The sequence below is a fragment of the Choloepus didactylus genome, chromosome 7, assembly GCF_015220235.1.
Source record: "Choloepus didactylus isolate mChoDid1 chromosome 7, mChoDid1.pri, whole genome shotgun sequence".
In the NCBI taxonomy this organism is placed as follows: Eukaryota; Metazoa; Chordata; class Mammalia; order Pilosa; family Megalonychidae; genus Choloepus; species Choloepus didactylus.
Window position 1 is genome coordinate 67,228,401 of NC_051313.1, and position 72,089 is coordinate 67,300,489.

General features: G+C 39.5%; 1 pseudogene; it reads left to right on the forward strand.

The window, feature by feature from the left end:
- The first annotated feature begins 43,156 nt into the window (after positions 1 to 43,156).
- Positions 43,157 to 43,670, forward strand: LOC119540597 (annotated as a pseudogene).
- Positions 43,671 to 72,089: the final 28,419 nt, after the last annotated feature.

A 72,089-nucleotide genomic window follows, 5' to 3' on the forward strand; every position in this document is an offset into this window, starting at 1 on the left:
GCCCAGATTATTTTCTATTATGTAAACATTTCCTGAGCATAGAAAAGATGGATGGCTATTCACCTAGCTTTTGGAAATTAGCCGAACCCTGGTACCAAAGGTGGGCAAGAACAGGATATATAAAGAAGATGATAAGTGAATCACTTTATAAACACCAAAGAAAAAGTCACAAACAATTAACAAGTGAAATCTAAGGACATGGTAATTGAATACCGAATTGTAACCATGTAGAATTTACTTCCAAGAAAGCAATGCTTTAAAAAATATATATTTAGTACTTATTATGTACTAGGCTCTGTCGTAGGTGCTTTACATGTATTTAGTCATTTAACCTGCATAATAACCTAATGAGGTAGCACCTCTTGTTTAAACCCAATTATATATTTGATGAGACTGAAGGGGAGAAGTTACACAAGTCCCAGCATTACCCTGATGATAAAACCAGATAAAGACATTACAAGAAAGGAAAACTACAAATGATTATCTCTTATGAATATAGATGCTAAAATTCTCAACCAAATATTAGCAAATTGAATCCAACAATATATTACTGAACCTTTCTCCATCTCTCTCTCTCTCCTTTCTGTGTTTCTCTGTTGGTAGGGCTCTCTTTAGTATCTGAAGTAGAGCAGGTCTTTTGTTAGCAAAATCTCTCATCAGTTGTTTGTGAAAAATTTAAGCTCTCCCTTAAATTTGAAGGAGAGCTTTGCTGGATAAAGTATGCTTGGTTGGAAATTTTTCCCTCTCAGAATTTTAAATATGTCATGCCACTACCTTCTCACCTCCATGGTGGCCGCTGAGTAGTCACTACTTAGTCTTATGTTGTTTCCTTTGTAAGTGGTGATTTGCTTTTCTCTTGGTGCTTTCAGAACTTGCTCCTTCTCTTCAGTATTTGACAGTCTGATCAGAATATGTCTTAGAGTGGGTTTATTTGGATATATTCTATTTGGAGTTCACTGGGCATTTATGCTTTGTATATTTATATTGTGTAGAGGTTTGGGAAGTTTTCCCCAACAATTTCTTTGAATAATCTTTCTAGACCTTTACCCTTCTCTTCCCCTTCTGGGACACCAATGAGTCTTATATTTGGATGTTTTATTTTATACATCATATCCCTGAGATCCATTTTGATTTTTTCTATTTTTTCCCCCGTTCTTTCTTTTGTTCTTTCATTTTACATTCTCTGGCCCTTGAGGTTGCTGATTTGTTGTTCAGCTTCCTCTAGTCTTGTACTATGAGTATCCAGAATCTTTTTAATTTGTTCAACAGTTTCTTTTATTTCCATAAGATCACCTATTTTTTTATTTACTCTTGCAATTTCTTCCTTATGCTCTTCTAGGATCTTCTTCATGTCCTTTATATCCTGTGCCATGCTCTTTTTCATGTCCTTTATATCCTGTGCCATGCTCTCATTGTTTGTCTTTAGTTGTTTGAGTAATTGCTCCAAGTACTGCATCTCCTCTGATCTTTTGATTTGGGTGTTTGGGTTTGGGTTATCCATATCATCTGTTTTTTTCATATGCTTTAAAGTTTTCTGTTGTTTTTGGCCTCTTGGCATTTGCTTAACTTGATAGTATTCTTTTAATATATGTAGACCAATTCAAAGACTAATCTCTAATTCATCAGATCTACAGCTTGGTGGCATACACTTTCTCTAACTAACTAGCAAGTGGTGTCCGCAAGCCACCTATTCCCCTCCAGCCAGTTCTCCCCAACTTTTTCTTTGTGGTGTGTGGCAGTCTGATTCTTGTGGGGTTCCAATTGGTGCACTAAGTTTGGGTGTGTTGCTGGTGCTGTCAGCCCTGAATGTGGGGTGTGTGCCTGAGCGGATAGGATGGGAGGGAGGCTTTAATAATCAAACCTCCCAGGTGTTCCTGGAGATTTAAGGCTGTTGCAAGAGTCTAAACCTTCAGTTCAGTCTCGCCACAGATTGTCTCTGGTGTGGACCCACAAGTCCTTGGTATTGGCGTATGGTCCCTGGGATTTCCGAGTGGGTCCCTCTTCCAAGCTGTGCCCTCTCAGGGCCTCTGCTGAGGGAAGGCTGTGCTACATCACAGGTGAGTGCTGTCCCCCAAGGGAAGTCTGGGCCACCGTGCCATGCCAGGGTGTTCCCAGCCTGCTGTAAGGATGGCTGTATGGGGCATGTTAATTTCCCCCTTTTCACACAGCTCTGCCTTCCTAGCTCCAGGAAAATTAGCTGTGGGTGTGCAAAAGGCTATTGTCCATGCCTGATATTGTGGCATGTGTGTGTTGCTGGAAACACTTCCTGTCACACTGGGTTTTTTGGCATGGCTCTGGTCTGTGGCTCTGGCACTGGGCAGGAGCATTCCCAGCCTGCTGGAAAGATGGCTGCAAGGGGCATGGTTATTTTCCCCTTTTGGTTCCCCTCTGCCTTCCTCGCTCCAAGACATTTAGCAGTGTGTGCGTGAAAGGCTATCATCCATGCCAGATATTGAGGCATTGGCACAGCCCATTCCTGCCGCACTTCACTATGTGGTTCTTGCTGCTGTATCCGCAGCTGTTTGGGTTTTTTAAAAAAGAACTAGTCCGACTCCAAATGCCAACCCATGGTTTCCCCACATCGCAGCATGGCTGCCAGATATGCAGCAGGCTCACTCACTCATTTCAGAATATAGACTCCCAGTTTCACCAAGTGCAGGGTCCCTGTGGATTTAGCAGACCTTGACCTGTAGGTGCATCTCTGGAACTGGTGTTCTGGGTCACTTTCTGGCTTTTATCTAGTATTTTTCACAGAGGTGTTTTTTTGCCCTGTCTCTCCTAGCTGCCATCTTCCAGAAGTCCCCCATTTATTTTTGCTTTAATCTTTGTTATTTCTTTTCATCTACTTGCTTTAGGGTTAGTTTGCTGGTTATTCTCTAGGCTCTTTAGTTGTTCAGTTAGGTCTTTAGTTTTAGCTCTTTCTTGCTTTTTGGTATTTGCATTTAGAGCTATAAATTTCCCTCTCAGCACTGCCTTTGTTGCATCACACAGGTTTGGACATGTTGTATTCTCATTTTCATTTGTCTCTAGATATTTACCAATTTCTCTTGCAATTTCTACTTTGACCAATTGGTCATTTAGGAATGTGTTGTTTAACCTCCACATATTTGTGAAAGATCTGGTTCTTTAGTGGTTGTTGATTTCTAGTTGCATTCCCTTGTGGTCCAAGAATGTGCTTTGAATAATTTCAATCTTTTTAAATTTATTAAGACTTGTTTTGTGCCCCCAGCATATGATCTATCCTGGAAAATGTTCCATGGGCACTAGAGAAGAATGTGTATCCCGGTACTTTGGGATGTAACAATCTATATATGTCTATTAAGTCTAACTTATTTATCATATTGTATAGGCTCTCAGTTTCCTTATTGGTCATCTGTCTAGCTGTTTTATCTATAGAAGATAGTGGTGTATTGAACTCTCCCACTATTATTGTAGATGTTTCTATTGCTCCCTTCAGTTTAGCCAATGTTTGTCTCATGTATTTTGGAGCTCCTTGACTGGGCACATAAACATTTATAATAGTTACTTCTTCTTGGTGAATTATCCCTTTTATTAATATATAGTGTCCTTATTTATCTCTTATGACATCTTTGTATTTGCAATCTATTTTTTTCTGGTAATAGTATATAGCCACCCCCGCTTTCTTTTGATAGCAGTTTGCGTAGAATTTTTTTTTCTATCCTTTCACTTTCAGTCTCTTTGTGTCACAGGGTCTAAGATGAATCTCTTGTAAACAGCATATCTCTGGGTCATATTTTTTAATCCATTCTACCAGTCTGTATCTTTTAACTGGAGAGTTTAATCCAATCACATTCAAAGTTATTACTGTGAAGGAAGCTCTTGAACCAACCATCTTATCCTTTGGTTTTTAGTTGCTAGATCTATTTTTTCCCCTCTCTTTTTTTCCTTCAAGTTACCCTTACTAATAACTCTTCAGTTCTATCCTTTTCTCCAGACCTCTCTCTCCATTCTTTTTCTCAGCTGGTAGAGCTCCCTTTAGTATTTCCTGCAGGGCAGGTCTCTTGCTAACAATTTCTCTCAGCATTTGTTTGTGAAAATTTTAAACTCTCCCTCAATTTTGAAGGAGAGCTTTGCTGGATAAAGAATTCTTGGCTGGCAATTTTTCTCTTTCAGAATCTGAAATATGTAATACCACTGTCTTCTTGCCTCCATGGTGCCCACTAAGTAGTCAGTGCTTAGTCTTATGTTGTTTCCCTTGTTTGTGGTGAATCACTTCTCTCTTGTTGCTTTCAGAAGTCTCTCCTTATCTTCAGCATTTGACAATCTAATCAGTATGTCTCGGAGTAGGTTTATTTGGATTTATTCTTTTTGGAGTTCATTGGGCATCTTTAATTTGGATATGACTGTTGTTTAGAAGGGTTGGGAAGTTTTCCCCAACAATTTCTTCCAACACTTTTCCTAGTCCTTTACTCTTTTCTTCCCCTTCTGGAACACCAATGATTCCTATATTTGTGTGCTTCATGTTTACCATTATTTCCCTGAGATCCTTTTCAAGTTTTTTTTCACCATTCATTCTTTTGTGCTTTCACTTTCCATCCTCTGTTTTGGAGTTCACTAATTTGTTCCTGTACTTCTTCAAACCTGGTATTATATGTCTCAAGAATCTTTTTAATTTGATCAATGGTATCTTTTATTTCCATAAGATCCACTATTTTTAAATTTACTCTTGCAAATTCTTCTTTATGCTCCTCTAGGGTCTTCTTCATGTCCTTTATATCCTGAGCCATGATATTGCTATTTGTGTGTACTTTTACTTCTTTGATTAATTGCTCCAAATTTTGTGTCTCTTCTGGCTTTTCAATTTGTTTGTTTGACTTGTCCATATCTTCTATATCCTTCAAGTGCTTTGTAATTTTCTGCTGGCTTCAGGGCATTTGCCTGTCTTGATAGGGTTATTCTGGGAAGTTCAGAATTAATTATTTATATATAATTTGGTTTGCTGGTGTGCAGTTTCCCAATTTTACCAGCAGGTAGTGCTCCTGAGGTACAGCTTGCTGGAGTGCAGATTCTTTATTCTACCAGCAGGTGGTGCTCTCAAGTGGGCCTTCCCCGAACTTCTCCTGTATGGTGGGTGGAGTCCAAACCGGGTGGGGAACCAATCAGTGCACCGGATCTTTGTGTGCTCTGGTGAATCCTTGTCCTGCGGCTGCAAAGTAGGCCCCAAGCACATAAGCAGGGAGCCTGATCAAGGGCACCCTGAAGGTGGGGCATGGGCTCTGCCTGCCATTTCTCTGCCTGCTTTGCCCCTTTGAGTCTCTGAGGTGTAGGAGGGGCTCCTGATCACTGGTATGGTGCCTCTCCCTTCCCTGCTTCTCACTGCACCCCACACCTGGACTTCCATGAGGGGAGAGCAATTGCAGCCTGCCGGCTTCCCTCATGGGAGCTCCCCACTCTCTGGCTGGGGAGGATCAACCCCAGCAAACTGTCAAGGTAGGTGGATGGGAGCGGAGAGCCACTGCTCACTCCCTTGCAGGGGGTTTTCTGCTGCCAGCCTGGTGGGGTGGTCCAGATGGGGAACACACTCACAATATCCCTCCAGCCAGTGTCTCTCCTCTGTTTTTGTCGGGTGTCCCCTCCATGTACTGTGGGGGATCCACTATGGCCAGTCACACCCCGGGACCATGGTCCCTGGTGTCCTCTGGCCCCTTTCTAGTTACTCTGATGGAGGAGAAGCCCATCTGCCTAGCTTTCTTTGCCATTTTCCCGGAAGTCCTGTGACAACTTTTTAAAAGCTCTCTGGACTTTCAAAAACTGACTCAATCTTCAGTTAAGTGAAAATTAATTAGAAACACACATTGAATTTATCTGAAAAATCACTGCATTTTAAATGGTGGAGATTAGTTAACATAAAAGATTGAGGGTGTTCAGCAAAATGCTTCATGGGCTGAGTATTTAGATAAAGAAATACTTTAGATAAGAGTTCAGATTATTCAGAAGATTCTGAATTCAGTCTGTATTACCACTGTTTACATGTACTTCTCTGTGACAGTCCAATAGGTGGTCCTTTCATAAGTATTTAAAATGGAGCCAAGAGGAGCAGATCTTAAGAGAATAAAGTTTTGGAACGTAACTATTCTTTCTTGAAATGGGTGATAGTTAAGTTCACTTGTCAACTTGGCTAGGTTATGATTTCTAGTTGTTTGGTCAAGCAAGCACTGGTGGAATTGTTACTCTGAGGGCATTTCATGGATTTAAATCATCAGTAAGTTGATTGCGTCTAGGTTGATTACATCTACAATCAACTAAGGAGATTGTCTTCAGCAGTGACAGAAATTTCATCCAATCAGGTGAAGAACTTATAGTGAGAACTGATAATTTCAGTAATCAGAAGGAAGAATTTCCATCTCTACTTTAACCTGCCAGCTTCCCCTGGGAAATTCATTGAAAACCTTCATTGGAATTCCCAGCTTGTGGCCTGCTCTACAGACTTGCCTATCCCCACAGTCATATGAGCCAATTCTTACAATTCTTACAATAAATCTCATAAGCACTATATATATATAGTATACGTATATATATAGTATATGTGTATATATATATATATATACACATATCCTGTTAGTTCTGTTTCCCTGGAGAACCCCAATTAATACAAAGTAAAATATAAAATTACATCACAGAAGATTCATTTGCTCTATTCTTATGTTCTTATGTGAGATGTTCTTCATTTTCTCCTAACTACACCCTCTTCTTATAGTGCCCAGGCCATCCCAGCCAGAAAGAAGCATACAGCTGTCCCTAGTCACAGCTGACTTGGAACAAATATGGGCATCTGACCCAAGATGGACAAATGAGTTTTATCTACTGGTAGAATATAGAATTGGGGAATTGAAACTCAGTTAAGTCTGAGTATTGGAGGAGTCATGTCATTTGACATTGATAAGTGGATGGTTACCTTGAGAAGTTGGCTTGAAGAGAGAGGTGAATTAAATATATGTGCAGAGAGAAGCAGAGATAAGGAACAGGGTCCCAAAGAGAGGAAGGGACAGGGAAGACAAAGGTGCCTGATGACTTTCTGGTTTACCTGGTTCCTCTTCTTGGCCTCCTTGAGATTCCTTTGTATCCTCACAGTAAAAACTCTTTTCATTCACACTACTTGAGTGGGTTTCAGTTTCTCACAACCCCCAGAATGATCCCAGATAATTCAATCCTTTGCTCACTGCCCAGTGCCAATCCCTCTAGGGTAAATGGTGATTTCCTCCTTTTAAAAGCTTTTCAGGGATGGGAATTCCACAACTCTCATAAAAGCCTATTCAAGTGTTTAGAAACCTTTAATTAGAGTTGTTCTTATTCCACACCAAACTTCCAAAAATGAGAGCCCAGTTTTTCCCTCCTTTTGGCCAGGGAGTCAGGTAACCATTTCATTCCTGACTCAAAGTAGACTTCAGATCCTTCATTAGTATTTCCCAAACTTGCTTCATTGTAAGAATCAGCCAGAAGGGGTTTGTTAAAAATTCAGATTCCCTGTCTCCTTCTCTGGATGTTATCTATGAAGTCTAGGGTGGGGCTAGGAATCTGTATTTTTAACAAACACTCCTAATGATTCCTATAATAAGGGAAGTCAAGAAACATTGTACTTGATGATAGTTAATAGGTTACCCCTTGTGATTTACCGGCTCCAAAAAATTTCCTCTAATTGCCTCCCCACCTGTGTCTACAAGTTCAAACTCTTCATTCTCTCTAAGGCTTAGAATAAATGCCAGTGCCTTCATGATCCTACAGCTGGAGGAAACCTCTTCTTCCTTTTCTAGTATAAGAAAACAGTTACTGAACAGTGCTTGGTACAGTACAATCTATCCTTGGACATTATCTGTGGCCCCTTATGGAATTTGTTCTTTCTTAACATTATGGCTTTTCAGCTACTTATCTAAGATCCCCTGTATGTCCATTCACCCTGGAATTCTTTGGAGCACTCAGTGTTACAGGGCTCTGTTGAAAGTAGATCCATGGGGGATGAGTGTAGAGACTGTTGGAGATCTTCTATCCTGAAGGTCATGTAGCAGTAGCTCAGTGGTTACAAAGGAGCCATCTCTGTTGGGAACAGTTACTAATTTCTGTAAGGCCATATCTAAAGAGGACTTGCTTCTTTATGTGAGTGTCTCCAATGCTACCCAATTGCGAGAGAATCAATAGTTTTGAGGCTTTTATCAATAAAATATATGAGGGTAATGGAGGAAAGAGCTGACTTGTAGAGAGACTGTAGTTTGTTGAGTGGCAATGCTATCTTCCTCTTCTCTTTGCCTTGGGGAAGAAGGGCCATTTGATTTGTTCCTTCTACTTTCTACAAGATTGGAGTTGGAGTACCCAAATTCTTTCCATAAAGTTAGGAATGGATGATAGTTTCCTCTCTGAAAGTTGCTATGCCTCTAAACCCAAGATTTTGGGTCAGAATGTGTGGCACTGCTTGTGAGGGAATGGGGCAGGAGAGAGATAGCAGAGGGAGAGCAGAAGCACTGGATGGGGTCGGGAGCAGTCTGCATTCTTATTGTTTGATTTGACAAGGAGATATGGGGATTCCTTGTGGTCAAGTGGAGACCTGAAATGGAGACTGGGTATATGGTATCTTGCCAGAAGCCCCCAAAGAGTTATGTCCATCCACAAACACAATGGGCCACCCATTTTAGTGGGTGAGTGTGGGGAGGAAGAGGTTGAGCCTCAGCTTTAACAGATTTCTTATGTGGGGGGAACTATGCAGTGAGAGTCCCTTGAGTGCCTTCTGAAGAAGAATAAATGCACTCTATGAGAGATCCAGAATTTGGGTGCCTGCCCTGAGGAGAGAAGCAGCAATAAAGAGCAGGAAAAGGGACAGTAGACTTGCCACCCATGATTTTGGTCATTAAAGCAAGAGAATGCCAGACCTCATCCAGAGCCCACCACTGAAGCTTTTGTGATGAGCATATGTTAGAGAGGTGAAGAAGGAAGAAGAAAAGGGGGGAGTGAGAGAGAAGGGTGGGAGAGCAGACCACCCCCCACCTCTCAAACCCAAGCAGCTTGAACCAATAATTCAGTTAGAGCTTAAGGAAGAGAAAAACTTCACACAGGACATGAGATAGTATATATCACTAACATGACTGAAAAATAATGGGAACAGAAGTGAGATTTTGTTAAGGGAGGTGACCACTCAGTGGAAAGGGGATTTTGAAAGGATGCAATTTGTAACAGTTATTTAGGAAAATAAAATGATTCTGTGCTTATACTTCTTTGTTAAGCCAATTACATATGCCATGCATATATTCTCTATTCAATGTCATTATATCATTTTCAAATATGGAACCCAGCTAACTAACCTCTGTACTTGAATAAAGATATGACCAGGATTGTTATGATAGAGAAATTACTTTTGCTTAGCTCTTGCACAATAATATATCATGGGTTTGGTTCCAGACCACCTCAATAAAGTAATTCATACAAAATTTTAAGTTTCCAACTGTATATGAAAGTTGTTTATATTATACTATAGTCTATTGTGTGCAATAGCATTATGTCTAAAAAACAATGTACATACCTTAGTTAAAAATACTTTATTGCTAAAAAGTGCTGTCATCTGAGCTTTCAGCACATCATATTTTTTTTTGCTGGTAGTGGGTGTTGCCTTATGTTGATGGCTTCTGACTGATCAGGGTGGTGGATGCTGAAGGTTGGGGTGGCTGTGTAATTTCTTAAAATAAGACAACAATGAAGTTCACTGCATCAATTTACTCTCTTTCACAAAATATTTCTTTGTAGACTGTGATGCTGTTTGATAGCATTTTACCCACAGTAGAACTTCTTTCAAAACTGGAGTCAATCCTCTCAAACCATGCCACTGCTTTATCAACCAAGATGATGTAATATTTGAAATCCTTTGTTGTTGTTTCAACAGGAGTAGATTCCGTCTCTGGAAACCACTTTGTTTGCTCATCCTTAAGAATCAACTCATCCATTCAAGTTTTATCATGAAATTGCAGCAATTCAATCACATCTTCAGGTCCCACCTCTGATTCTTATTCTCTTGCTATTTCCACCTTATCTGTAGTTACTTCCTCCACTGAAGTCTTGAACCCTTCAAAGTCATACATGAGGGTTGGAATCAGCTTCTTCCAGACTTCTGTTAATGTTGATATTTTGACTTCTTCCTGTGAATCATGAATGACTTCATGGCATCTAGAATGGTTATCCTTTCTAGAAGTTTTATGATTTACTTTGCTCATATCCATCAGAGGAATCACTTTCTATGGCAGCTATAGCCTTACAAAATATATTTCTTAAATGATAGCACTTGAGAGTTGGAATGACTTCTTGATCCATGGGCAGCAGAATGGCTATTGTGTTAGAAGACAGGAAAACAACATTTATCTGATACATCTCCATCAGAGCTCTTGGATAATCAGGTATATTGTCAATGACCAGTAATATTTTGAGAGGAATGTTTTTTTGTTTGTTTGTTTGTTTTTTCTTTGTTTGTTTTTTTCTGAGAAGCAGTTCTCAACAGTGGGCTTAAAATTTTCCATAGGTCATACTGTAAACAGATGTGCTGTCACCCAGGCTTTGTTCCATTTAGAGAGCACAGGCAGAGTGGGTTTAGCAAAATTCTTAAGGGCCCTAGGATTTTTGGAATAGTAAATGAGCATTGGCTTCAACTTAAAGTTACCAGCTGCATTAGCCCATAGCAAGAGATCCAGCCTATCCTTCAAAGCTTTGAAGCCAGACCTTGACTCCTCCTCTCTAGCTATGAAAGTCCTAGATGGCATCTTCTTAGAAGTCTAGAATTCTATTTTGGCTACATTGAAAATCTGTTTTTTAGCGTAGCCACCTTCATCAATACCTCAGCTCAGTCTTCTGGATAACTTGCTCCAGTTTCTACATCAGCACTTGCTGTTTCACCTTATTGTTATTTTATGGAGATGGCTTCTTTCCTTGAACCCCATGAACCAACATCTGCTAGCTTCAAACTTTTTTTCTGCAGCTTTCTCACCTCTCTCAGGCTTCATAGAATTGAAGGGGGTTAGGGCCTTGCTCTGGATTAGACTTTGGCTTAAGGAAAGGTTGTGGCTGGTTTGGTCTTCTATCCAGAAAATTAAAACTTTCTCCATATCAGCAAAAAGTCTGTTTCACTTTCTTATTATTCATGTGTTCATTGGAGTAGCACTTTTAATTTCCTTCAAGGACTTTTCCTTTGCATTCACAACTTGGCACAAGAGGCCTAGCTTTTGGCCTCTCTTGCTTTTGACATGTCTTCCTCACTAAGCTAAATCATTTCTAGCTTTTGATTTAACGTGAGAGATGTGCAACTCTTCCTTTCACTTGAATACTTAGAGGCCATTGAAGGGCTATTTTCTGTGTCTCGGAGAATAGGGAGACTTGAGAAGCGGGAGAGAGAGATGGGGGAACAGCTGGTCAATGGAGCAGTCAGAACACAGACATTTTTAAGTTTCCTATCTTATATGGGCATGGTTTGTGGTACCCCAAAACAATTACAATAGTAACATCAAAGATCAGTGATCATAGATCACCATAATAGATATAATAATAATGACAAAGTTAGAAATATTGTGAGAATTATCAAAATGAGACATGGAGACATGAAGTGAGCACATGCTGTTGGAAAAACAGTGCTGATAGACTTGCTTGACACAGAGTTGCCACAAACCTTCGGTTTGTAAAAAATGCAATATCTGCAAGGCACATTAAAACAAAGTGCAATAAAATGAGGTATATCTGTACCACATTGCCTTTCTGAGAATAACATTATAAAGATGATGTATAGATCCACCAAGTTGTGCACTATTTGTACTTTTCTCCTTACCCTTTTTTTTGAGGGTGTTTTTACAGCTTTATTGAAGGATGATTGATGTACAATAAATTATGCCTATTTAATGTATAATTGTATAAATTTCAACATATGTATACAAAGATGAAACCATCAACACAATCAAGATAATGAACATATCCATTACTCCCCAAAGTGTCCTTGTGTCCTTTTATAATCTCTTGCTCCTGTTCCTCCTCTCCCTCCTAAAATCTTCCCACCATCGCTCTGCATCCCCAGGCAACCACTGGTCTGCTCTCTGTCATTTTTGGATTGGTTTGCACTTTCTAGAATTTTATGTAAATTAAATTACTCAATATGTGTTCTTCTTTTTGACTTCTTTCATGCAGCATAATTATTTTGAAGTCATCCATCTCAAAGTGAATATCAATAGTTCATTCGTTTTTATTGCTGAGTAGCATTCCACAATGTGGATTTACTACAATTTGTTTATCAGCTCACTTGTTAATGGACATTTGGGTTGTTTCCAGTTTTAGGCTATTACAAAGTTACTATAAACATTTGTGTATATATCTTTGTATGGATGTAGGCTTTCATTTCTTTTGAGTAAATATCTAAAGAGATAAATAGCTGGATCATATGGTAGATGTATGTTTAAGCTTTTAAGAAATTGCCCAACTGTTTTCCAAAGCAGACATAGCATTTTGCATTCTCACCAGCAGTGGGAAGTTCCAATGGGAGTTTCAGTTCATCCACATCTTTGCCAACATCTGATATGGTCAGTCTTTAATTTTAACCTTTCTAATAGGTGGCATCATATTGAGGTTTTAATTTGCATTTCCTTAATGACTGATGATGATTTAACACCTTTTCATGTTTTTATTTGCCATCTGTACATCTTCTTTGTTGAAGTGTCTGCTCATGTGTTTTGCCCATTTTTTTTTTAAATTGGGTTATTATTGTTGAATTTTGAGCATTCTTTATATATCCTAGATACAAGTATTTTACCAGATAAATGGTTTACAAATATTTTCTCCCAATTTATCACTTGTCTTTTCATTCTCTTAACAGTGTTCTTTGAAGAGCAGAAGTTTTAAATTTTGACAAAATCTAATTTATTTTTATTTTTTATAAATTGTGCTTTTGGTTATATCTAAGAAATCTTTGGCTAGCTCAATCATATTATTTGGTTTTGACTCCTAAGCATCCCTAAAGCACATTGTTTTGACTTTTGCCTGATTTATTGAGATCACCAAGTTCTGTTCCCATTTTTTATAGTGTTCCAATTCTACTACTTTGTGGCCAAGTATTCCAGTGATATTGTGCTTCATCCTGTCAGCTAAGTTTCTGATAAAGTCTTTAATGAATGGCAACTATTTCACTCAATGATATCCCTTGGATTGATACTAAGCATAATGAAATTTGGGGTTTAGTCTTCTAGTTGATTGTGAACTCACTCATGAGAAACAGGACCTAGACCAAATATTTCTCATTTATTAATAAGAATGTCAGATTTGGGAGACTCAAATTCCCTGGAACTATTGTTTTCCTCCCCCCTCCCTCCATTTTCAACATGATCCCTCTATTAAGAAGAAAACTAAATTGACCTGGCATAGTATAGTCCCTCCTCTGGGATCCTCTAGCATTTAGTATACACTTCTATTAGCACGTCTATCTTGTGGGCTCCTCTTTCTTAGAGGTCGGCCTACACTAAGCACTAATAATCAGTGGTGTAAATGAACACATTTTCAGATATATGGTGCCTATTAAATATGCTTTAACCTTTTCTAGAAATTAATTTTAATTTTCTGTAGCATTTTTATCTTTTTTTTTTAATTGAAGGAAGCATATCACTATTTTTTTTTCACTTCACCTTTCTTCAGGATCTTCCGCTGAATCTGGACCTCTTCTGCCTCTTCACCTGATTTCCTCTCAACAAGTTTACATAGATCACATTCCAACATGTGGAATTCACCTCCTGACTAGCTTTTTATAGTTCACGTTGTCATAAATCCTTTACTTATGGCTCATAATTGTTCTTCCTGGGTGTCTTGCTTTTAGCTCCTCACATGTCTTAAAACAGAGTTGACTCATACTATTTTCAACCACAGTTCAATGTGATTCCCTTTGTATTTCCTGCCTTGCTGTTTTTCATCAGATTTCCAATTCTTATCTCTCTCTCCCTTGACATAATAGTTCTGTTATAGAGACTCAGCCTTATCGACTTTTGTAGAACAATCAGAGTCATGATTCTTCTATGCATCTGTCCACCACCTTGCTACACAGATGCTAATTATCTTGACATGTCAATTTGTCAGCATGAAATTGTAAAATATTTTATGAGTCCTCTCTGCTCTCTGTGGCCCCTTTGGGAAATTCAGAAATTTGAAAGTATCTCTTTGTATTCAACTTCAATCTGATCTTGACAGACCTAAGAAGATTCTAAAAAAAAAAAAAAAATTTATATATATATATGTGTGTGTGTATATATATCCCCCAGTGATGATATGTCTTTAGCTGAGTCATGAATATTCATTGACTTTATTCAGTGATGGATAAATTTATTCAATGCTGAATAAATTATTCAGTGAGGGATGGATGACTATCAAATTAGCATGCTTTGGACTCCATCTTCCTCTACTCACTTTCCCTGGGTCAGTATTTTCCTAGCTTTGGAGAGAGGATTCTGTATTGGTTTAAAGTAACATGTGAAAATGTGTTTGAGGTTCCCTACAGTCTCCAGTGGAAATTTGCCCACATCAGAGAACCTCTGCATGAGGTGGCATGTTTGGTTTTATGTGTTCCAGGGAGGCCTACTATTTGACAAGCTGGGAATGTTTTGGATTAAAATGGAAGCACGTTGGCAGAATGATGTAGGGAGGATTGCATAATGTATAATGCCTGTCAGCACCCTGCCTTGATGGAGCCAGTGCTTATGATTCCCTCAATTTAATGAGTCCAATATACACCTATGAGTTTTTATAAGCTAACAACAAAGCAAGTTAGAAAGAGTTGAAACACATATGTTTTTTGACCAACTGTGATATTTTCAGGTACTCACCCATGAGACTTTCAAATGCCTATAAAATTTTCTATTGGAAACAGTTTCTGGAGGCAATAGTGTGCTTGGGGGCTCAATTTACACAGCTCTATAAAGGTACATCTCCATTGATTCAGAGACCTGCTTTGTAGCAATTCCTTCTTCTCCATTCTTCTATAGACTTGCATACATGTATTTTGGCCACAAACTAAAACCTCTTGCTTTATTCTAATGTCCTTTGAGCTATGTAGTTATTCAAATTTTAAAAATCTTGGAATCACCAAAAGATTAGCTAATGGAATAGTACAAGGAGAGTAGGGTGATATTTGTAATGGAATTATCTGATTAACTAAGGCTTGGTAATAAATCCATTTTTTTTTTTTCCAAACTATTGATGAAAATATATTTGGAACATTTTCCTACCCTTGCTATGTTCAGGATAATAAGCATAATATAATCCTTCTCTAATGATTGAGGATGATGCTATGCCTGAGGGTCACATTTCTGAACACTGAAAATTGAATGAAGATTGGAGCAGTTTTGTATAACATAGGGGCTAAGTAAATATTTGCTCAATAAATGAATGAATTGCACAGACTTGCCATTACAGAAGATGTGAGAGATGAGCTTAGGTCTGCACTTACTCCAAGGCCTACTTTCCTGTAAGAGGTAGTCTTCTACTCTTTATTCTTTTTTTTTCCCTAAAAATGGAATGCAAAAAAGATCATCCATTAACTTAGTGTTAAATTTAAATAGATTCCGATTAACTGAGACTTAACAAGTGATAGTTTTCTCTTGTCTTTTGTAGAAAAAAATAATCAAAAACACTGACAGTATTAGTAAGAAACAGGTTTGCTCAGATGTAACTTAAGACATTGTAAAGCTGTCTTGAACATTCAAGAATGTACTGGGTTTTGTGTGTGCCAAAACCCCTTAGCTTATACCATCCAAATCCCAGTATCAGAAGGTTCAATGATCCACAGAGTCAAAAGGAGAATGGCTCAAGCCAGAAAGAGGGACAGGATGCACAGTATATATTGTATATTGCCCTCTTTTAAGAGGTGCTTTTTTGAAGAAGACATGAAATGAGACTTCCCTAGCCAGACTCTCTACTCTCATCATTACGGCATAATTGGCACAACAACTTCCCTGACATCTGTACCAAAGATGTTGCTGATTGCTGAACACATGATCTTGGCAGTGGTTGTCAGCTGTTCTGGGTTAGTGCAGCTGATGTAATCACCAAAGTTTCATTCATAACAAGCGCTCATCTTATATGGTCCCTTAACCACTTGAATATGGATTTGTGCTTTGCAGGTCAAAGACCAAGCATGCATGCAGCACAAAGCAGTCCAGAATGTTCTGATAAGGATTTTATTTGCCAACAATGTTTCTTTCAGTTCTGTCCAATAAAAATAGTTAGAGTGGATGGATGGTGTGGACAGATAAGGTTTTTATACCTATAGGTCTTGCTGATTTTTCATCTTCCCCCATGAGATCCCTACTACACTTTTCATCAAAAGCACCAGAGACATGCTTCTTCAGGATTGATTCTCATACTTGTTTCATAGCAATTGATGATGTGTGCTTTCCTTGTGTAGCCATGTGGATGGTGTAACTGATCTTCCTTGTTCAGCAGTTAATAAGAACTTTTCTTTGGCTGGCAGGCTCCCACTCCTCCTTTAAGACTTGGCTCAGGCAACCCTTCTGCAAGGGTAGTTTCTTGACATGCGCCTACTTGCACACACACGCACACACACACACACACAAACCCTGCTTCTGCTCTCAAAACATCTTGGGTTTACGTCTGTCAAAGAACTCACGACGTTGTATTAAAAGTTTGTGGTTTATATCTGTCATCCTCTCTAGAATATAAGCTTCTCTAGGGCAGCAACTGGGTATTATTTATCTTTCTATATCCTGTCATCCAGTATAGGATAGCAGGAAGCTTCTTTATCAAACTGTAGGGTTTATAGACAATTTTAGCTGGCATAAGAGTTAATTTTAGGCATTACATGGATGCAGCACTCAACAGCATTCAATAACATAAAAGAAAGTTATTCCTCTTTAACACTTTTTTCTACTTCTTCTGATAATGACAAGAAGAAATTTTTAATTGGTGCTGTCATGTCATTAACATGTCTCTGACTCTTGCTAATGCCATATTTTGTTAAAAGACAGTGACTCTAAAGTCTAGAGCCTTTAGCAAATATCAGTATCCAGACAGAATTTAACAATATTGTTCAGTTTTCATAATATTATCTTTTCAATAATCTCCTTTTTTATGATGTAACACTGGTTTCATTTACTTTTTGTAATATGCAATTTCCTTTAAAAATATGTATTTAAATTTTAAAAATTTAGTGAAAATGTTAAGAATAAAATTTAAGGTAATATGTGAGGGTTGCTTTAAATTTAGAGCACTGTGTACTATTTAACCTTGAGAAAGTCAGTAAACCTCTGTAGGCCTCAGTGATTTTTAGCAGTAAAACGGAAGTAGAAAAGCACCTATCTGATGGGGTTATGTGAAGAGTAAATGAGATAATATGAAGGGCTTAGCACAAGGCATGCTGTTGTTATTACTGCCTGGCATCTGATAGCATCCATTAAGTGCCTACTGTGGGTTGCCTGTCTGGCCACAGAATCATGGGGCTCTTCCCTAATCTCTCAGAATCTTTCTTTATCCCCATCTCCCTCAGAGAGGTGTTGTGAGGACTGAGGCTAACTCAGGCTTCTGCGTTTCTACCTGGAGGGGACTTGGGAGCCAGAACATAACGTCAAAACTTTCTGGAACATTTGTATTAATAAATAGTCAGTAATTCAAACCACTTATATGTTAAAACACAGATATATCATGGAGGTAAGTAACACATTCATATGAATATTTAAGATCGAGCAAAAGACTGAAACAATTTCTCTTCTAGAACTTTCCTCTACTTCCCTAGGTGATGGTATTTACTTTCCTCTGTCACTATCAGTCCTTGAAAAAGACCAAGAAGTACTAGCGGATGTAAAAGTACTTTGTTAAAAGCAAAGGACTGTAATGACTGAATAAATATAAAATTATACAGTATTTCTTTCTAAGAGATTTACAAATATTATCTCTCACCCGTCCTTCAAAGCAATCTGTAACAGAGACTTGAGGTCTCTTCTCCCCAACAAGTGGCTGTTTGGGATTTCAACCTAAATTTTTCTGATTCCAACCCCTCCACAAACTCTTTGCACTTTGTCACACACTAGGTTACAAAGTCAAGCTATGGGACCTGAGCTCCAGAAATCTATAAGAACAGTGCATTTAAACATGCACACAGTGTATACATGATTGAACATAATCAAATTTTTACTTTAAGGAGAAATTGGCCACTGTCTGTGTATATGTATAGCAAACCATATACTAGAGGTCAAAATCATTCAAGAGTTGGACAAGCAGTTTCTCTGTGACACAGGTGTTCAGTGCCTGAAGTTTCACAGTGTGAGCATGGTCTTTAGAGGTGGGTTGGCTGAAAATGCTTCATTCCCCTGTGTTGTTCATGGGTTGGTAAGAAAACGGGAAACTTAAGTGGTCTTAAAGCAGAAAGAATACTGTTGGTTCAGAAGAGTGGCAGAGATCCCACAATATTTAGGAATGGAGGAGGGCTTCACCCCTTTCCTGTCATCACTGTGAGATAGTAAAGGCTACTGAACGGCCTCAGAGAGTTTACCCCCAAATGCTTAATTCCTGTCATGATCAGAGAAGAATTATGGGGATTATGGAGAGTTATGGCTGTGAAGGTACTTCAAATATTACCTCACTTTTTTTGTGAATGATAGAGAGTAGATAGTTCTATCTTTACATATTCAAAGTGCTCAAGAGTTGATTAATAAACCAACCATTACCTCCTTTTCCAGACAGATGCTTTGCATTAAAAAAAGGTGGAGATACTTAGATTACACATACCACTTGATAATAATATTCCTAGTGGTTTGTGTATCTCTAGAGTAAAATTCATTTTTTTTTTACAAAAGTATGTATATTATAAGTACAAATATCTTTAGCCACATTTTCAGGTGTGCAAAAAAGTAACTATCTATATTTTTCTATAACTCATATTTATCTCCATTTTACCATCCATCTCATTGCAGAAAATGAAATCTTAGAAATTGTCAGGCAAACGATCATTTCAGGTTGAAACTCAGGCCATTCAAGATTTTCCTCCCACCTAATCTTTTACCCTTGCCCCAGGTGATCATATCACCTCTCAGCGTTCCACACAGAAACTCTACAACCCTCATCCATTGGAGCTGGAGGTTGGGGGTTCAGGATGGACACAGGCTCCAGAGTCCTATCTCAGAAAGTTTTCATCGGCATCTAACTCTTGCTGGCCCTATGATTCTTTTCCAGTCTCCTTGTCCCATGGGATCTTTATTGAATTTGAACCAACAAACTCATTGTAACCAATATAACTGATAACCAATGCATTCTGGAGCTGGCTGCCAGCGATATTGGTCCATGGCTTTTCTGCCACATGGCAATGCACATGGCGGCCTCTCCTGGCTTTTCCTTTCTCTTCTGGGTTCTGTTGACTTCCAGCTTCTGGCTGCAACCTGTGGCTTTCTCCCTCTGTGGCCTTCCGTATAAGGCCTTCAGTAATAGGATTAAGACCCATTGTGATTCAGTTGGACCACACCTTAATTGAAGTAATCTCATCAAAAAGTCTTACTTACAATGGGGTACACATTCACAGGAATGGATTAAGTTCAAGAACATGATTTTCTGGGGTACACTGCTCCAAGTCACCACAGGAAGAGATATAATAATTAGCACAGAATGGGCAGAAAGGTAGGTGAGCAAAGGGAGATTTTAACAGGGGAGCATCGAACTGTGACTGCATGAACTAGAGTGATGACAGGCAAACGCGGGGGGGGGGGGGAGAAAAAGACACCCGGGAACTTAGGAAGGAGGGCTCTCCAAGTCTAGGAGAACAGGCAAAGGATGATGCTGTTGTCAGGTAGAAGGTTGTCGTGAGTGAGGTCTGTTTCCTAGGACATGTGTTTCTCAGTTGACCATCATATGGAAATTGTAATATAGAACAGGATGTGATGGTGTTATTATTTAAAATAATATTTGTGTGCACTTGTAAAAAGGGCTAGAATGATGTTTTTCATCACATTTATTTAAATATGCTGAGGATTGTGCCTTAAACTGACAAATTAATGTTTGCATTTCTTGATTGGGGTAGGCAGAATAACAATGTTTAAGCACCTATAAGCTATTAGTTCCCACTTGTTTAAAAATGGGGGTAAACAGAGAACCGTCTTGAAGAGGTTGTTTTAATGACTAAATGATACAAGCATCCACATATGCATATTGACTGCCACATAATAAGCACTAAAAAAAGGTTAGCCATTATTTTTATTCCTATTTTGGCAGTTACTTTTATATGTATCTTTTATGCAAATTGCAGCTTATTGAACAGGATTTCAGTAATTTAAAATTTATGATAATTTTAAGGAAGCTTATTTTATTTCTGAGTCACTTGTAAGAAGAAGATATTCCTAGCCAAATGAAATTTACAGAAATCACTAAAAGGAAATATTTACCTACTTATGAAAGTTTCATTTTGATCATTTTAGGAACTCTCTTTACACACACATGATCAAATTTTTTGTAAACTAATGCTAACAGGAAGATAGTTACTTTGGGCACATTACAAATTACTCAAATCTGTTTGTGAATGCAGAACCTCTGCTCAATAACATTTAACCCAATGCAGCCCCTGTGAGACTTACCCTTAAAATTATATTTGTTTATATATATTTTATAGCAGAAAAATGGCATTGAATTCAGAAAAAGCTTCTCTCTAGTAAGTGAGAATTACTGAGGTGTTTTTGATAAGTTTTTAATTTATTTTTGCATGTGTGTGTGATTGTGTTGCTGAGACCAGAAGGGGCTTTATCTTATGTCGTTTCTCAAATTTGTCATTCTTTGGGACAGTATTCTGAATATTTGTAGTTGTTTAATAAATATTACTAGTATGCATGCAGGAATGCACATATAAAGTAAAATTTTTGTAATAACTATTGAAGTTGGTTCAAGATTTCAGGCAATTATTGGAACATTTTAGAATTTATCTTAGTCATCTAGGGTCAGGATGGGAAGTCACCTCACTTCAACTAATGGTATAGTTTTCTTCCAGGATATGTATCCACAGCTTATTTTCCTTTCTTTCCCAGAAATAGACCTTATTCATTATGGATAGAGTTCCTTGGAAATTTGATTCTCAGCATCAGGCTCCAGGTATTATATTCGTGGAAACACAAGTCAGGTTTTTTCTTTACATGGAGGATTTATATTTCATATCTAGATGTATTCATTCATCAATCCCATTTCCTCCACAAATTCTGTGAGGTATGGTGTATTTTAAGCTCAGTCTGAAATACACTAAGATTTATAACATTCCAGAAATAAAATTTATTCTTCAAAAGGTTTTTCAATTAACTATTGATTTCCCTTTCTACAGCTGTGGTGTTGGCTTTCATTATAGAATGAATAAAAGACAAGTTCAGGCTTCCTGTGCCAGGCTGCCTAGGAGAAGCTCACTTGTAAATAAGAAAATACCAGAATCTTCACTGGCCAGAGTGAAATTAGGGCTGCTAGAGTTGAATCAAAAGAGAAAATTATCATATATTGTTTTTACTTACATTGTAGGTGACATTGCTCATCAATTCTGACCAAGGTCATCTTTTTCTATTTGATTATTTCTGTTTCTGTTGTTGGAGAAAAGGAAAACCTTGTAAATCTGAAGCGATTCCAGCACAATCAGTGTGGTCAGTTTGATTGGAGGTAGGGGTTCATGTTTGTGGGAAAGCGTCATTACTTTGGAGGGAGGAGATCTCTAAGATGCCACAGACCCATCCGGAGAGTGTTTGGGGCCTTCCTTCTTAGGGATATTCTCTAAAATATGAATTTCAGTGGGTTGTGCTGCTTTTAGTCTACAAATAGTCTACATTGTTTACAGCACTTCACTAAATCCAGTATCCTATGCATGTCTATAACTTTTTGCCTAGCAATTAGTGAAATGGCATAAACGTTGGGCTGGAATCAGGTCTTTTCAATAATTGTTTTAGTTTCTCCATATTAAAATTGCCTTGAAAAATGACAAAACTTACCAAGAGCAAAATAAACAAACAAAACACCCTTTTTGGAACCTGATGCTCAGTGAGATTTGATGAAAGAAAGGGATCCTGTAATAGGCCCCATAGTTATAAGGCTAAGGACCCATAAATTAGTGTTATCAACAGAAAATCCTTTTCTTATTAAACATAGTTTGGATTTCCCAGTCCCTTCTTCTTCCACAGCTGTTTCATCTGTTCACTGAGTATTATGGATGGAATTGTGTCCCTAAAAAGAAATGTTCAACCCTAACTCCCACTCCTGTGAATGTTAACTTATTTGCAAATAGGATCGTTGAAAGTATTATCACTGAAAATGAATACAATATGACTGATGTCCTTATAAGGAGAGAAAGAGAGACAGACAGAAAGATGACTATGTGATAGAGGCAGAGATTGAGTTATGCCACCACAAACTAAAGAACTCCATGGATTGCCAGCCACCCACTGGAAGCCAGGAGAGAGCATGGACTAGCTTCTCCCTGTAAAAGGAAACACAGTCCTACTGACATCTTGATCCTGGACTTCTAGCTTCCACACATGTCAGACAATACATTTTTGTTGTTGAAGCCAAATAGTCAGTGGTGCTTTGTTATAGCAGCCCTGGCATAAAGTCACTGAGGTTTCAAATTCTTTTAATATGAAGACAAAACTGTTTTTTTTCCCAATTGTAGGTAAGGTTTCAAATGCAAATAGAGTATGGGGATTAAATAATTCAAATTCACACAAAAGTGTAAAAGACTAATATCTGAGTCTTTCCACAAAGCAGGGACTGTTTGCTGTTCACCAAAAAGGCCTGAAAATGGTCTTGTTCTTTGAGCAGGCAAAATGCAAATCAGATTGGTTGTTGACCTTTTTTTCTCTTACTATCTCTGTTTATGTCTTGAATCAATAAACTGACTCTTTTATTAGCAGTAACACATTCATAACTTTTATAACTTCTGCATGTTATCTCTTGGCTTTTGGGTAATATGTAGGATTGGAATAATTATAACTCAGGCTGTTTTGGCACAGATTGCAAACATATGATTTGAAACAAACATACATTTAAGAAAAGACAACATTTGGAACTTGTTATCTTTGTGAGCATAGTTTTTTTTATAAAGACGGTCATATGGGATTCTAATGCTCTGACTGACCTAAGAGAGAGCAGCAAGGGGTTTAATGCTTTTCTTTCCTTACACAGCTTTCCTGGCCAGAGCCTGCAATCCCAATGATTGGCAAGCCTTATAACTGAGTTCTCTGGAAAACAAATGACCTCATAGATGGAGCTGCTCCATGTTAGGAAGTGCAACAAGAATTATGAAACTGCTGTCACAGCAGGGAAGGAAGTTTGTTTGCATTTGGATAGCGACCTTTTGTTTCTAAGGTGCCACAGTGTGGGTCAGGCCAATAGATGCCTTGACCAAGGTCCTGGAGAGAGACGCCTGTCTCTCTTCCCTTTCTCCTCCCATTTAATTCATTCTTTTTGATCTGGGTTTTTGGCAGCACCTGGAGGTCATGTGATGTGTTCAAGGCTACCAGGTGAGGATGCCTTTTGGCTTGTATTTGATTCCAGGAAGCAGAGCTTCCTGGTTCCTGGCTCTTTGCTAGAACATTCATTCCTGCAGGCCCTTGGTGGTTTGCAGCCATTTGTCTATGTTGAAGTGATGCATGTTGCCTCAAATATCATTATAGGAATTCTACAAGAGTTTAACTAGCACACCCTTTACATCTTCATCTCATATTTTCAGGAAGTTGTAGATGAGGGGAGAGATAGAAACCTTGCTTGTTCTGAGACGGGATCAAGTCAGGGAGAGGTCTTAGCAGCCTCTCTGTCACCAGCACCTCTGTCCAGCCCAGACACAGCGGCGATTCTCTTCTCCATCCTTATCTGGGCAGCCCCCAGCAAACCTATGTTGCTTACTTAATTTTCTTGCTATTTGGGGGTTCTGAAGATTCAGCTTTAATCTTTCCATTGTCAGTTCCTTAAATGCTGTACTTGCCACTTGTAACCAGAGAAGACTCTTCTAGTTTCATTTTTCCAATTTGTCCCAATTATTTAAATTCTGATTTATTCAGCCAGACATGATCTCCTTTATGCCTTATAGTAGCTCTATGAGATGAACAAACTTCAGAAAGCGAGGCTCAGAGAAGTTAGCTAATTAGTCCAAGGTCATACAGGTAGGAAGCGATAGAGTCTTGATTTGAATACAGATCCACCAGGCCCCAGATCCTTGCTCTGAACCGGTTTCCAAGACAGAATTTGTGGAGTGCTGAAGGGAGCAAGCTTGGAGTCAAAGTAGCAGATGTTAAATCTCAGCTTTGGCACTCGTGACTTTGCATGTAACTTCTCTTGCTTCAGTTTTCTCATCTCTAAAATAGGGATGATGACAATAGCACCTGTTTCATAAGAGTTGTTTCAGGGGTTAATAGAGCTGGCCACATGCTGTGATGTGAACAGTGCTGGCACATAGTAAGATCTTAATAAAGCCCCTATTCTTATGCCCACTCCCTGTTGGTCATAATGCCTTTTGGAGCTTGGACTTGGTACATTCTGGCAATGAAGTCTAAATATTACAGAAAGGGGCTGTGACCTACATGGCATGTCCAGAAGAATTCCTGCCCACTGAACAAAGAAAGCTTTGGACGGAGTAGGAGTGTGCCCATGAGATGTGATGTGGTCATTATAAAGATTGACAAAGGAGCAATACCTTTCAATCCGTAATGTGATAAAAGCTTTAAAATGCAGATATGCCTGCAAAGGACAAATCTTGTTTTAAGTTTCCATAAGGTATAGGTGACTGATATGGCAAATATTTTCCTGAGTGCAGAAAGATTGAGCATCAGAACTTGGGATGAGGGACACCACAGAAAGAGGAAAGAGTTCTGAAACTGGGAGCCAGGGACACTAAAGACAATCTTCATTATTAAATGCTTAAGAAAATGTCATTAGCAAAACTCTGGTACTATTTCTAGTTATACACCAAGGTTTCTCAACCTTTCTTTCATTATCACTTCTCTAAGGAGAAAAATGGAGAAAACTTAAATCTAAATTTAACTAAAATTAATGAATCAGTTACTTTTATTTAGATTAAATTAAATTCCTCCCTAATGGGAGAAGTTAAATACTAAGAAATAATATTTTGTCAGGTAGTGTTGAGCTTCGGAGGGCCATAAACCATTGAAATATTTCAGATTTTTTCAGCCCCCCAAAATCAAGTTTGCCCCCTTGGGGGTGATGTAATCCCTTCGAAAATGTATAATCTAGACTGTGCTGGCCTTGTCTCTCACATGAACTGCTGTGATCAACTCATAATTGGGTTTTGATGACTTTAACACTTTTAAATTGATCTACAGACCAAGGAACTATGTTAGAGGCTTATTTTTGGTTTGGAGCTGGTAGGAGAGGATGAATTTTGCTGTCCTTGGTACTTCCTTGCCCATTTGTTCCTGGTTGAACATTACACTTGCATTGTGCATGATAGTGGTTTGTTTGCCATGAGGTGATGTCTAAATTCTAGACCATGCCATTTAAGGTCACCTGTCAAGGGGTTCCCCTGTGCCTAGTTCCTCGGGCTCTTGAGAAGCCCATCCATGGTAGCAGAGCCTGTCACTTAGCTTTCTTTCACAACTACATGCAACAGCACTCCCTCCATGATTGCTTTTTGATGCTTTTCTATTAATTCAGAAAGTGCTCTGTATATTTTAAGTCAGTAAAAATTCCTCTCTTCATTTAACAAACAGCTCAAGAATCATTTCTTGTGTCAGCCCCATGTTAGACTTTCAGTTCTCAAAAGATCAGTTGCCCTTGTTTGTACCACAAAATCTCACCCTTGGGCAATACCTACTGTGTATTTCTTTCTTTCTAGTTCATGTAAATGCTTAGTGTTTTTCAGCTAGACTGTAAAATCTTTGTTGGAAGGGACAAGTTTTTTCTCTCTTCATTGGAAATTCTTAGACTTGTACTAAAAACACAAAAGAGGCCAGGGCACCATTTCTAGCCTTGAACACAGCAGTATCCATGGGTAAATCATTCATGTTGGGAGCCATGAAGAAAAATTTGAATTCATCTTCTATTGCCATATTTTAATCTGCAAGTTATGGGAGGCAGATTGGAATAATTTAGTGTACCCCAGACTTTGGATGCCATGGACCAGTGGAATCAAAAACATTTCTTTTCTTTTTTTTTTTTTTTTGGTATGGAATACGATTGCCAACATTTCCATTTTGCTAATTATGGATAAAATATTAGCAATTATCACATATAGTTACATCATTTCATAAAAGAAAAGGACTTTGAACACTAAAAGAATAGATATGACATGAAATTAACAGCCCTTTAAGTGGAATAAATTTAATTTTATGAAAAGCTCACTGAATTTTCCTTGTTGTTTCTATTTTTTCCACCCATAAATGAAAACTGCATGTGCTAGTCATTTTTACAGGGGTGAAGTGATTAGCTCCATCCTTCTCTTATTGGGCCTCTCTAATGTGTCTTCCTTATCTATTCTGGAAGTGGTCTGATGGTCCCAAATAAAATGCAAAAATCCATTACAAAGGCAAACAAGAGTGATTTTAAAGCTAAAAGCCTGTACACTGACCATTTCCATATTATTAAATATGGTTGAGAATCAAGTAGAGAATGTTTTAGAGCTGTATCAAATTGATTTTAGATCACCGGTGCCACAGCTCCATCCATAACTGATTGGGACCTTTTTTTCTTTTACCTAAAGACTTTTGTAAAACTATGGTATAACAGACAACGATAATTGCAGTAGTTGACATCTCATTCAAAATCTCAATTTATGAAACCTGAGTACATTCAATTTCACTTAGAAGATTTAGGTGGGAAGCAGCTATTTGATCACAGTCGTTTAGGCCACATCTTTTACTTGGTGGCAGGCTCTTGACTCTAAAATGCTTCTGTGTCATTAGCACTGGGATCCTAGAGCAGCAGGTATCTCAGTGTATCTGGAAGTCAAGGGTAGAATATGGGATATGCTCTTGCCCTGATAACCAAAGATTGGCTCTGATGTCCTCAGAGGAAAGATGCTTAAACAGTTATCGCAAAAATTTAATATATTAATTTTGGGCAGCAAGATACTTGAAGCAGGAGGTGGAGCCTGTGGTCAGCTGTCTTCCCCTTTGCAGCTATGATCTCTAGGATTGTAAATCACTCTTGATTTTTGAAATGCACAACACTCCTCATAGACTGTATGAAGTTTCTGAGCTCTGCATGTGTGTAGTTTCAGGGGCAAGATATTTATTCCTTCTGTAGGTGGATTCCTTCTGTAAGTGACCAAAAACATTGGAGATATTCCCCATTTTCTAAATTCTCAGCACTTGCAGGGACGTTCCTGAGGCTCAAATCCATGTGTCTAAAAGGGATGACTCCCTGGTCTGAGAAGCTTTATTGGATAAATGAAATAACCCTCAGCTAACTGGACATATCATTTAAAGAGAACGTTCTGATTTCTAAATCATGCCTCTCACCTTAGTTGTTACTGTAAGTTATAGAAATCTTGGAAATATGATTGTATATAATCTTTCAGTGAATTCCACAGTTATCACTTCCCTGTTTCTAAACACTGCAACATGAATGTTTTATAGTAAAACTTTTAGTGATTTTCTTGCCAACCTTCTGCAAGATTTGTTTAATTGTGCTTTTTTGTTTCAAATGAAGAAAACCTTATTGTATACTTGAACTCTGTTCTGTTTCCCTGTCAGAAGTCTACTATTGAGAAGGCAGTAGGGCATCGGATGCGGGGTGGAAAAACTATCTGGCATAAGACAGAGTAATGGCAGATTTGGGATGATAATGCTAATAATAATAACAATATGTGGGTGTGCCATCATGATATGCATTCACAGGGGCATTGCATATATTAAGAGCAGAGAGTATGCAAAGGGAGCCACCTGGCAACTGGCATAGACTTTTCTAACAAGTTTGTGGAAATGGTTACCTGGAAGAGGTTAGAGGTGCATGGTTCCGAAGCTCCTGTTAAGCATTTTGAGGGTTTTTGAGGAAGAATAAGGAGGTTGAGTAGAACTGTGCTCTGAAGTCAAATTTCCCTCATTTCAGATCCCTTATCTGCCCATTATTTCCTATGATTAACTTCTCTACGACTCAGTTTTCTCACCTGCAAAATTGAGATAATAGCAACGAAGCAATGACTTATAGGATTGTTGTGCAGTTTAAATGAGAAAATCCATGTAAGACACTGCATACAGAGGCTGGCAAATAGTTTGCTGTAATTACAAAGTGCCATCTAAAAACAGGGTCTACTGTTTTTTTTGTTGTTTGTTTTTTTAATGTAAAAGGCATTTTTTTCCTCTCCGTAGACTGATGTAACAGAGACACCAAAAAAATATAATGACTAAAAAACAGAAGTTTATTTCTCATATGCACAGCAGTTCAAGAAGCTGTTTTTGGATGGTGGGAAGTTTTTTGGATGGTGGGAAGTCTTCACTGTCCTTCAAAGACGCAGGCTGACGGGGGCTCTGCCATCATAAATGTGCGGCCCTCAAATTCTTGGTGATTATCTCCATCCCGATTAGCTGGAAGGGGAAACATTGTGGAAGATTGCAGGAAGACGTCCTGTGGGCGGAGCGCGGGATGTTCCGGGAAAGAGTCCTGGCTCAGGAGCCTGGAACGTTTCCGGCGGGAGACCTGAGGGCGGGTCTTACTACTTCCGCTCACACTCTGTTGGCTGGATCTCATCACGTGGCCGTATGTAAAGGTACGAGGGCTTCCAAAATGCGGATTAGCTGTGTGATAAAGAAGAGGAAAACTCGGAATTTGAGGAAGAACGAGCAGTATCAATTACCAGGTATAGTAGCACCAAAGTGGTGTTCCTCCCCACCCCTCCCATCTCATGGCCTCTTAGCTTATTGTCCTCTGTAAAGTCGGAAAATATTCGTTTTATTATTCTCTTGTTTATTCGTGCTACCAATATTTGTTAAACGCCTGCTGTGCTGTTCAATTGTGGTAACTAAAATGGAGAGGTCTTTTGATGTTTTTGGCAGCAAATGATAGAAATTCTGCAGTTTCAACACATATTTGTTTTACGGTGCATCATAACTTAACAATTGAAAGCAGAAGGCATGTGAAACTCCTTTCGTTTGTGTCATTCTCATACCCAGGTCCTCTTTCTGACTTGACGCATTTCTGACTGAACACAAAGTAGTGTATCTGTTGATTAATTTTATTTTAATTAATTAATTTATTTTACTTGATAAAGGAACAGTGTGCCTGAAATCCATTAATAAATGAGTCACTCTCTCAGTTATGTTCCCTAAAAGGATTTGAATTATAGGAGAATATTTTGTTTTTAAGTAGGGATTTTGGCTAAATTCACTGACCATTTAGTGCTGTGTAGACAGGATCTTTAATTCTTGGGGTAATGAATCTTATGGGACCAGTTTAGTTTTATCCAGGAAAGCAAATTTCCCTTCTCTGAATGAGATCTGATTTTCATTAGACAGGGTTGCTTCAAGGTTATTTAGTGAAAGTCATGTCCAGAAGCTTCTGACTCAATTCAAATGTAGTTTCTTCTTTTTTACCTGTATCCATGAGGTGGTTGAGTATGAAAGCATGCTGGAATTCCATTTGGAAAGCTACCATTAACACAATTTAGGCTGAGAGCTTGAGTCTCTGTGGAAAATGAATGAAAGGATTCTTGAGCATGACTTTCCTCAGAAGAATAAATTAAGGATTAATATTGCATTTCAACTAGAGTTGGCCAGTGATTATTCCCTGCACCAGGGTTTCTCAAATAACATAATTCCTTGGGTGAATCACAGAAGTGAAAGGAAGGATGGAAAGAACTGGACCAACTCAGGGGGGCAGGTTGCATGGGAAAATATGCTGAACCATCTAAAGCATTATTTTAATTAGCCACAGTGGAACAAGCACAAAATTAACTATGCATTGGGCTCAAGACACCTAAAAGCAGCTAGAGGGATTTTGGGGATGAATAGCTTTAACTTTGTCCAAAGAAAACCACTGTATAACACATCTGTTGGTGGTTAACAGATCTTCAACATGTCCAAAAGACTGAAAATATTGTATATTTAAGGGATGTAATTTTGGATTCTCTGCTTTTTCATGAATTCAGTGGTAGAAAAGGAGATTACAAATGGGGCTTCTAGGCTTACTTATGAGAACTTTTAGAACCATTTTTATGAAAAAATTCTATCAACCTTCTTAGTGGCTTGTAGAAACCCAACAACTTAAGGACACTTTGAATATCCCTTCAGCTAAGGCTCTATGTAAACGGAGTGTGCTATTAATAATAATGCAGTTACTTTATTCTACTTTGATTTAAGGTTATCTTTCCTTTTCCTGCTTCCTAGCTGTCATTTTTTTTCTTCCACTTTCTTTTTTCTTTTTCTTTTGCCTCTCTACCTTCTTTGACTCTCCTTCCTGCCTTGTGGAAGAAATATAGATACGCTTATATAGATAGTGGTGAGGGTGGTGAATACATAAATATGTGACTCTACAGAGAACCATCAATTGTTTACTTAGGTTGGAATGTATGGCATGTGAACAAAACCATCTTAAAAAAAAATGGGTTGATGACGAAACCTTGAGGGCAATATACTGAGTGAAATAAGCCAGATACATAAGGACAAATATTGCAGAGTCTCACTGATAGGAACTAATTATAATATGTAAACTCATAGACATGAAATATAAGGTACCAAGATATAGAACGAGGCTAAAGAATGGGGAGTGGTTGCTTAGTATGAGCAGAATGTTCAGCTAGGATGAACTTAAATGTTTGGAAATGAACAGAGGTGTTGGTAGCAAGATGTGAGAATAACTAACAGTGCTGAAAGGTGTGTGAAGGTGGTGGAAGGGGTAGGCTCAGAGTCATGTATGTCACCAGAAGGAAAGTTGGAGGTGAAAATATGGGAGTGTATAAAACTGAATCCTGTGGTGGGCAATGTCCGTGATTAACTGTAGGAATATTAGAAATCTTTTTCATGAACCAGAACAAATGTATGACACTATAACTAGAAGTTAATAATAGAGAGGCATATAGGGAAAAGTATATACCTATTGCAAACTATATACTACAGTTGTATTTCAACGTTCATTAGTAAACAGTAACAAATGTACTATACCAACACTATGATTCAACAATGGAGGGGGGGTTGGTTAGGGATGTGGGAGGATTCGAGTTTCCTTTTCTTTTTCTTTTTTTTTTTTTCTTCTTTCACTCTATTTCATGTCTGGAGTAATGAAAAGGTTCTAAAAATTGAACAAAAATTAAGCGTGGTGATGGATGCACAGCTGTATGAAGGTACCAGGGGCAATTGATTGTCCACTTTGGATCTTTGGATAATTGTATAGTATGTGAACAATCTCAATAAAAATTAAAAACTATAATAATAATAATAATAATAATGCAGTTAAAATTAAGTTTTGATGGCTCAATTCTGTATAGTGTATGGTAATTTTCTTCTCATTAGGGAATTGTCTCCCTAGCAGATTCTATAGGAATCTGATTAACAGCCAGTATCAAAAGAATAATACATATTCTGAAAATGCCTACTAGGCAAGTCAGTAGGGACCTGGAGCTGGGACCTGGAGCTGGGAAGAAGCTTGCATATGTATTAAGAGTGGGTGGCGATTCAGGATATCTTCCCTGAAAAAGCTGGCTATGGCAGCAAAGAAGAATCTAGAAGTAGTTTCCATAGCTGCCAAGGCTGCTGCCTCCAATTACCCTGTAAGCCATGTTGGTGTTGCTACCAACTTGGTAGTTTTGGACATTGGAGGGTCCTTGGAGGAGATGCCGTGGTTCTCAATCTTGACTATGTGGTATAGTCTCCTGAAGGATATTTTAAAAATAAAGATGCCAAGACTCATCTTCAGATATTCTGATTCCATTGATCTGGGGTGGGTTCTGGCCATGTGTATTTTTTAAATGCTCTTCTGGTGATTGTTGTGCAGCTGTCGGTGAGAACCACAGAAAGAGGCAGCTTGATAGCTCTGAAGGCCTCGGGAAAATCACACATTAGAGAGGTTGCTTTCTTCCTTAGTCACTTGCATTTTGTCTTTTTTCAAAGCCCAATTCAATATTTCTGCCTTTTTTACTGACTCGCCTAGTAGACATTTTTGAAATATGTATTATTCTTTTGATACTGGCTGTTAATCAGCTTGTTAGCTGGAATAAACTACAATGGCTGCTTATTAGGGCCAGGTTAACTTTTCTCTGATGCCTTGAATGATTTTATTGTTTGGTTGGTTTACTGTCAGTAATATTGAAATAAAACTTTGTATGCATTTTACATAGTGTACAGTTGAAAATATCAAACTCTAATCCTTTTCCTGCCTGCACCCCCATTGCTTTAGGCTGAAAGTACATGCCCAATTATAGGATACAGTTTATGCAAACCGTATTTTGTAAATGAAGTTTTGAATGGGTTCCTTGTGCAATGATAAATTGGTACAGTGATCTAAGCCTGAATTTTTGTGTTGGACTATAGTCTAGAAGTGCTTAGTTAGTTCCCTGTAAGATAGAGCCACTTTGCTGGATATGAAGTTAGGGAAATATCCTTAAGTAAACCCAGTGTGTAAACATCCACAATCAACAGATAAATTGGGAACCTGTTATTTTCTTTGTTAAAGGGGTTATCCCAGGTTTTCTTTAAGGAGCCAATTTACTTAGGTATTTAAGCAGGGTCACACTCAGGAGACTGTGCTAGTTTATTGATTATATTCCACAAGGAGCACCTATGAGGCATTCCTCCAGAAGCCTTAATGCATTTTTACATATAATAATAAAAGATTCATAAGGATATTTATCATGACTAGTAGGTGAAATACTTGGCCAGGCTGTATCCTTATGAAGACAACCTACCTTGGGAGTCTGGGCATGGCAGAAAGAAAACTTAGTAGGAGTAGGGAATACAGAGACTGGAAATGTGAGAAACACCTGGAATTGGTTTTACTGCTTGCTTGCTCCATCTGTAAAATGACCTGGTTGAGCTAGATTATTCGTCAGATTCTTTCCAGTCCTATGCTTTTGTCCATTACAATATTTCACATCTTTGTTTTTGCATTCCAAGTGGTTTCTTCACCATGCTCAATACTGGCATTTACATGTCTTAAATTCTGATAGCATTTAGAGAAGCTCTTCTCCTTTTCCTTCCTTATTCACTGATGGTTTGTAAAGGATTAATTCTTTATTTTTAATTTAAAATGCTCCTTTCAGTTCTCCTTGGCACACCCTAGGAAGGACTGGTTACTCAGTGACTGATAGGAAGCAGTTGTGGATAGGGGAATTTAAAGGAATGAGTGAATTAGTGAGATGTGGGGGTTGGGGAATGTTTTAGTTTCCTGGACTGCTCACTCAAATACCATGAAATAGGTTGGGTTAAAAAATGGGAATTTATTTTCTTATGGTTTTGAGGCTAAAATCATGGTATTAGCAAGGCAATGCTTTCTTTCCAAACACTGGTGTGCTGGGACTGGCTGCTGGTGATCCGTGGCTCCCATGTCACATGGCAAGGCATATGGCAGTGTCTCCTGGTCTCTCCCTTCCCTTACAGTTTCCACTGATGTCAAGCCTCCTGCTTCCTATGGTTTGCTCTCTGCCTGTTGTATTTCACTCTGCTTATAAAAGACTTCAGTAATAGGATTAAGACCCATTCTGATTGAGGTGGGTGTGATGGTTAGGTTCATGTGTCAACTTGGCCATGTAATGGTGCCCAGGTGTCTGGTCAAGCAAGCACTGACCTAACCATTACTGCAAGGACATTTGTGGCTGGTTAATAAACCAGAAGTCTGGTTTATTAAATCATCAGTCAGTTGGCTGCAGCTGTGACTGATTACATCAACAAAGGGCATGTCTTCCACAGTGAGAGAATTCAATCAGCTGGATTTAATCTAATCAGTTGAAGACTTTTAAGCAAGACAGATAGAGGACTGTTCTAGTTTGCTAATGCTGCTGGAATGCAAAACACCAGAAATGTGTTGGCATTTATAAAACAGGGTATATTGGGTTACACAGTTATTGTCTTAATGCCATAAGTGTCCAAGGTAACACATCAACAGTTGGGTACCTTCACTGGAGGATGGCCAATGGCATCCGGAAAACCTCTGTTAGCTGGGAAGGCACGTGGCTGGTGTCTGCTCCAAAGTTCTGATTTCAGAATGGCTTTCTCCCAGGATGTTCCTCTCTAGCAAGCTTGCTCTTCTTCAGAATGTCACTCACAACTGCACTGAGTTCCTTCTCTTTGAGTCAGCTCATTTATATGGCTCCACCAATCAAGGCCCACCCTGAATGGGTGGGGCCATGCCTCCATGGGAATATTTCATCAGAGTCATCACCCACAGCTGGGTGGGGCACATTCCAAGCAAATCTAATCAGCACCAAAACGTCTGCCCCACAAGGCTACATCAAAGATAATGGCATTTGGGGGACACAATACATTCAAACTGGCACAAGGGATAAGAAAGGGCGTTAACAGTTTGTTTGGATGGTTGACTGAAATGTGGATCAAAAGGTAGCTGACATTACCTGAGGTTGAAATGCCAGAACTACCCTGGTATAATGTAGAGGAGGGGATTCAACGGCTTAGAGAGATTGGAATGTCAGAGTGGATTTATCATGGAAGACCTGCTCACACACCCCTGGAATGTCCAGAGGACACACCTTTTACCAGGACTCTGAGGAATAAATCTGTGGGACTAGCTTCATCATCCTTGAAGAGCTCTGTCATTGTCCTTTCCTGTAGGTCAGATATTACTGTGGGAATTGTTGTCACTGAGCTGGAATCCTTAAACACAATGGGGATAATTGGATCCCGAGTCAGCAGAAGCCATGTGGCAGCAGTTAATCATCAAATACAAGGTGGGCGTGGCTACCATAATGGAAAACAGGCTTAGGGCAGCAGTCAAAATAATCTGACTCACAGAGACTTGTGGCATTGGCTAGTAGATCATAGAGTGCCTAGCAGTAAAATAGATGGGCAGTCTACTAAATTCTTGTTTGAACTGTGTAAGCAGAAGAATTCTAGGTCAAGTGAACAAAAGTCTCCCTTGAATTACAAAAACAGAGAGTCACGGCCCCTTAATCAATTCCCAGACTTGAGACATTTTACAGATCCAGAGCCCCTTGAATGAGGTGAAGGTCGGTACCCTTGGGGAAGGACCCTATTACACTGCCAAAAATTTATATTGTCAATCTTCCTCCTAGCCTTCCCCAGGGGGACCTGTGGCCATTTACTAGGGTAACTGTGCATTGGGGAAAAGGAAATGATCACATATTTCGGGGATTATTAGACACTGGTTCAGAAGTGATGTGAATTCCAGGAGATTCAAAACGTGACTCTGGTCTATCAGTCAGAGTTGGGGCTTATGGAGGTCAGGTGATTGATAGAGTTTTAGCTTAGGTCTGTCTCATAGTGGGTACAGTGGGTCCCTGGACCCATTCTGTGGTTACTTCCCCAATTCTGGAATATATAATTTGGATAGACATACTCAACGTGCTGGTTTGGGTGTATTATGTCCCCCCAAATGCCATTATTTTTGATGCAGTCTTGTGTGGGCAGGGAACTTATTGGTGCTGTTTGGGTTGGAGACTTTTGATTGGATGTTTCAATGGAGATGTGATCACTCAATTGGATAATTTCCATGGAGGTGTGGCCCTGCCTGTTCAGCGTGGGACTTGATTAGTTTACTGGAGCACTATATAAGCTCAGACAGAAGGAGTGAGCTTGCTACAGCTAAGAGGGACACTTTGAAAAATGCACAGAAGCTGAGATAGTAGTTGCAGATCAGAGATGGCCGTTGAAAGCAGACTTTTGCTCCGGAGAAGCTAAGAGAGGACAGACACCCCAAGAGCAACTAAGAGTGACATTTTTGAGGAACTGTGGCCTAGAGAGGAACATCCTGGGAGAAAGCCATTTCTAAACCAGAACTTTGGAGCAGACACCAGCCACGTGCCTTCCCAGCTAACAGAGGTTTTTCAGACACCATTGGCCATCCTCCAGTGAAGGTATCCAACTGCTGATGTGTTGCCTTGGACACTTTATGGCCTTAAGATTGTAACAGTGTAACCAAATAAACCCCGTTTTATAAAAGCAAATTCATCTCCGATGTTTTGTATTCCAGCAGCTTTAGCAAACTAGAACACTCAGCAACTGGCAGAATCCTCACACTGGTTCCCTGACTTGTGGAGTGAGGGCTATTATGGTGGGGAAGTCCACTGGAAGCCATTAGAACTGCCCCTGCCTAGCAAAATAATAAACCAGAAGCAATACCAGATTCCTGGAGGGATAGCAGAGATTAATACTACTCTTAAGGACTTGAAGGATGCAGGGGTGGTGATTCCCATAATCCCCACTCAACTTTCCTATTTGGCCTGTGCAGAAAACAGATGAGTCTTGGAGGATGACAGAGGATTATCGTAAGCTTAACAAGGTGGTGACTTCAATTGCAGCTGCTATTCCAGATGTGGTACCATTGCTTGAGCAAATCAGCACATCCCCTGGTACCTGGTATGCAGCTGTTGATCTGGCAAATGCTTTTTTCTCAGTAGCTATTAGTAAGGGCCACCAGAAATAGTTTGCATTCAGCTGGCAAGGCCAGCAGTGTACATTCACTGTGCTACCTCAGGAGTGTATGAACTCTTTAGTCCTATGTCATAACATTGTTCGCAGGGATCTTGATCATTTCTCCCACCCACAAAGTGTCACGCTGGTCCATTATATTGATGATATCATGTTGATTGGACCTAGTGAGCAAGAAGTAGCAACTACCCTAGATTTGTTGGTAGGTATTTGCATGGCAGAGGATGGGAGATAAATCCAGCAGAAATATAGGGGCCTTCCACCTCAGTAAAATTTCTTGGTGTCCAGTGGTGTGGGGCATGTTGAGATATCCCTACCTAGGATAAGCTGTTGCATCTGGCCCTCCCTATGACCAAAATGAGGCATAGTGCTTAGTTGGCCTCTTTGGATTCTTCATTTGGGTGTGTGCTACTGCATCCCATTTACCAAGTGACCTGAAATGCTTCTAGTTTTGAGTTGGGACTGGAACAAGATAAGGCTCTGGACAGGTCCAGGCTGCTATGTAAGCTGCTCTGCCACTTGAACCATATGATCCAGCTGATCCAATGGTGCTGAAAGTGTCAGTGGCAAATAGAGATGGTGTTTGGAGCCTTTGGCAGGCTTCTATAGGAGAATCACAATGCAGGTCCTTAGGAATTCAGAGTAAAAACTTACCATCCTCTGCAGATAACTACTCTCCATTTGAGAAACAACTTTTGGCCTGCTATTGGGCCTTAGTAGAGACAGAACACTTAACCATGGGCCACCAAGTTACCATGAGATGTGTTACCTGTCATGAGCTGGGTGTTGTCTGACCTGCCAAGCCATAAAGTTAGGCATGCACAGCAGCACTCCATCATAAAATGGAAATGGTATGTATGAGGTAGAGCTTGAATGGGTCCTGAAGGCACAAGTAAGTTACGTGAGGAAGTGGCCCAAATGCCCATGGCCCCCACTCCTGCCACCTTACCTTCTCTTTCCCAGCCCACAGCTATGGCATATTGGGGAGTTCCTTACAATCAGTTGACTGAGGAAGAGAAAACTCGGGCCTGGTTTACAGATGGTTCTGTATGATACGCAGTTACACCCGAAAGTGGACAGCTGGAGCACTGCAGCCCCTTTATGGGATGTCCCTGATGGACAGTGGGGAGGGGAAATCCTCCCAGTGGGTGGAACTTTGGGCAGTGCAGCTGGTTATTCACTTTGCTTGGAAGGAGAACTGGCCAGAGGTGCATTTGTATACTAATTCATGGGCTGTTGCTAATGGTTTGGCTGGATGGTCAGGGACTTGGAAGTAACATGGTTGGAAAATTGGTGACAAGGAAATCTGGGGAAGAGGTATGTGGATAGACCTTTCTGAGTGGGCAAAAAACATGAAGATATTTGTGTCCCATGTGAATGCTTACCAGACGGTGACTTCAGCAGAAGAAAATGTTAATAATCAAGTGGATAAAATGACCTATTTGGTGGATACCAATCAGCCTCTTTCTCCAGCCACTCCTGTCATTACCCGATGGGCTCATGAACAAAGTGGTCATGGTGGTAGGGTTGGAGGTTATGCATGGGCTTAGCAACATGGATTTCCACTCACCAAGGCCAACCTGGCCACAGGCACTGCTGAGTGCCCAATCTGCCAGCAGCAGAGACCCACACTCAGTCCCTGAATATGAAACCATTCCCTGAGGTGAGCAGCCTGCTACCTGGTGGCAGGCTGATTACATTGGACCACTTCCATCATGGAAGGGGCAGCAATTTGTTCTTACTAGAATAGACACATACTCTGGATATGGGTTTGCCTTTCCTGCACACAATGCTTCTTCCAAAACTACCATCTTTGGACTTATGGAATGCTTTATCCACTGTCGGGGTATTTGTGCCAGTTTGAATGTATTATGTCACCCAGAATGACATTATCTTTGATGCAGTCTTGTGTGGGCAGGAAATGTATTGGTGTTGATTGGGTTGGAGACTTTTGATTGGATGTTTCTGTGGAGATGTGATCACTCAACTGTGGGCAAGAGCTTTCATTGTATACTTTCTGTGGAGGTGTGGCCCCGCCAATTCAGCATGGGCCTTGATTGGTTTACTGGAGCACTATATAAGCTCAGACAGGAGTGAGCTTGCTACAGCCAAGGGGGCACTTTGAAGAACGCACATGAGCTGAGAGAGGAGCTGGAGCTGAGACTGACATTTTGAAGATGGCTGTTGGAAGCTGATGCAGACATTTTGGATAACACCATTTTGAAACACAACCTGAGAGCAAACAGATGCCAGCCACATGCCTTACCAGCTAACAGACATTTTCCGGGCACCAATGGCCTTTCTCCAGTGAAGGTACCCTTTGTTGATGGACACTTTATGGCCTTAAGACTGTAACTGTGTAACCAAATAAACCCCCTTTATAAAAGCCAATCCATTCTGGTGTTTTGCATCCCTGTAGCATTACCAAACCAGAACAGTATTCCACACAGCATTGCTTCTGACCAAGGAACCCACTTCACAGCAAATGAAGTGAGAGAATGGGCACATGCCCATGGAATTCTTTGGTCTTACCACGTTCCCCATCATCCAGAGGCAGCTGGGTTGATAGAAGGGTGGAATGGCCCGTTGAGGACTCAGTTACGGCACCAACTAGGTGGCAGTACCTTGCAGGGTTGGGGCAGTGTTCTCCAGGAGGCTGTGTATGCTCTGAATCAGCATCCACTGTATGGTGCTGTTTCTCCCATAGCCAGGATTCATGGGTTCAGGAATCAAAGGGTGGAGACAGGAGTGGCACCACTCACTATCACTCCTAGTGATCCACTAGGAAAATTTTTGCTTCCTGTTCCTTCAAGCTTAAGCTCTTCTGGTCTACAAGGAAGAGTGCTTCCACCAGGAAACACAACAATAATTCTGTTGAACTGGAAGTTAAGACTACCACCTGGCCACTTTGGGCTTCTTGTACCTCTGAATCAACAGGAAAGGAAAGGGATTATTATACTGGCTGGGGTGATTGATCCTGACTATCAAGGGGCAATAGCACTGTAACTACACAATGGAGGTAAAGAAGAGTTTTCCTGGAATACAGAAGATCCCCTAGGGCATCTCTTAGTACTACCATGCCCTATGATTAAAGTCAATGGTAAACTGCAATAACCGAATCCAGGCAGGACCACCAATGGCCAAGAAACTTCAGGAATGAAGGTTTGGGTCAACCCCCCCCCACCAGGCAAAGAACCACGGCCAGCTGAAGTGCTTGCTGAGGGTAAAGGGAACATGAAATGGGTAGTGGAAGAAGGTAGTGATAAATATGAACTATGACCATGTGACCAGTTACAGAAACAAGGACTATTATGGCATGAATATTTCCTCCTTGTTTTGTTATGAATGTATTTGTATTTGTGGAGCAAATATCTTTGTTTTCTTCTCTGTCTTATCCCCTTATCGTATGACATAAGCTGTATTGTTCATTTCACAGTATTTAAGTTAAAGGAAATTAATTTTAAGAGTTAATGTCACCCAAGGACTTGCACCCTATTCTGGAGAGATTTAGTGCATTTCCAGTTGTATGCAGGACAGTGGAGTATTGTTAGGTGAAACATATGTCTGTTATTATTCTCCACTTAGAGATAAAGTATGATTTAAGGTGATGTGTGTATCTGCCAAGTTGACAAGGAGTGGACTGGGATGATTAGGTTCATGTGTCAACTTGGCCATGTGATGATGCCCAGGTGTCTGATCAAGCAAGCACTGGCCTAACCATTACTGCAAGGACGTTTGTGGCTGGTTAATAAACCAGAAGGCTGGTTTATTAAATCATCAGTCAATTGGCTGCAGCTGTGATTGATTGCTTCAACAAAGGGCATATCTTCCACAATGAGAGAATTCAATCAGCTGGATTGATTGAAGACTTTTAAGTGAGACAGATAGAGGACCTTCGCTTCTTTTTCGGCTAACCAGTGAAGCATTTCCTGAGGAGTTCGTTGGAGTTGTCAGTTGCTGCCTGCCCTATGGAATTTGGACTCATACATCCCCATAGTTGCATGAGACACTTTCATAAAATCTTTTATTTAGCTATCTCTTGTTGATTCTGTTTTCCTAGAGAACCCTAACTAATACAGTGGGCCACATCTTTTTTTAATTTTTTTAAATTAAGTTTTATTGAGATATATTCACATATCATACAGTCATTCACAGTGTACAGTCAGTTCACAGTACCATCATATAGTTGTGCATTCATCATCACAATCAATTTTTGAACATTTTCATTCCAAAAAAAATTATTCATTTAATTTTCGTCTCCATTTTTCTACTCATCTGTAGATACACTGGATAAAGCCACAAGATGTTTACAATCACACAGTCATACTGTGTTAGCTATATTGTTATACAGTCATCTTCAAAAATCAAGGCTACTGGGTTGCAGTTCAGCAGTTTCAGGTATTTCCTTCTAGCATTGTAGTACATTAAAAACTAAAAAGTCATATTTATATAATATATAAGAATAACCTCCAGAATGACCTCTCAACCCCATTTGAAATCTCTCAGCCACTGAAACTTTATTTTGTTTTTTTTTTCTCTTCCCCCTTTTGGTCAAGAAGGCTTTCTCACCCACAATGCTGGGTCCAGGCTCGTCCCTGGGACTCTTGTTCCACATCGCCAAGGAGATTTTTACCCCTGGGAGTCATGTCCCACATAGAGGGGAGGGCAGTGAGTTTACTTGCAGAGTTGGCTTAGAGAGAGAGGCTACATCTGAGCAACAAAAGAGATTCTCTGGGAATGACTCTTAGGCACAATTGTAAGTAGGCTTAGCCTCTCCTTTGCAGTAGCAAGCTTTGTTAAGGGCAAGCCTGAAGTTTGAGGGCTTGATGTTCTAAATTGGTAGTCCCCAAACTTTTGAGAATATTCTCAGTAATTCCCCAGGTGGGGAAATTATATTTCCATGTTTTCCTGCAGTCCCTCAAGGGGGCTTTGCAAATGCTTTTTATTCTCTGCCCAAATTAGTTTGGGATGTATCGGGGCTTCACATTAACCTGTACAAACCAACCAGATTTCACTCCCTGTTCAAAGTTCTGTGTAATTATGGTGTTTGAATAAACTGACCATACAAGTTAAATTATATAGTGTGCTACAGAAAATAAAGATTTTGCACCAAATAAGATCTCTTCCTTTGGTCTCACACAGAAGTTGAAATTTTAAAACACCTTCAATATCATCCTTTACCCTTTAGTCTGATTTTCCTTTAATCCTAACAAAGATTCACTTCATTCACATTTCTAATTGAAGTCTGAACTCTTTTTCAGCTTCTTTAATGGTTGCTCTGTGGGGTAATGCTGACATTCATAGCTGCCAAAATCTGTCTCAGTCTGAGGTGACACACAGATACCCAAAGTTCCAGAGACTGACCAGTTTATACACAAAGAGCTCGGCATCTCAGAATTTGGAAATAACCATTATAACTCAGGAATAGATACGACTGTTGTAAGAGCCTCCAATCTAGGGAACTTCTAATAAGGTTTCCTATGATAGCCTATGCTCTAAGATTCAATTCTCAGAGTTTGCACATTATAATTAGTTCATATCAGGAGGCTTTATTATATTTGTCTTTTCATTTCTGGCTTTCTGCTGTCCTCAAGTTCCATTCATCTAGTTACATGCTCACAACTTCATTCCTTCTTGTAGCTGCTCAGTATTCTATTGTATGCATACACCACAGTTCACCATTCCATTCATCAGTCGATGCACCCTTAGATCACCTCCTTCCGTTGCAAATCGTGAATACTGCTGCCATAGACACCAGTGGGCCACACCTTGTTAACTGAAGTAACCTTAGCAAAAGCGTGTACTTACAATGGGTTCACACCCACAGGAATGGATTAAATTTAAGAACATGTTATTCTCAGTTACTCACAGCTTCAAACCACTACAGGGAAGTGTTAGGAAAGAACATGGGGAGTCGTATGGAGGAAGGAAGCTGTGGAGAGGTTTAATTTAAAAGTTCTTGTCTCTGTTTGCAGTTGAAATCCACAACGCTGTCAAATCTATAAGTATTATTATTGTTTTTTTAGGAAGGGTTCATGAATAGTAGTTGTTATGTTGAAGCATTTCCAAACCATTTGAAAATAAAGATTACTGAGAACAAATCTCCTGGAAGTAAATCTACTTGAGTCCAAGGGCCATCTTGTGCCAACTGTTCAGGCTATAATGCTGGGCTGATGTCAGATTGGAGATCAGAGTATGAACAAAGGCTTTCTGTTTTTCTTAATCCCTTCTTGGGCCTGCTGGGTCTCTTATCAAAGCCAAACTCAAGGAGATCTTAGAGACTGTGGCTCCAAAGCTGGCCTGAGTAAGGAATCCATTGATGTTTCTATGGGGTTTTTCCATTTTTTTCCCCCACTCTGTGGAGGCCCAGGTTGATACCCTGGCTCCTTATGAAGCAGCAGATAATAAGGGAGGTTAGCTAGAAACATGAGCATGACCTGCCAATCCCAACATTGTGAGCATAGGCCTGAGAACAGAGTCATCAGAAGTGGTAGTAACATTGAGCTGAAGTATCATTTTCACAAAACTGGAAAATGTCTTGAATTCAAATAAGATAGTTTCAGCTTTTGGCTTGGAGAAAGCTAAGGTACACCTTTCTTTGGGTTCATCCAACACCAGTTGGCTCCGCCATGCTACCCAAGTTCAACCCCAAGGAGATCTAAGTTGTGTATTTGAGGTTCAGCAGTGGGGAAGTTGGTGTCAGTGGCCCCCAAGATCAGTCCCATTGGTCTTTCTCCAAAAATGGTAGGTGATGACATTGTCAAGGCAACTGGTGACTGGAAGGGTCTAAGGATTACAGTGAAACTGACCGTTCAGAACAGACAGGCCCCGATTGAGGGAGTGCCTTCTGCCTCTGCCCTGATAATCAAAGCCCTTAAGGAACCAGGCAGAGGTGGAAAGAAGCAGGAAAACATTAAGTACAGTGGACATAACACTTTTGATGAGATTATTGACATTGCCCTGCAGATGCAGCAACAATTTTTAGCCAGAGAACTCTGGAATCATTAAAGAGACTATGGACACAGCCCAGTCTTTCAGCTGCAGTGTTGATGGCCCCACCATTATGACATCATAGATGGCATCAGCAGTGGTGCGGTGGAATGCTCATGTAGGGAAGAACTACAAAGGAAAATATTTCAGTAAAGGATTATTTGACAGCTAGTTAGAAAGAGTGCACACAAAGGAGTCTGTTTTGGATTTCTTTGTAAAAGACTTCTAAAAAAGCATTTGACTCTTTTTATCACTTTGTTTTAATTTTATAAAACATTAAAATGATGCTGTGTTGACAGGTTTGGGAAGTTGGAACTAACTCAAGTTTAACATAAAAGTTTTTGTTTTCTGCTTTCCCCGTACCTCTGTTCAGTGACTATATCCTTGAGCCAAACAGACATCCTTTTTTCAGGTACATGGTGATATCTCCTGATGCTTGTCAGCCTGATTCTCTGGGCAGTGTGTTGTGCTCCTAAATGCTTTGATTCTGTCCTCCATCCCTCCTCCTTATTAAACTGTCAGGACAATGTATTGCTGCCTCAGAACTTGTTAGGAGAGGAAGCAATTCTGACAAGTTAATTCAGGATAAAGAGTTAATGAGCCACAATAATCTAAAACAAGAGTCAGAAAACTTTTCCTGTAAAGGGCCAGATAGTAAATATCTTAGGCTTTGCAGGCCATACCATCTGTGTCATAACTATTCAACTCTACCATTGTGAAAGAGCAGCCATGGACAATCCTTGAATGAACGTGCATGACAGTGTTCCAATTAAATGTCATTTATGGACACTGGAACTTATATTTCATGTAACTTTCACTTGCCACAGAATATTATCATTTTTAAAAAAATGCAGTTTTATTGAGATATATTCACACACCATCTGAAATATACAATCATTGGCTCACAGTATCTTCATATAGTTTTACATATGTTCCATGATCAATTGTAGAACATTTTCATTACTCCAGAAAATAAACAGAAATAAAAAGGAAAACCTAAATCCTCCCATACGCCTTACTCCCCCTCCATTATTGACCCACAGTATTGGTGTGGTACATTTGTTACTGCTGATGAAAGTATATTAAAATATTACTGTTAATGGTAGTCCACTTTGCAATTGGTATATTTTTCCCATATACCTCTCTATTATTAACTCCCCACAGTAGTGCCATACATTTGTTCTAGTTCATGAAAGAACTTTATTTGTACAGATAATCACAGACATTATCCACCGCAAGATTCACTGTTATTATATATTTCCATGCTTTAAGTCCAACTTTCCTCCTGATGACATACATGACTCTAAACTTTCCCTTTTACCACATTCATGCACCATTCAGCACTGTTAATTATTCTCACAATAATGCACTACCATCAACTCTATCCATTTCCAAATGCTTAAGTTCAAACTAACTGAACATTCTGCACTTATTAAGCAACCACTTTCCATTCTTTAGCTTCGTTCTATATCCTGGTAACCTGTATTCTGTATTTTATGTCTGTTTACATATTATAATTATTTCATATTGATGATATCATACAATAGTTGTCCTTATTTCACTTAACATAATATCCTCAAGGTTCATCCATGTTGTCACATGTTTCAGGACTTTATTTCTTCTTACTGCTGAATAATATTCCGTCATGTATATGTATACCACATTTTGTTTATCCATTCCTCTGTTGGACACTTGGGTTGTTTCCATCTTTTTGCAATTGTGAATAATGCAGCTATGAACATTGGTGTGCAAATGTCTGTTTGAATCCCTGCTTTCAGATCTTCTGGGTATATCCCGAGTAGTGGAATTGCCGGGTTGTAAGGCAATTCTATACTTAGCTTCCTGAGTGTATTAGTCAGGGTTCTCTAGGGAAACAGAACCAACAGGAGGTACCTGTAAATAGTATGAGATTTTATAAAAGTGTCTCATGCAACTGTGGGGATACACAAGTCCAGATTCCCTAGAGCAGGCTGCAAACTGGTACTCTGATGACAGTCTTCAATGAATTCCCCAGGAGAGGCTGGCTGACTGACTTAGAGATGAAAGTTGTTCTCTTCTGACTGTTGAAGTCATCAACTCCCCCTTAAAAGCCTTCAACTGATTAGATTAAACATCTCCCATTGTGGAACACACTCCCCTTAGCTGACTGCAGATGTAATCAGCCATAGATGCAATCAACATTTGGATGATTTAAGTCCATGAAATGTACTCACAGCAACAGATAGGCCAGTGCTTGCTTGACCAGACAACTGTGCACTGTCACCTGGCCCAGTTGGCACATGAACCTAGCCATCACACTGAGGAACTGCCAAACTGCCCTCCATAGCAGCTGTACCATTTTACATTCCCACCAGCAGTGAATAAGTGTTCCAATTTCTCCACATCCTCTACAACACTTGTTTTTTTCTGTTTGTTTAATAGTGGCCTTTCTAGTAGGTATATTATGATATCTCATTGTGGTTTTGTTTTGCTTTTCCCTAATAACTAGTGAAGCTGCACATTCATTCTTCTTTTTCAAGATGTTTTTGGCTATTTGAGGCCCCTTACCCTTCCAAATAAAATTGATAATAGCTTTTCCATTTTTGCAAAGTAGTCTTCTGGAATTTTGATTGGTATTGCATTAAATCTCTAGATAAATATAGGTAGAATTGACATCTTAATGACATTTAACCTTCCAATTCATGTGCTTTTTAGCCATCTGCATTTCCTCTTTTAAAAAATTGTCTATTCATGTCTTTTGCCCATTTAATAATTCGGTTGTTTGTCTTTTTATTGTTGAGTTGTAGGATTTCTTCATATATTCTGAATAGCAAACCCTTGTCAGATATGTGGTTTTTCAAATATTTTCTCCCATTGAGTTGGTTGCATTTTTACACTTTTGACAAAGTCCTTTGAAACACTGAAGTATTCAACTTTAAGGAGTTCCCGTTTATCTGTTTTTTTCTTTCAGTGCTTGTGCTTTAGGTGTGAAGTGTAAGAAACTACCGCCTATCACTAGATCTTGACGATATTTCCCTATATTTTCTTTGAGGAGTTTTGTGGTACTGTTTTTTATTTAGGTCTTGATCTGAGTGGAGTTAATTTTTGTATAGGGTATGAGATAGGGGTCCTCTTTCATTCTTCTGGTTATGGAAATCCAATTCTCCAATACCACTTATTGAAGAAACTGTTCTGTCCCAGTTGAGTGGACTTGGGAACATTGTCAAAAATCAATTGACCATAGATCTGAGGGTCTATTTCTGAACTCTAAGTTCAATTCCATTTATCAATATGTCTATCTTTATGCCAGTATCGTGCAGTTCTGACAACTGTTGCTTTATAAAATGCTTTAAAGTCAGGAAGCATGATACCTTCCACTTCATTCTTCTTTTTCAAGATGTTTTTGGCTATTCGAGGCCCCTTACCCTTCCAAATAAAATTGATAATTAGCTTTTCCATTTTTGCAAAGTAGTCTTCTGGAATTTTGATTGGTATTGCATTAAATCTCTAGATCAATATAGGTAGAACTGACATCTTAATGACATTTAACCTTCCAATTCAGAATGTCTTTCTATTTATATAGGTCTTTGATTTCTTTTAGCAGTGTTTTGTAGTTTACTTGTACAAGTCCTTTACATCTTGGTTAAGTTTATTCCTAGATACTTGATTCTTTTATTTGCTCTTGTAAATGGAATTTTTTTCTTAGTTACCTCCCGGTAGCTCATTACTACTGTATAGAAATACCATTGACATTTGTGCATTGATCTTGTATTCTGCCACTTTGCTGAACTTGTTTATTAGCTTGTTCAGGTTTGCTTATGCTGCTGTTATGCAAAATATCAGAAATGGATTCACTTTTATAAAAGGGGGTTCATTGGCTACAAATTTATAGTTCTGCAGCCATAAAGGTGTCCAAACTAAGGGATCAACAAAAGGATACCTTTACTGAAGAAGGGTGGATGGCATCCAGAACACCTCTGTCAGCTGGAAAGGCATGTGGCTGGTGTCTGCTTGTCCCAGGTTGTATTTTAGGTCCTCTCTCAGCTCCTGTGCATCCTTAGCTTAGTATCTCCAACATCTTTCTGTCTGCAAGTCCAAGCATCTTTCCAAAAGTCTCTCTCAGCTGCTCTTGGGCATTTTGTCCTCCCTTAGCTTCTCTAGAGCAAACTCTGGGCTAGCATCTCAAAGCATCAGCAAGCACCTGAGCCTGTGTCAGCTCTTTTTAAAGGACCCCAGTAACTAATCAAGACCCTCATTGAATGGGTGGGGCCACACCTCCATGGAAATAATCTAATCCCAAGTATCACCTACAGTTGGGTGAGTCACATCTCCATGGAAACAACCTAATCCAAATATCCCACAAGATTGGATTAAACCATAGCTTTTGGGGGGTCATAATATTTCGAAACCAGCGTATACCTTAAGGAACTTTGTTGTTATTTTTTCAAGATTTTCTAAATAAAAGATCATTTCATCTACAAATATTGACAGTTTTACTTCTTCTCCAATTTAGATGCCTTTTATTTCTTTTTCTTGCCTAATTGCTCTAGCTAGAACTTCTAGTACAATGTTGAACAATAGCAGTGACAGTGGGCATCCTTGTCACTTGTCCAGAGTGGCTGGCTTTCTTTGTTTCTTATTTAGGGTATGCCAACTCAATATGGGGGTATGTAACAAACAATCCTTAAAATCCCAGTAGCATGACAAGCTAAGGTTTGTTTTTCACTGCAATAGACTCACAGAGTAGATTGGTGGCAGTGGAGTAGGTTGGGGGACATATGGGGCTAGGTGTTTCTGCTCCATTCAGTTCCTCGGTGTGCCAGTTTGAATGTTTTGTGTCCCCCAAACGCCATTATCTTTGATGTAGTTTTGTGGGGCAGACGTTTTGGTGGTGATTAGATTTGCTTGGAATATGCCCCACCTAGCTGTGGGTGATGACTCTGATGAGAGATTCCCATGGAGGCATGGCTCCACCCATTCAGGGTGGGCCTTGATCGGTGGAGCCATATAAATGAGCTGACTCAAAGAGAAGGAACTCAGTGTGGCTGTGAGTGACATTTTGAAGAGGAGCAAGCTTGCTAGAGAGGAACGTCCTGGGAGAAAGCCATTTTGAAATCAGAACTTTGGAGCAGACGCCAGCCACATGCCTTCCCAGCTAACAGAGGTTTTCCGGATGCCATTGCCATCCTCCAGTGAAGGTACCCGATTACTGATGTGTTACTTTGGACACTTTATGGCCTTAAGACTGTAACTGTAAGCCAATCCATCTCTGGTGTTTTGCATCCTGGCAGCATTAGCAAACTAGAACACTCGGGGACCCAGTTTCCTTCATCTAGTGACTTGTCCATGTCCCAGACCTTGCAATATTCCACTGCATCCTCCGCATCTGAACAGCAGACAGGAGAAGCATGGGTGGAGGATCTGGTGGGAGTTGATTCCTCTCCATGTGGGCTTGGGGCTGCTTGTGCTTCTTTCCATGGCAGCTGGGTCACAAAAGAAAATGTCCCCCCAAAGAACACATAGCAGCTGTCAGTTTTTTAGGGCTTAGGCCTAGAAACTGCCACAGCCTTCTTCCTGCCATAGTTAATTGGTTAAGCAGTCACAGATCTCACCTCTTGATGGAAAGAGTTTTAGAGACTTTGCAGCCATAGAGTGTTAGGTTGAGAGTGGATGTGAGTGTGCGCAAGAACATCATACTAACAGAGGACTTATGTGCCAGTGTGAACTAAAGATCAATGATCCTAGGGACATGTTAGAGTTACAAGCTGATTATTCTAAAGTGTGGATTGGGAAGCTGTGACCTGTGGGCCAAACTGGGCCAACTGCCTGTTTTTTTGTTTTTTTTGTTTTTTTTTTTCTTCTTTTTTTTCCTTTTGTTTTTTTCTTTTTTAAAAATTTATTATTTCGTTTAAAAACAGCTGCTTGTTTTTATAAATAAATACTTACTGAAACACAGCCATGTCCACTCACATATATCTGTGGCTGCTTTTCCATAACAATGGCAGAGTTGAGTAATTGCAACAGAAACTGTATGGCCTGCAATGCATAAAATATTTACTGTCTGGCTCTTTTTAGGAAAAGTTTGCCAACCCAGCTCTAAAGAGGCTCAGAAAGTCCCCCACCATTATGATCAAGTGCAATCAGCTTGCGAAACAGCCAGAGTCGCAGTTGTGATTGACATGAGGACAGATATATTACTGACTATCATGAGTTGCTCTGGCTTTGATAACGGAAGCTTTGAAAAGTGAGAAGTGGTGTATTCTGCCATCAAATCACCCAATTTCTGGCAGGATGGAATTTCTAGTAATTTCAGTCTGTTTGTTCTTGGCACACATTACTTGGAACCTGGCAGCAGGCTATATGTTCCCTTTCACCTTCTTCCGCTGCATCCTCCAACTCCATGGCTGCAGTCTTAGTTGCAGTTGGAAGGACTTGGAATATGTTCTTCCAGACCATGTACCTTGGTTGGGGCTGCTAAAGGAGACTTTTGGGGCTTAGAGTTGGTTGGAAGTTTTCTGTGGGTTTTCTAAGATGCCCTTTCATTTTTGCTCACGAAGAAAAATCTCTCATTTCTTTTAAAACAAAGTTCTAAGCACTGGTTGTCTTTTTTTTTTTTTTTTAAATCAGGTGTAGGTTATCTTTTTTAATTGTATGTTTGTACATGCTCTGGGGATAAATTAAAAAGGAAGAATAATCTAATAAGTCATTTGAAATTGGTATTTGGAATTCTTTCCTCTCTCTTTCTCCCTCGTTTTCTTCCTCTCTTTAGTCACATAGGTGTTCACAAGTAACCCACATTGACAATTTACTTGTAAAAAGTCTGAATGTAGGAAGCCTAAGAATCACTTTCAAACTTTCTCTCTTCTTTCCCCCTTCTTTTCCTTGCCCTCTTTTCCTCCTTCCTCTCCCCCTTACCCTCTTTCCATCCCTCCCTCTCTTTCTCCTTCTTTCCCTCTGACACAGAAGAGCTTATAGTCACACCAGTGGCTTGGAAACCAAAGGAGGATGTTTTAGAATACAGGTACTGTGTTGTAATTTACATCATGGGTTCTTTGGTTGACTTATTTAAAGGCATGTGGAAGAGGACCTGGCTTCGACCTCTGCTTTATCTTCTCATCATTTAATGTCAGGGAATTTGACAGAAACTTCTCAATATTTCACTTCCCAAGGAAGCCAGGGGCTTGAAGGCATCAAGGAGTGATGCTTTCTACCTTCTTTAGACTTCATGAAATTATGGACTCAACAGTGGTTCAACATGAACTTATGTATTTCCCTTCACCTTTTTGTTTTTATTAGAGAAGTTGTAGGTTTACAGAAAACTTATGCATAAAATACAGAGTTCCCACATACCACCCTACTTTTCAGTAGTGTGGTACCTTTGTTATAGTAGAAGAAAGAACATTTTTATAATTGTACTATTAACTATAGTCTATGGTTTACATTAGGCTTCACTGTTTGCATTTACAGTCCTGTTTATTCTTTTAGAAATTTTTATTCCAGTGACATATATACAACCTGAAATTTCCCCTTTTAACTAGATTCAAATACATAATTCAGTGCTGTTAATTACATTCACAATATTGTGCTACCAAACCACCATCCATTACCAAACTTTTCCATCAACTCAAATAGAAACTGTACAATTTAAGCATTAACTCCTTATTTCCTACCCCACCCTGGCCCCTGGTAACTCATATTCTAGTTTCTGACTCTGTGAATGTGCTTATTCTGATTATTTCATACAAGTGAGATCATACAATATTTGTCCTTTTGTGTCTGACTTATTTCACTCAACATGGTGTCTTCAGGGTTCATCCATGTTGTTGCATGTATCTGAGCTTCATTCCTTTTTGCAGCTGAATGTATTCCATTTTGTGTATATACCACTTTTTATTTATCCATTCATAGGTTGATGGTCACTTGGGTTGCTTTCATGTTTTGACAATTGTGGACAATGCTGCTGTGAACATTGGTATTCGGATATCTGTTTGAGTCCTTGGTTTCAATTCTTCTGGGTATGTATAACTAGTTGTGGGATTGCTAGGTCATATGGTAATTCTATAGTTAATTTTGTGGTAACTGCCAAACTTGTCTTCCACAGTAGCTGTGCTATTTTACATTGCCACCAACAATGAATAAATGTTCCTATTTCTCTGCATCCTCTCCAATGCTTGTAATTTTCTAGGTGTTATAGTAACTGTTCTAATGTGTGTGAGGTGGTATCTCACTGTGGTTTTGGTTCGCATTTCCCTACTAGCTAGTGATGTTGAGCATCTTTTCATGTGTCTTCTTTTTTTTTTTTTGCCATTTGTGTATCTTCTTTGGAAAAATATCTATTCAAGTCTTTTGTCCATTTTTTTAATTGGGTTGTCTTTTTGTTGTTGTGTTGTAGGATTTCTTTATATTATTGGATATTGAATCCTTATCAAATATGTGGTTTCCAAATATTTTCTCCCATTGTATAAGTTGTTTTACATTCCTAATATAGTCCTTTGGTGTGCAAAAGCTTTTCATTTTGATGATGTCTCATTCATCTGTTTTTTCTTTTGTTGCTTTTGCTTTCGGTGTAAAGCCTAAGAAACCATTGTGTAATACAAGGTCCTGAAGATGTTGCCTTATGCTTTCTTCTAAGACTTTTATAGTTTGGTTCTTTGATCCATTTTGAGTTAACTTTTGTATATGGTGTGAGGGGTAGGTAGAATCCTCCTTTTTTCTTTTTTTGCCTGTGGACATTCAGTTTTCCCACCACACTTTGTTGAAGACACTATTCTTTCCCAGTTGAGTGGACTTAGCACCCTTGTCAGAAATCAGTTGGTCATAAAGAGGGATGGAGGTGGAGTTGATTTCAGAACTCTCAATTCTGTTTCATTGGTCCATATGTCTGTCTTCATGCCAGTACCATGCTGTTTTGATTACTGTGACTTTCTGAAAGTTTTAAAATTGAGATCTGGGACCCTCTAACTTTGTTCTTTTTTTTTGAGATGATTTGGATATTCCAAATACTCTTCCATATAAATTTGAAGATTGGCTTTTCCATTTCTACAAAGAAGGTTGTTGGAATTTTAATTGGGATTGTGTTTTGAATCTGTAAATTGCTTTGGGTAGAATTGACATCTTAATAATTATTCGGTCTTCCAGTCCATGAACACAGAATGTCCATCCATTTATTTAGATCTTCCTTAATTTCTTTTAGCAATGTTTTGTAGTTCTCCATGTACAAGTCTTTTACATACTTGGTTAGATTTATACCTAGGTATTTGATTCTGATTTGCTATTATAAATGGAATTTTTTATTGAGTTCCTCTTTGAATTATTATTTTTTTCTTTATTAGAAAAGCTGTGTGTTTACAAAACAATCATGCATAAAATACACGATTCCCATATACCACCCTTGCATTGGTGTGGAACATTTGTTACAATTGATGAAAGCACATTTTTATAATTGTACTAATAATTAAAGCATTCCATCGTTTAACTTTGGGTCTACTGTTTGTGTAGTGTAATACATGGATTTTTTAAAGAAGTTTTTATTCTATTGCCATATACACAAGCTAACATTTATCCTTTTAATCATTTTCAGGTATATATTTTAGTGCTGTTTTATTGTGTTTACAATGTTTTGCTGCCATCACCACCATCCATTACCATAACGTTTTCATCATTCCAAAGGAACCCTGTACATTTTAGAAACCCATTCTCTATACCCACCCTGTCCCCTGGTAACATATATTCTATTTTCTGACTATGAATTTGTTTATTTTGTTTCAAAACAGTGTGATCATATGGTATTTGTCCTTTTGTGTCTGGCTTATTGCACTCAATGATGTCTTCAAGGTTCATCCACGTTGTTGCATGTACCAGCTGTTGCATTTTTACAGCTGAATAACATTCCATTATATGTACATACCACATTTATTTATCTACTCATTGGTTGATAGACATGGGTTCCTTCCATCTTTTGGCAGTTATGAAAAATGCCACATGAATATAGGTGTGCAAATATTTGTTTGAGTCCCTGCTTTGAGTTCTTTTAGGCATATATCTAGTAGTAGGATTGCTGGGTTATATGGTAGTTCTCTATTCGGTCTTCTGAGGGACTGCCAAACTGCCTTCCACATCAGCTGCATCATTTTACGTTACGACCAACAATGAATGGGTTTTCCTGTTTTTCTACATCCTTTCCAACACTTGTTATTTTCGTTTTTTTTTTTTTAAGTAGTAACCATTCTAATGGTTGTGGAATGGTATCTCACTGTGGTTTTTACTGATAACTAATGATGTTGAGATCTTGTCACATACTTTTTGGTCATTTGTGTATCTTTTTTGAGAGACACATGTTCAAGTCTTTTGCCCATTTTTAAATTGGGTTGTCTTTTTGTTGTTAAGTTGAAGGATTTCTTTATATACTCTGGATATTAATCCTTTCTCAGATACATAGTTTCCAAATATTTTCTCCCATTGTGTAGGTTGTCATTTTACTTTCATGATAAAGTCCTTTGAGTAACAAAAGTTTTTAATTTTGATAAGATCCCATTTATCTGTTTTTTCCTTTGTTGCTTGTTCTTTTTTATCTAATTCAATTTATTGAGATATATTCACATAGCATGCAGTCGTACAAAGCATACCTTCAGTTGTTCACAGTACCATTATATAGTTGTGTATTCATCACCAAAATTAATTTTTGAACATTTTCATTATCACACACACAAAAATAATAAGAATAATAATTAAAGTGTAAAAGAACAATTAAAGTAAAAAAGAACACTGGGTGCCTCTATTTTTTTTTTTTTGCCCCCATTTTTCTACTCTTCCATCCATACACTGGACAGAGGGGAGTATGGTCCATATGGCTTTCCTAATCACATTGTCACCCCCTTGTAAGGTACATTTTTATACAATCATCTTCAAGATTCAAGGATTCTGGGTTGTAGTTTGATAGTTTCAGGTATTTACTCCTAGCTAGTCCAATTCATTAGAACCTAAAAAGGGGTGTCTATATTGTGCATAAGAGTGCCCACCAGAGTGACCTCTCAGCTCCTTCTGGAATCTCCCTGCCACTGAAGCTTATTTCATTTCCTTTCACATCCCCCTTTTGGTCAAGAAGATGTTCTCTATCCCGCAACGCCGGGTCTTTAGGTATAATGGCTAAGAAACCATTGCCTAACACAAGGTCCTGAAGATGCTTCCTTAGGTTTTCTTCTAGGAGTTTTAGAGTTATAGCTCTTATGTTAAGGTCTTTGATAAGTTTTGAGATGAGTTTTGTATATGGTGTGAAGTAGGGGTCCACCTTCTTTTTTTTGAAACGATCCATTTTTCCTAGTACTATTTGTTGAAGAGACTATTCTTCCCAGTGAGTAGTCTTGGTCACCTTGTCAAAAATCAGTTAGCCATAAATGTGAAGGTTGATTTCAGAGCTGTCAATTCTATTCCATTGGTCTATATATCTGTCCTTGTGCCATTACCATGGTGTTTTGATGACTGTGGCTTTGTAATAAGTTTTAAGCTTGGGCAGTGTGAGTCCTCCAAATTCATTCTTCCTTTTCAACATGGCTGTAACTATTTGGGGCCCCTTGCTCTTCCATATAAATTTGATGATAGGCTTTTGCAGTTCTGCAAAGAAAGTTATTGGGATTTTGATTGGGATTGTATTGAATGTATAAATTCCTTTGGATAGTGTCCTAGTTTGCTAATGCTGCAGAATGCAAAACACCAGAGATGGATAGGCTTTTATAAAATGGGGGTTTATTTCACTACACAGTTACAGTCTTAAGGCCACAAAGCATCCAAGGTAACACCTCAGCAATCGGGTACCTTCACCGGAGGATGGCCATGGCGTCCGGAAAACCTCTGCTAGCTTGGAAGGCAGCTGGCATCTGCTCCAAAGCTCCGGCCTCAAAACGGCTTTCTCCCAGGACGTTCCTTTCTAGCAAGCTTGCTTCTCTTCAAAACATCACTCCCAGCTGCACTCTCTTTCCTCTTTGAGTCAGCTCATTTATATAGCTCCACCGATCAAGGCCCACCCCGAATGGGTGGGGCCACGCCTCCATGGGAACATCTCATCAAAATTATCTCCCACAGCTGGGTGGGGCACACTCCAAGCAAATCTAACCAACACCAAAACTTCTGCCCCACACAAGACTACAAAGATAATGGCATTTGGGGGACACAATACACTCAAACCGGCACATTCCACCCCCTGGAACCCAAAATGGCATTATCTTTCCAAATACAAAATCCTAAGGCATAATTTTTCTTTAGCTGTGGATCTGTGAACTTAGAACAAGTTATATGCTTCCAATATACAAAGGAGGGACATTCATAGGATAAACATTTCCATTGCCATAAGGAGAAAGAGTAAGGAAAACAGGGTTAACAGGACCAAAACAGTTTCTAAAACCTGCAGGACAAACTCCATTAGATTTCAAAGTCTGAGAGTCATTTACAGAACGACGTTGCATCCTTGGGGCTTGAGAGAGCGGGAGCCTAACCCTTCCCAAGGGCCTTTTCGGCAGCCCGTTCCTCTCCAAACGCTTGGGTGAGTGCTCCAACATATCCACACATTGGGGAGACCACCTTCTCGGCTCCACCCTCCTCAAACCTCGGGGCAGCTCCCGGATTCCCTTCCATCTCCGGGGCACACGCTCAACCCCTTCAGAACAGTGTGGTGGCAGCCAGGCTCTCCTCAATTCCCTGGAAATGTGCTCCACCCTCTTTGGGACCTGAGGTGGCAAAACTCTTCCAGAGCATCGAGGCGGAAAGCCCGCCCTCGACCTCCAGGGCAAACTCACCCTTTCCATGCATGTGGGCTGCTCCGCTCTCCCAGCCTGAGACCTCCTGACTCCAGACCTCAACCTCCATGGCTCTGTCTTTGAAGAGATTTTTCCTTTAATTTTTTCCTTGTCTGTCTCCTCCAGTCCAGACCGGCAATGGCTCTGTCTATAAAGATCTCGCAAAAATTCTGTTGGCTTTGCATGAAGCATGCAGGGGTCAAAGCCATCAGACAATAGGACTTTCCACAAATCCTTTCTGCTTAACTCCTTTTCCAATCTTGGCTTGTACTGAAATGGCGGCTGGGTTCCATGTTTGATTATATCCTCATATTGGGCTGTAGCTTCTGGGATTCCACCCCCTGGAAGCCTGTAATTTTCCAAGCCATCAACTTCTGGTTTCTTTGAACCCAAGAGTTCAGTTCTAAGTTTATCTCTCTCTGCTCGCATTTTACTATAAGCTGCAAGGAGAAGCCAGGATATGTCCTCCACACGTAGTCTGGAGATCTCCTCAGCTAAGTATTCCAGGTTGTTGCTTCCAGATTCTTCCTTCCATCTGACACCAGGACTCAATTTTGCCAAATTCTCTGCCACTTTAAAACAAGGTTCGCCTTTCTTCCAGTTTGCAACAACACATTCATCATTTCTGCTCAAGTCCTCGTCAGAAGTATCTTTAGAGTCCATATTTCCACAAACAGTCTCTCCAGAGCAGTTCAGGCCTTTTCTATCAACCTCCTCCCAATTCTTCCAGAAACTCCCCATTATCCATTTAAAAAGCCGTTCCAACATGTTTGGTATTTGCAAACTCAGCAGCAAGAGCACCCCACTTCTCTGGTACCAAAATCTGTCCTAGTTTGCTAATGCTGCAGAATGCAAAACACCAGAGATGGATAGGCTTTTATAAAATGGGGGTTTATTTCACTACACAGTTACAGTCTTAAGGCCACAAAGCGTCCAAGGTAACACCTCAGCAATCGGGTACCTTCACCGGAGGATGGCCATGGCGTCCGGAAAACCTCTGCTAGCTTGGAAGGCAGCTGGCATTTGCTCCAAAGCTCCGGCCTCAAAACGGCTTTCTCCCAGGACGTTCCTTTCTAGCAAGCTTGCTTCTCTTCAAAACATCACTCCCAGCTGCACTCTCTTTCCTCTTTGAGTCAGCTCATTTATATAGCTCCACCGATCAAGGCCCACCCCGAATGGGTGGGGCCACGCCTCCATGGGAACATCTCATCAAAATTATCTCCCACAGCTGGGTGGGGCACACTCCAAACAAATCTAACCAACACCAAAACTTCTGCCCCACACAAGACTACAAAGATAATGGCATTTGGGGGACACAATACACTCAAACCGGCACAGATAGTATTGACATCTTAATGATATTTAGTTTTCCAATCCATAAACATGGAATGTCCCTCTATTTATTTAGGTCGTCTTTAATTTCTTTTAGCAATGTTTTATAGTTTACTGTGTACAAGTCCTTTACATCGCTGGTTAGATTTATTCCTAGATATTTGATTCTTTTAGTTTCTATTGTGGATGGAATTTTTCTTGATTTCTTCAGATTGTTCAGTGCTAGTATATAGAAACATCACTGATTTTTGGCTTTTTACCTTGTACCCTGCCACTTTCCTGAATTTATTTATTAGCTCTAGGAGCTTTTTAATGGATATTTCAGGATTTTCTGTTTAAAATCATATCATCTGCAGATTGGGAAAGTTTTACTTCTTTTCTGATTTGGTGGACTTCTACTTATTTTTCTTTGCCTAATCACTCTGGCTAGAAATTGAGGACAATGTTGGGTAACAGTGTGACAGTGGGCTTTCTAGTCTCATTCCTGATTTTAGAGGAAAAAGTTTCCATTGTTTACTGTGAAGTATGATGTTAGCTGTGGATTTTCATGGATGTCCTTTATTATGTTGAGGAAACATCTTTCTTTCCCTAGTGTTCTAAATGTTTTCATCAGGAAGGGGTGCTGGATTTTGTCAAATGCCTTTTCTGCATCAATTAAGGTTATAGTTTTTTTTTCCTTTTTTCAGTTAATGTTTATTACAATAATTGATTTTATGTTGAGCCACTCTTAAATATGTGGAATAAATCCCACTTGATCATGGTGTATAATTCTTTTAATGTACTGTTGGATTTCTTTGCTAGTATTTTGTTGAGAATTTTTTGCATTAATGTTCATAATAGATATTGGTCTGTAACTTTCTTGTGGTATCTTTATGTGACTTTGGTATGAGGGTAATGTTGGCCTCAGAATGAGTTAGGGAGTTTCCCCCTTCTTCAATTTTTGGAAGAGCTTGAGCAGGATTGGTGTTAATTCTTGGAATATTTGGTAAAATTCCCCTGTAAAGCCATCTGGTCCTGAACTTTTGTTGTTGGGATGTTTTTGATGAGTCATTCAATCTCTTTACTAGCTATTGGTTTGTTGAGATGTTCTATCTCTTCTTGAGTCAGTGTAGGTAGTTTTTGTGTTTCCAGGACTTGTCCATTTTATCTAGTCTAATTTTTTGGCATACAGTTGTTCATAATATCCTCTTTTTGTCCTTTTTATTTCTGTGGGGTTGGTAGTAATGTACTCATTTTCATTTCTGATTTTATTTGTATCCTTTCTCTTCTTTTCTTTTTCAATTTATCTAAAGGTTTGCCAACTTTATTGATCTTTTTAAAGAACCAACTTTTACTTTTGTTGATTCTTTCCATTGATATTTTTATTCTCTAATTCAATTATATTCATTCTGATATTTGTTATTTCCTTCCTTCTGCTCTTTTTTGGGTTTAGTTTGCTCTTCTTTTCTATGCTCTCCATTTTTGAGGTTAGGTCTCTGATTTGTAAGCATATAAATTTCCCTCTTAGCACTGACTTTGTTGCATCCCATAAGTTTTGGCATGTTTTGTTTTCATTTTCACTTTCCTCAAGATATTTCCTAATTTCCATTGTGATTTCTTCTTTGACCAATTGGGTGTTTAAGAGTGTTAAGCTATTGGTTGTTTAAGAGTGTTAAAATTTAAGCCAAAATATACAAATGCCAAATAATAAAGTAAAAGTTCTTGGAAATGCAATCAAATTTTGACATAATTGCATACACAGTGGAGGTAATTCAGCATACTCCTTTCAGAATTTGGCATATCAAGAAGTGAAAAAATAGGAATACAGAAAAATTGAACAAAATCAGCCTCAAATATGAACATCCATACTTACATATATGTCTCTCTCCTATTGTAATATACTCAAACATACATATCTTTTTTTCTAGTAACAAAAAATATTCCTTTATTAGTTCCATGGAACATTTACAAATTTATTCCTGTGATTGTTGATACATGTGGACATTTTGTAAAATAGAAATTTTCCTATCATGATTTTTTCCTTAGAGAAGTTGTATGTTTACAGAAAAATCATGTAGAAAGTACAGAATTCCCATATACTGCCTCACATACACCATTTTCCCTTTTAGTTACACTTTGTGTTAGTAGGGTACCTTTGTTAAAACTGATGAAACAATATTATTTTAAGTATGCCATTAACTCTGTTCCATAGTTTACATTAGGTTTCACTGTTTGTGTGGTATAGTTCTATGGTTTTTAAACATTTTTATTCTGGTAACATATATACAACTTAAAATTTCCCCTTTTAACCACATTCAAATATATAATTCAGTGCTGTTAATTACATTCACAATGTTATGCCACCGTCACTACCTCCCAATATCAAAACTTTTCTGTCTCCCCAAACAGAAGCTCTGTAACAATTAAGAATTAATTACCTACCCTGACTCTGGCAACCTCTGTTCTAATTACCGACTTTATGAACTTGTGATTTTTTTTTTTTTTTTGCAAATTTTAATTTGTTTTCTTATTTCATTCCTTTGGTTTGTGCTAATCTGAAACAGGCTGTTATTCCAAAATAGCAGAAACATTCACTGACCTGATTCCTTAGCATTTTGTAAATGTTTAACAGAAGCCAAAATCACAGAGGTGATAATGGAAGGGTGGCTTATATTAGGTAGGTTCCCCCACCCCACTTTAGCCTACTAAGTCAAGCCAAGTCAACACTAATATATGCTGTAACAAGGTTATTACCCCTATATTTATCAGCTTCTGTTAATCATATTGAAAAGATTAGAGAGGCTTTATTTGAAAAGAGATATTACTAGGGGAGAGGGATGTAGGACTTAACAACTTGGGGACATGGGTTTTGGGGAGGCACATGCAGTCCTCCAAGATAAATGTTGTATGTTCTCTTCCTAACAGATGGTGAGAGCAGTGGGAGGTAATTATCAGGAAACACAGCTGTTTATATACATTCAGCATCAGGAAACCTCCCTTCTCTATTGGAGAGATTGCCATCTTTCCTTTACATAGGAAGCCATGTTGACCAAATGAATCTATTTGGACCTGTGTTACATCCAAATTACCCTGACATTCACTCTCTGGATACTATTTAGCACATTAGTTCCATTGAGATAGACTGATTGGTGCCCTGTATCGGTTTGTATATATATTATGTCCCCCAGAAAACTCTGTGTTCTTTGATGCAGTCTTGTTGGGGTAGACATATTAGTGTTGATTAGATTGGAATTCTTTGAGTGTTTCCATGGAGGTGTGACTCAATCAACTATGAGTGAAACATTTGATTGGATAATTTCCATGGAGATGTTACCCCACCCATTCAGGGTGGATGTTAATTGGATTACTGGAGTCTTATAAAGGAGTTCACAGAAAGAAGGACTAGAGAGCAACTGAGAGTGACATTTTGAAGAGGATCTGAGAGAGGACAAAATGCCCCAAGAGCAGCATTTTGGAGAATGCCATGAAATGCATCCTGGAAGCAAGTGGACACCAGCCACATGCCTTACAAGCTAACAGAGTTTTTCTGGATGCCAGTGGCCTTTCTCCAGTGAAGGTACTTGTTGTTGGTACATTACCTTGCACATTTTATGGCCTTAAGACTAACTTTGTAACCAAATAAACCCCCCTTTATAAAAGCCGATCCATTTCTGGTGTTTTGCATAACAGCAACATTAGTGAACCGGAACATGCCCTTTCCAAATATACCCTTTCAAATACATTGCCCCAAATATCTCTGCCTTGAAGGAATCTTTTTCATTCTCAACTCTTATTGTCTCTTTACCAAGGAAGTGAGACTGAAGGCTCAGTGTATCTAGAGTATAACGTTTGTTACAGTGATGTGCTGAAGAATGAATTTTCCTATTTCATAATTTGCCTTAGACTGGCCATGATGTTTGTTGGGGGGCAGCAGAGAGGGAAGGATTAAGTGAGTCAGGAAGGGAGACAAATCAGATTACAGGGAAGAGCTAAACCTGAGAGAAGAGAGAGAAAAGTAGCAAAGAAAGACGGAGGAGGACGAAAATTTGAAAAGAAGAACAAAGGATTTGCATAAGGTGATTTCTGTGGTTTTTTTTTAAGTGGAGAGAGAAGTGGAAAGACAGGGAAAAATAAGAAAAGAGTCTATCTTTGTGGCAATGTACTATTTAGTAATTTCCTTTTGTGTTCTATCTGAGCAAAATAAATCCAATTGGATGTCATAGTTGAAATTCAACCACAGTATTGTATATGATCTGGAATTGGTTTTAAAAAATCAAAACAGTCTAGGGGAGATTCTTTATTTTTCTGACTTTCAAAAAGTTGTAGATAAATGTGCTTCTGATTAGAGGGGAAACAAGGAGAGGGCACTGGGCCAAACATATGTAGGCAGGTGCTGTACAACTTCTTCCCACAGCTCTGCCAAAGCACCCCATGGTGACCTCTGCACTTAATGGAAAATGTGTGTTTCTCCAGGCACATATTGAAGGAAGGATGAGACCTCCCAGCTTATCTGGATTTGATATCAAGATGATATTTGAACACATGACTCCAAAGGTGTCAGAGTGGACAACTCCCTCTTCTTCTTGTCCTGTCTTACACCTTCACCTAAACTCAATCTTGGGTCCTGTTTATAGTTTATCCAGCAACAAAGGATGACAGCCTTTTTATCTCCTTTAATAATGAGGTTGCTGAGCATCAGTGGTGACATCATCTGTGATATTGGAAGATTTTGAAAAATAGCAGAAAATAAGTGCGTCTTCTTGCCAACTCCCTTATCCTTAAAGTGAGCAAAGTTTTCTCTTTTGCCTCTTTGTGTGGTTAGCAAATACAGGGTCAGAGAGATGAAGCATAATGAGATGGGGTGGATTTGCACCATCTCAGAACAGATGTGGAAGGTTTAGGCTTTAGTCAAATTAGGTGTTCAGATCTGATATGCTCATGGGGCAGGTGCTACACTGGGATCTGCTTATTCCAGCTGAGTGACATGGGGACAGGGTCAGGGCAGCACCCTGGGTAGGGAGAAATGCAAGAGGAAAGGACAGAGTTGGTGAGAAGTCTGTTGTATGCCTTTGGAGATATACTCTACCTCCTTCTAGTAAATAGCAGATTTTGGGTTTAATGTCAGGAGATTAGCTGTAATCCATAAAAGCAAAGACAAGCTCTGGCAAGAGAGAGGTGTTACTATTTTGCACATCCATCCTGTGCCCTCTTAAAAATGTCTCATCTGGTTTACCCTAAAGAGATGTTTCAGGCCTGGACAGCAGGGCTACAGATAAGCCCAAGAAGCTGGGTTGTCAGGGAACTCAGGGAGGCCCAGGCCACAGACAGGTGCTGCTCTGGTGCCCACAGTGATGCAGTGTGCAAAAAGGGAGTGGGAGGGAGACTCCCCCCACTATTTTAAGGAAGACACCACTGCCTGGCACCTTGAGGACTGGCAGTATTATGAATGACAGGTTTGCTAATGCTGCACTTTTGCAAAACACCAGAAATGGATTGGCTTTTATAAAGGGCATTTATTTGGTTACAGAGTTACAGTCTTAAGGCCATAAAGTGTCCAAGGTAAGGCATCAACAAAGGGTAACTTCACCGGAGAAAGGCCATTGACATCTGGAAAACCTCTGTTAGCTGGGAAGGCAGGTGGCTGGTGTCTGCTTGCTCCCAGGTTGCATTTCAAAATGGCATTCTCCAAAATGTTGCTCTTGGGGCATTTTGTCCTTTCTTAGCTGCAGCTTCTCTTCAAAGTGTCACTGTCAGTTGCTCTCCAAAATGTCACTCTTAGCTGCTCTGAGGTCCTTGTGTCTGTGACTTCCTTTATAAGACCCCAGTGATCCAATTATCACCCATCCTGAATGGGCAGGGTAACACCTCCATGGCAATTATCCAATCAGATGTTCCACTCACAGTTGATTGAGTCACATCTCCATGGAAATACTCAATCAAAGAATTCCAGTCTAATCAACACTAATACATCTGCCCCCACAAGATTGCATCAAAGAACATGATGTTTTCTGGGGGACATAATATAGTCAAACCAACACACTTCAGGTGACTCTAAGGGCTGTGGACATCAAGAAGATGGTTTGGACAGTGAAAGATTAAGGGAAAGTGACAAGCCCTGAGGACACTCAGAATTGTTGGCTCCTTAGTATAGGGTGCCCAAATGGATAATTGTCTGAACTGGGACAGTATGAGAGTGGAAGGGAGTGCTATCAGTGGTCACACCTGGGCCACAGATGTACACTGAGACTCCTCAGGCAAGGTAGATGCACGGTCACCCTACTCTTCAGAGACCTGGGTCATGTGTTCAGGAAAAACCTTTTCATGGCTGACCCCAAACAGCTACAGAGTGGGTCTGTAGGACCAAAATCTTTTATTGAATAGAATTGGTTTGTAGGGTGTACTAAAGGAGATAATAAAGTTTAGCTTTTAGAAAGATAGAATCGTTATTGAAATGAACTAGACTTTTGCTTTTGGACTGAGGGTCCAAACAGTGCTTCTCTTGTTGAGACATTACAAGGGTTGCAGGAAGGCAGGTGTGGAGGGTGCTGACTGAGGATTTAAGTGACCTTTTCCCCTCAGACTGTTAAAGCTGGCTGAGTTAATTAGAATAACAAACAATAACCTTTGATACCAGATACTCAGGGGATGAGGGCTTAGTTGAAGGGTTGGGGACTCAGAAAGGGACTGTTACCCACTTGCCTGGGTCCAACCCCAAGTTGAGGTCTGGTGGTGAATGGTGCTGAGAAAAGGTTACAGCAAAGGTCACAAGGGAACCAAAGACACTCGTGTCTACTTCTGAAGGGCTTAGAAGCAGCTTCCTTATACCCAGAGGGGATTTCTGAAAGGATGGATTCAGAACCATTAAATATATCTTTTTTGGCTGATAACCATCCTTCCCTGGGCTCCAAACAGGCTGGCTTCTCTGAAGGATATTAGGTTGCAAATAAGTCATTGACAGCAGAGATGCCATTCTGGTTTTACCATTCTTAGGGGCTCCTTGCCTGTTGCTCTGGAAGAATGGAAAGCCTTAGCTTCCAGAGGATCTTTATGAAGATCGGACAAATTTATACCAGCAGCTCCAGGCAGGCATGGAGTCTCCAAGGCTGCCTCTAGCCCTATGTTCTAGTTTGCTAATGCTGCAGAATGCAAAACACCAGAGATGGATTGGCTTTTATAAAAAGGGGGTTTATTTGGCTACACAGTTACAGTCTTAAGGCCATAAAGCATCCAAGGTAACACATCAGTAATCGGGTACCTTCACTAGAGGATGGCCAATGGTGTTCAGAAAACCTCTGTTAGCTGGGAAGGCACGTGGCTGGCGTCTGCTCCAAAGTTCTGGTTTCAAAATGGCTTTCTCCCAGGACGTTCCTCTCTAGCAAGCTTGCGCCTCTTCAAAACGTCACTCACAGCTGCACTGAGTTCCTTCTCTTTGAGTCAGCTTATTTATATGGCTCCACTGATCAAGGCCCACCCTGAATGGGTGGGGCCACACCTCCATGGGAATCTCTCATCAGAGTCATCACCCACAGCTGGGTGGGGCACATTCCAAGCAAATCTAATCACCACCAAACCGTCTGCCCCACAAGACTACATCAAAGATAATGGCGTTTGAGGGACACAGTACATTCAAACCGGCACACCCTATATCTTTTCTAGTAAGATCTGCCATCTGGGATGGTGGCAACATGGAGATGTATGACTAAAAGGTCATTCCTTACCAGGAATTCCATTTTTGGTGTGCTGTAAATTGCAAGTCTGTTAGCTTAGTGACATTCCATTCCATTTAGTGACTAATGAAATGATTACCACCCCCCCCCACCCTTAGCTTTCATTTTCATCATATTCTTGTTGCTGGAGTTGAGTTCCCAGGTTCTTGGCTACACCACGAGAAAGAATTCAAGGGCACAGCTAGACTGAGCAAGCAGGTGGGAAGTTTGAGTACTCATGCAAGAGGGGCCTGTGGGTGCTCTCACAAGGGGAGAGGTGAGAGGTGCCTAACTGTGCTGGGGGCTGCTTTTTATATGGGCTGTTGCCGATCTGGGTACTTTTCCATTCCCTTCTTCTCTCTCCTCCCTTGTGGGTTTCTCACCCTGTGTCTGGTTTCTGAAAATTTGGGTGGGCCTGTGGTGGAGTGTTTCTGATAATTTGGGCAGGTATTCTCTGCAGCTGCAGGAGGCTGTTGATCTTGCTGTTACTCCTGTGCACTTTAGCCAGCCTGCCACTGTCCCTGTGCTACCCTGCCTCATTCCGACATGCATGGCCCTTGGGAACTTGAATATTAAAACACCATGACATTTTCTTAAATTACATTATCTGTTAACTTGGTCTCCGGTGGTGACCTCTTTGTCCTTATATTTTCCAGGTCTTTAAACTTTATGAAATACTTGATAGAATTTATCCTTTTCCTTTTTATCTTTCACTGTCCCCTTCTCTAAGTACTACAGCTATTTTTAGTAAGCTAGGGTTCTCCAACTGAAAACATGTCACTGGGGCCCAGATTAAAACTCTTTTAAGAGGTAGTGATTTGAAAATAATTACAGCGCTTTTCTCTTTTGCCTTTATGAAAACAGGAGCTTTACTGTTGTTGGCCTAAGGCATCCATTTGCCTCAAGGAGAGTAGGGCTTGTTGCTGGTATAGAGTGAGGAGAAAGAATATTCAGTTTCTATATTAGTCAGGGTTGGTCAAGGAAGCAGAGCCACTGGGAGGATTGCAGGAATAAGGGATTTCTTACAGGAATAAGACCCAACCTAAAGGTAGGAGGAGCTGGGCAAGTGGCAGTGTAGGGGGATCAGAGAGAGAACCACTGAGCAGCCTGCCTGAAGCACTGGTGCTGGGGAACAGAGTGGAGCCTGCAGGCACACCTGAGAAGCCAGACACATCCGGCCACTCAAGCAAGACCATGAAGGGAACTCATGGAGTAGTTTCTGGAAGCTGCTGACTCTGGTAGCTACCCCTCCTGTGAGTCTCTGTCCAGTATCTAGTGGTTCGGCTGAAGAGCAAGGCCAGCGGTCATGAATGCAGGCGCTTCAGTCTTCCCCCACTCCTCATTTGAACAAAGTTATATTCTGTCAGAATTTCTTAATTATTCAAAGGTTGATCAGAGGGTAAAACAAAATCCCTTTGCTGATGAAATATTCATAAGAGGAGGTCTGCATTTAAAGAAAAAGGCAGTCAGAAAGGCAGATGTGAGGTGAGTGGCAGTGCAGGTGGACAGGAGAATGAGGATTGCAGCCCCATGTTTGTCTGAGGCTTAAATTCCTGTGTTCTGTGAAGGAGGCCCTGTTCAGTTTTCCAGACACATCATTTCCCCATAGCAGGAAGTGAACATTTTATCACCCAAATCAATGTTGTATCCAGCTTGCAGACGTCAGGTCTGAAATCTGCCTTATATCATCTCTGCTGAGTAAACTAAACAAAACAAAACTAAACAAACAAACAAACATATGCCTTATGGCTACATCAGTTGTCCCATTCATCTTGTGTCTACCTACAAGGTTACTGCCATGTCTACTTGATTAATTTAATTTCCTGCCCCTAATGATGTTGTGATGAGTTCTCTGTTTTTCTGTTCGATGAATCCTGCCTCTGTCACCACCCTTCTGGCCTTCCCCTTTGGCTCTGTCATTCCTCTAGCAGAGGCTCTTCACACTGCATGTCAATGACAATTTTATTCCTTAGGACTCTTACATATGCCAGTGAAGGAAAATTTAGATGTGATCTTTACCCCAAAGATAATTCAACTAATGGAATAATTGTTTTGTAGGAGGCTACAGTCTCATAGAATGATCGCCTGTGGAAATATGTGTGATGAACTGATGGCAGTCCATGAACAAGAGTGTATTTTCATGTGAAGCTTTTAGCATGGAGTGTGACTATTAACAATGAGAATGGTGACGAGAATGATGGTGGTGGCAGTGATGATGATGTCCAGAGTAGTACATCCATGTTTGTGCACATATACCCACCGATACACACTGGAGGAATAGTTCCAACTGGGCGTGTCCCTCTCACCTCAGATCCAACGTGTTCAAAACCAAGCTCATGATATTCCACTCTAAGCCAGCTCTTCCTCTTCCCTATTTTTATAGGACTGGTCACTCTTAGTCATCCAGTTTTGATGTCTTGCTCTCCCTACCTTCCAGTCTTTGTAAGGGGCACAAGAGCCTAGAAACTGTGCCTCTTTGCTCAACTATTGTATCTCCAGGGCCTTTCACATTTGAATTAATTGAGGACTCAATTCAAGAAGTTGGGAAATCCAGTTGCCTCAGCTTCCATTTGGGAAGTTGCCTCAGCTTCCGCTGTTGGGAGACTGGTTTGGCTGGAAATCTGTGTGTGAAAGCAGTAGTCAGTTAAGCTTGGCTTAAACACAAGTCTGAATCATTGTGTGACTGGCAAGGAGAACAGGTAGATAGGAAGCATTAAGAAGTAGACAGCAGAGTTTTGAAGAACACAATTCTGTAATAGTTTTGACACAAGTTTTATTGGAGCTGCAGTGGGTTTCTGCACAGAGAAACATCCTAATATTTGTAACCAAAGTTAAAATTTATAGGATACCTTTAGCTTTGGTGGTGGAGCTAGTGAGCAGATGGAGCAGAGAGTGAGGTGAGGGTGAGAGAAGAAGAGGAAGAGATTGAGATAAAAACATCCAGCAAAAGCATCAAAATAAAATTCAGTAAACCTCTCTGTAGCAGAGACTATTGACTCCCTCCCTTGGAACCACACAGCCATGTTCCTTCCTAATAGAATCCTGGTTTTATTCTTGTATCCATGCTTTTTTGATGAGTTTCTGAGGAGGCTGGCCTCGATAAACCCAGGGGGTGAAATAAAACTGGCCCAAGCCAATCATGGTGCTCCCTTCCCTCTGCCAGTAACATTAGAATGTGTCATAATTCTGGTCAGTGAGGGGAAGGTTGCTGGGAGGAATGCTGGGAAAGGCTTTCTTGGATCTTAAAAAAATCTCAATGCTGTCATGAGGATGTGACCTGTGGAGCTCTAGTCACTCTGTGACTGTGAGGAGAGATTGCCTAAGGATGAAGTTGATACGTTGAGGATGGCCTAGTGTAAAGACAAAAAGAATTAACCCATTCTGGAGCCATCCTACCTCCAAATATCTTATCATATGGGATAATCAAGACCCAGTTATTTAAACTAGTTGAATTAGGGTATTTGTTCCTTGTAACCAAAATTTCTCAAGGAAGAGACTTCAGAGGTCATTCATTCCATACACCATATTTGACAGATAAGAAAGTTGAGCCCAGAAAATCTAACTGATTTTTCTACAACTGATTAATGTTGTAGTTTAGATTACAACTCAGTTTTCTTCACTCTTAACTCATTTTATTTCTTCTATCATATGCAGTGAATATAACATGTAAAATTGTGTCTTCCTATATGCATGAGTACACATGCACTAAATAAAATTTTTTTTGCTTAAATAGAAAATACAATCTCTTTAAGTCAGTGTGTCTTAAAAGACCACACATGTTCACACTGTTTGTATGTTGACTGCCCCTTGGTTCAGGGTTTTATCCCTTTACTGAGGAACTCCTTTCATTTATTACCTTTACTGGACATGAGTTGTTTCATATTTGAGGACGCTGTTAGGGTTGGGGCTTTGTTTTTTCTCAACCAAAAACTTCTTGGAGAAATCTCAGTATTTTGCCTAAGCTTTTTTCTTTCTTTGCCTTTTTTCCCTGTTAAGAAAAGAAACCCAAACAACTTTAATGACTTAGAGACTGATCTTTGTTTTTAAAATTTCTTAACTCCTGAGAAAACATTTAATGTTTCTGTTCTGATAGTTATTTTTCTTTTCTTATTTTTTTTTCTTCCTCTTTTTCTCTCTTCTTTCTTTCTCATATATCCCCATCATATATTCTTTCCATTTTGTTCTCCATCAGTTCAAGCTCTCTTGTCTTTTAGCTTCCTCCCCAGGATCCTTTACAGAGTCCTTTATTTTTGGTTCTTTACTGAAAGGGGGGAACCAATTAAGTAAATTTATCAGTGATTCTGGGTTTCAAGAAAGTCTTATATTCCACTTTATCAAGTCCTTTTTTGCATTCTTCCTCTGTTTCCTCCCCCAGCATAGATAACTGATTGTTTATAGAAATCACTTTTAGTATTTAGTGTTTTGAAATTACTTTCTTGAATATAGCACTTCTTTGTTTCATTGTTACTAGTGAAAAATCATACCTGCCTATGGTGAAAGGTGAGCAGCCTTACCAATGAGCACAGTGAAAACATGTGAAAAATACATGTTTATTTAAAAGCAGAGCTAAATATCAAGATGAAAGAACATTAAAATACTACCAAATGTAGTATATGGTTTGCAATAGGTATATTCTTTTCCCTATATACCCCTCTATTACTGACTTCTAGTTATCATGTCATACATTTGTTCTGGTTCATGAAAGAGATTTCTAATATTTGTACGGTTAATCACAGACATTGCCCACCACAAGATTCACTGTTTTATACATTCCCATCTTTTAACCTCCAGCTTTCCTTCTGGTGACATATGTGACTCTGAGCTTCCTCTTTCCACCACATTCATGCACTATTCAGCACTGTTAGTTATTCTCACAACATGGTACCATCATCTCTGTCCATTTCCAAACATTTAAGTTCAACCTAGTTGAACATTCTGCTGATAATAAGCAACTGCTCCCCATTCTTTAGTTTCGTTCTATATCCTGGTAATTTATATTTAATGTCTTTGGGTTTACATATTATAATTAGTTCTTATCAGTGAGACCCTGCAGTATTTTGTCCTTATGTATCTGCCTTATTTCACTCAATATAGTGCCCTCAAATTTTCTTCATCAACCCATTTTTTTAAAGACGGTTTTGTTCATACACCATACATTCTACCCTGAGTAAACAATTGGTGGTTCCCTGTATAGTCACGTATTTATGTATTCACCATCATCACCACTACCTATATAAGGACATCTCTGTTTTTTCCACAAAGCAGGAGGAAGAGTCAAAGAAGGTAGAGAGACAAAAGAAAAAGAAAAAAGAAAGAGAGAGAAAAAATTACAGCCAGGAAGCAACAAGGGGAAAGAGCATTAAACTAAAGTGGAATAAAGAGTCAGACAGCATTACCAATGCCAAAAGTCCCACACCCCTCCCTTTTGTCTCCCTCTTATATGCATTGAGCTTTGGTATTTTACCTTTGTTACATTAAAGGAAGCATAATACAACATTTCTGTCAATTATAGTCTCTGGTTTGCACTGATTGTATTTTTCCCCCAATATTTCCCTATTTTTAACACCTTGCAAGGTTGACATTCATTTGTTCTCCCTCATGTAAAAACATATTTGTACATTTTAGCACAATTGTTGAGCACTCTATGTTTCACTGAGTTATAGTCTCAGTCTTTATCTTTCCTTTTTCCTTCTAGTGTCTCACATGCTCCTAACCTTCCTCTTTCAACCATACCCACAGTCATCTTTGTTCAGTGTACTTACATTGCTGTGCTACCAACACCCAAAATTGTGTTCCAAACCTCTCACTCCTGTCTTCTCCTATCAGTCTGTAGTGCTCCCTTTAGTATTTCCTGTAGAGCAGGTACCTTTTCGCAAACTGTCATTGTCTGTTTGTCAGAGAATATTTTAAACTCTCCCTCATATTTGAAGGACATTTTTACTGTATATAGGATTCTTGGTTGGTGGTTTTTCTCTTTCAGTATCTTAAATATATCACCCCACTTCCTTCTTGCCTCCATGGTTTCTGCTGAGAAATCTGCACATAGTCTTATCAAGCTTCCTTTTTATGTGATGGATCGCTTTTCTCTTGCTGCTTTCAGGATTCTCTTTGTCTTTGATGTTTGAAAATCTGATTATTAAGTGTCTTGGCATAGGCCTATTCAATCTACTCTGTTTGGGGTATGCTGTGCTTCTTGGATGTGTAATTTTATGTCTTTCATAAGAGATGAGAAATTTTCATTGATTATTTCCTCTATTATTACTTCTGCCCCTTTTCCTTCTCTTCTCCCTCTGGGACACCCATGACACCTACATTCAAGAGTTTTATGTTGTCATTCAAGTCCCTGAGATGTTGCTCATAGTTTTCCATTCTTTTCCCCATCTGTTCTTCCTTGTACAGAATTTCATGTGTCTTGTTCTCCAGTTCCTGAGTGTTTTCTTCTGCCTCTTGAGATCTGCTGTTGTATGTGTTCATTGTGTCTTTCATCTCTTGTGTTGTGCCTTTCATTTCCATAGATTCTGTCCGTTGTTTTTTCAAACTTTCGATTTCTACCTTATGTACGCCCATTGTTTTCATTATGCACTGCATCTGTTTTGCCATATCTTCCCTAAGCTTTTTGAATTGACTTAGTATTATTTGTTTCAATTCATGTATCTCAGTTAAAGTGTAAGTTTGTTCCTTTGACTGGGCCATAACTTCATTTTTCTTAGTGTAGGTTGTAGTTTTCTGTTGCCTAGGTGTCTGGTTTCCTTGGTTACCCCAATCAGATTTTCCCAGACCAGAACTGG